Genomic DNA, 71,991 nt, shown 5'->3' on the forward strand with positions numbered 1-71,991 from the left:
CAGGCTGTCAAACAGATTTGACGTGGGTGAACATCGATTCCCCACAGACTATTGCAGACCTGCAGTTTCTACCCAAACTGCTGAGCCACTTCCTGGCACGTCTCAAAGTCTGCCAGATCCTGATCATAATGTGTCATCCCATCCCCCCCACCCCACCCCCCATCAAAAAAAACAAAAAAAAAAAACAAACCAGTTTACTCCAATATCGTACAGTGGAATTGCAGAGGGACGAAGACATAATTATAATGAGTTACAGTTATTAGTCCAGGATTCTACGCCGTCAGCATTCAGTCTGCAGGAGACATATTTAAAGCAGACAGAACTTTTGAGCTACGTCATTTCAATGCTTATCATTATTCCTCAACTCCGCATGACAGAGCTACTGGAGGATCTTAATCCTAGTCAAACAGAATGGTATCCATGGTCCAATTACACTCACTTCTAATCTTCAAGCAGTTGCCGTCCGACTCACTTTACATGTTACGATCACAGTATGTTCTTTGTATGTATCACCGTCTACAGGTCTTCAGAATACTGACCTTCAAACCCTTTACGATCAACTCCCCAAACCGTGTATGATTATGGGAGATTTAAATGGCCACAACCCACTCCGGGGTGGTACAACTACTAACACTAAAGGTAAACTGTTAGAGGAGTTCTGTTCAGATGATGATTTATGCTTATATAATGACGGTTCTAACACATATTTACATCCTGGCACGGGAACATATTCGGCTCTTGATCTATCAGTTACGGACCCTAAACTATTGCGTGAATTTGAACGGTCAGTCCGCGATGACCTTTGTGGAAGTGGGTGTAATCATGTGACCAGTCATGTGATCTCGCGAGGAGACGAAATGTCGGACGGAGACCGAAAAGCATAATCAGTCTCGTTAGATGAAATTGCTGACAAACTAAATACAATTCTTCGGCAAAACGACCTAGAGCAGCGTTTGTAGCAACAATCTCGATCGTTTTCCCGTCAAACGTCGTCAAGCGTCCTTAATTGTTTCCATTTACCTAGCTTATAAACATAACAATTTCCAACCCATTGATGTTATTCTTGCGGGGAATACATGTGTGTGTGACTATGGCATTTTTTGTTTAATAAATGGTATTACACCACAACATTTCATCTCATTCATGACTGGTCACTATGATGCAAGTTTACATAAACCATTTTCCAACGGTCTTAACACCTGTGAATCGATCTGATACCTTTTTACACCTATATAGATGACTCGAAACTTGTTTATGGCTCCGTCGTATATGGTGGAGCCTGCAAAGGCAACTTAAAAAATCAGAAACTAACGAATTGCAATATAAACAGGAATAAAATCAATTAAAAAAACTACATATAGCAATTACAAATCTTTATTTACAGATGGGTCCAAGGACGGTGGCGCAGTTGATCGTGCCACTGTCATTGGATCTAGAACAATATCTTCTTGACTGCCAGAGAACAGCTATTTTTACAGCAGAAGCAAACGCCATATTAAACTATCTCAAATATATTCAAAGACACCCTGAACGAAAACAGTACATAATCTATTCCGACTCTCTTTCTTGCCTTCAGGCGATTAAAAATATTTCTTGTAAACATCTACTTTTAATAGAAATTACTGAATTGTATAATAATCTTGCTACTGGCCAATACGACATCGTCTTCTGTTGGTTACCCAGCCACGTAGAAATCTCTGGTAACACACTGGCTGACCTTGCTGCTAAAGCAGCACTCAACAAATCTATGTCACTACTTCTTATTCCCTACACTGATGATGACGCTACCATTAGATCTTACATCCGTGATCTGACGCAGAAGAGGTGGGCCACTCAAGTAGGTATCAACAAATTACATGAAATAAAACCCACATTGGTTACACCTACTTGGGTTGTCAGTCCAGGTTTGAAGAGGTCATGCGACGATGTCGTATTGGCCACACAAGATATACACATGAATATTTGCTTAAAGGTGAATATCATCCGTTTTGTATCTCTTGTGATGAAAGAATCACAGTCAAGCATGTTTTGCTTGACTGTGTTGAATATTCCATCTCAAGGGATAACAATTAGAAATCACGAACTATGACGGATCTTTTCGTAATATCAGTTATCATTTAACCATTGCGTTTTTAAAAGAATTAGACCTGTTCCATGACTTAAATGACATAGATATTTTATGATTGGAAGTTGAATTAGCAACTAAGATTGTTAGTAGCTGTATGTTCGAAGGGGGTTGAAGTACCGTACCGCATCGTCAGTAAAACTTGACAAAATGTCATTTTCCCATTCCTTGTAATCTGGGTCTTCCGTTGGAATATCTGCGGCGCAGTCAACAGTCTTGTGCTGTAAAGGCTGTGTTTGCCATTTTTGCAACAAGCATTGCCAACGGAATGCCATCATCCTCACTGTCACTATCAATAATAGAACCACGATCAATGGACAATGCACTGAAACACTTGGTGATGGTCAAACTCCTAGTTTCCTGCCACGAAGTATGAATCTATTGCACAGCATTCAACAGGGTGATTGATTTCACAAGTTCAGTAGCACTCTCATAATCATCAATACGTGACAGCAAAGATTTTCAGAGAAATCCGAGATGGAAAGAGACCGAATTAGACACAGCACACTGTACCAAACAAGTCGATTATTTATCATGCGTTCCATGGTCTTCCAAACACAGCTAGTTAATGAAAACGGCGCGAAGGATAATTGGATGGCTCCGTATGATCACGTCGAGGTTTGGGTATTTATAACGTCACGCCATGATGATGGAAATTTCCAAATATCATCAAAAATATATAAGAGCGTCTCTAAACATGACTCTGATAAGTGCTTCAGGAGCTGATAATGTATGTTATCAGCTCATGTAGCAGTGTCGTGAGTTTGATCAAAAGCAGTATAGAGTCCATGAATAGAAAATGTTTCATTATAATCCTCCCCATTATCCGAATTGAAATTAATAGGTCCCTTTTCTTGTTGTCTTTAATACTGCTGGAATTTAGGTACATAATTCGAAGAGGAAGAGTGTTTAGCGAGAGTTTCATCCAGTTTATTCGCAATATCTGGTTTATCCTTTGATATTCTGGACCATATTCCATACCTTGGACATAGGTGTCCGAGAATTTATTTTGGATAGATAATTTTGCCAAGTTTGGCGTTTGTTCTATTTAAAGGTATGCCGTGCTTTAGCATTTAAAATTTTAAATTTATCTAAACTGTGCACCATAGGATGGCAACGGAAATAATGTTGTGCTTTTTTCCTTGCCTTCCTAGCTTGTTTGCAGTCATCGTTGAACCATGGTTTTCGAATATGTGGAACTGCAGAGGAATTGGGTATACACTCATCAGCTATGGAATTCAGTTCATCAGAAAAGCATTTAATCGCATCAGGAACGTCAATAAAGCATTCAGGGCCCCTATTCTCGAAAGGATCATAGCCTTAGGATATCCTAACTTTGATCCTAAGGTCTGGGATAGGTGTCCTACCTTATTCTCGAAAAGTATCCTAGCTCTAGGATATCCTAACAAATACTAGGATAGGTTCTCACATGTCGTAAGTCCATCTCAGTGGAAATCAACGTGGTGTGGTACTTGTTTGTTCACCAGTTATGACGTTGTGAAAACGTAATTACAGTTGAATTTACAACAGCACGCAGTTTTTATGAGTTAAGAAGATTTTTTGCGTTTATGTCATCAATTTCTCAGTTGTGAATAAGATTTACTTGTTGCCATACACATATTCCTTAGATCTACAACCGATATGTATTTTTTATTCTTACCTATTCTATACCTTTTTATTCACAACATCGCTCTTTCCTGTCACATTCCTCTGAAATGTCAATGTCAAATGCCAACTCGATAAGGAAAGTAACTTCTGTTAATTTCCTAGGTGAATTTTCACTTTGTGAGATGAAAGTTCAAGTCTTGATAACCATTAAAAAATCAAATGAAACTATTTTTTGCACGTCTTGATTCTCTAGTTGGCAGACTTCCAAAATCTGCCGACAACTGTTATGTCCTAGTTTATCAATGAATTTGATGTGGTGAAAATAATGAATATGTTAACAATATGTAGATTTGATAAAATAATTTAGATCTATTAACTCTATTTTCCTGGATACAAGGTATGAATTTTTATTATGAATATATTCAATCAAAATTTCTTCTAGATCAAGTAAGTCCACCAAAAGCTGAATTTCAAAATATCAAACCTTTTACTTCGAATTCTAGTCTCCTCATTTGTCTTGTAAAGGAAATCGTGGCTGCCCTTACATATGTTTTTCATGCAATGAATTATAGATAATATTTAGGTGAACCTGATGAAGGGTTCTTTTTATCTCACCTTCTGAAGAGCTCGCTATCCGAGCTAGGATCTCTTACTCAACTTAGGCCAAGGATAAGATCGTTTCGAGAATGGGTCTTATCTTAAAAGTAGGATGTCCTAACTCCTGTCCTAACTAGTTAAGATCTGCCTTTCGAGCATACGCACCCAGGTTTAAGTGACTGTGACTGGGATGATGATGATTTGTGGTCAGAAGAAGACTTTGATGTACGAGGAAGGGTTTCCTCAGTCTGTGATGATATATCAGCGTACAAAAGCTGTGGAGAGTAGCACTTTACCCATGTCAAGGTAGTTTGGCAGCCTGTGGATGATTTTGTTAGTTTAGAGGTAGACTCAGATGATGTTTTTTCTACTGTAGCATAACTTTCTGGAAGATCAGATCTCTTTACCAGTTTCTTTACTTCAGAAAAAGAGATATTTTGAGTAAATTCTATTTTGTTTATCTCCATTTGCTCTTTCCAAATTGGACACTGTTTCGAAAATGAGGAATGGTAGCCTGAGCAGTCGGTGCATTTCTTAAAGTCACTAGTACAATCTTCTGTTGTGTGTGTTTTCTCACCATAGTGAACACACACAACAGACAATGTGCAAGTAGTTACACCGTGTCCACATTTCTGACATTTAAAACACCCGAGCGGGTTGGGAATGTAGGTGGCAACCTGAATGTTACAGTAGCCTGCCTTCACTGATTTGGGTGCATTTGGAGAGGAAAAGTAAACAGACACGTATTCGTTTTGATGATTTCGTTGTTTTTCCGAATTAAAAATAGCTTGACATAAAGCACATCTTGATCCTTCATTTGCGATACTATATCAAAGTCCGACATATCACCAAACAATTGATCATGATCTCTGCCCACAAAAGATTTAATATTCATCAGGCTGGCTGATTGCTGCTTTTGGCCGCATTCAACTAGCAGCGCACCCGAACGTAAGCGTCTAATGTTTTTAACGTCCCCAGCAATACCTTGAATACAGCAAAAGGGGTTCAGTTTTAAAGGTGTCTTGTCACGAGTCTCAATCACAATGAAACGCTGTCAATACTCAATCGATGCAGACGGTCTGGTTAATGTCATATGGTTTATCATCCGAGCTCCCCACCCACCACGGAGTATCACAAGGACAATGCTAAAGCAAGTGGGCCTCCAGCTTACAGCACCAAGGATACTCGGATGACTTACTCCAGCAGAAGAATTAAAAGATTAACAATTCCACCAGATTAGTCCATGAGTCATCGCCTTCTAGGCAAAACATGAATTTGTAAAATTGAAATTCAGAATTCCCAACACTCGGCCAAGACCTAATAATATACTTATTACAATTCTCAAAATATTGTGCAGTTATGGTAATGCTCAACCAGCCGATTGGTTGAACCGGGCCCATTCAACCACCCGTCTAGGTGAAGTTAGGGCCTAAGTGGTGTGTTTAGTAATACCAACACTGTTCCTCCTCCCATGCCCTCAACCACCAGGATCCCCTCCTCCACCGACACAGGGGCGCAACTCATGGCAAAAGGGTTGGTGGACTAACTATCCCCTCGGGACCACAACGGGGGTGAACGGCACTTGGCGTTACCCAGCACCCAACACGAGGTGACCGTTCACGTTCCAGATAGCCCGAGTCCGTGTGCATGAATCTTAAGCACACGGATGAAAGCTACAACATTTTCTGATGTTTACAACATTTATACCCAGGAGAACATTTCTCTCCTTTTTCACAGCTGCAATGCCTACAACGATACCTGCAGTCGTGCAACCATTTGAATGATGTAAGTGTTACCGAATGACAAACTAAAGGTCTCTGATACTGACTTCTTTATTGCAAAAGTACAGTTTCTTACTGACAGCTGTTCAGATAGACGTGTAGGTATTGAACCAGGGTCACATTTGCTGTGAAAATCAGTTTCCGGCGGTTGAAGTGCCAGATAACCAGTTCAGCATCTTCTGGTTTCAATGATGCACAATACATCATCTACGAACATAAAACAGGCATTATGAACATTTCTATAATAATTATTAAATAAATAATGATGTTTAGTACGAACAAAACTCATTATTTCATTGCTAATCCGTTCATTGAAATTACACTAAGTATTCGACTCATATGATGTTTTAAACATATCGTAGAATGCCAGCAGCAGAATAAACCCATGAGTATTGCTTTTTGTCATGCTCTGTATATATCATGTTCTCGTTTGTAAACAATTTAGCTTGGATCAAACAAATCACTAAATGAAAGCAACTAAACCCTATCCAGGAGAGACAAACGTTTTTTATCGAGTAAACAGTTTACCTGAATAGGAAACTCCCCGAGAACTTTGTAAATGAGATTCTGGTGATTGTCCAATCTGTACTTAAGGCTGTTCTCCAGATTGTCTCGTATTTCCCCTTTGTATTCTTCACTCGTTAGATCTGATATGCACAAGTGCAAACAATGATTTAAGTTATATTAGTTGTATAACTATAGTTTAGAGAGTGAATTGTTGCTTTCGAAACGAAATGTATCATGACATCAATGTTCCTTTAGAACACGACGTTTTACCTGCAAATCACAACATCATATATGGTGCAACTCAAAACAGGTTTACCTTCCATTCTGAAAACTGCATCCCAAAAGTAAATGTGGTCTCCAGTTAGGTTCGTTGGAGGCGGGGCACTTGCAATAAGGGTTTGGTTCACTCCCAGATCAGCTGCAAGTTTTTCACCAAGGAAAAGAGATTTCACAGTGATGTCCAGTTTAGCCGCCAACAATTTCTTTTCAAGAGGGCGTATATCGCACAGGTTGGATACATTCAGAACTGAAGAGAGAGCATGCTTAAGAGAGTCATGAAACCATATGGTAAGTCTTTGGTTATTCTTGAACAGCACCAAAAAAAGAAGTTATGGTTTCGTGAAATATGTTTTGTATCTCTCCAACAGAAATAAATTTCGTAATTTCCGACCCTTTTGTGTTATTTCACACAGTATAATTTGCACGTGTTCACAATTCGTTGTGTCGATGTGAACATCAATGTAAGCAGCAATCAAAAGGTATTGATGAAATATTGTACCATGGATATCGCACCTGGCTTTTGACCTTCAGTGCGGACAGAAGTAGCACATATTGTACTGATTGCAGTGCCATTGTGATGTGATAAACAACAAACACACAGATAATATCTTGGCGAGGATTTTCAAATTGTTGAATTAAAAAGAAGTGGAGGGGTGTCGGACGGTGGTTATCCGACTGTCCACATACATGTGAGGGATCGACAGGCCAAAAACGGCGCAATAACAGAGAATGCGCACTCGGTTAGTCAGACTAAATGCTTAAGGCAACCATCATCGGCACTACCAGCATTGTTCAGCTCTGACGAGGCTTTCTGATCGGTCTGTGTCGCACTTACTTTCACTATTTACATTTGTTTGCCTTTGTGATAATGTAGAATACGATACTTCTAAGTGTGGCTCAAGAACTATTAAACACTCTATATGGTGACACTCACCATCCCACCATATAGCTTGAATAAATCTAAACTCGCTCACTCGCTCACACTCAAAATCGCCCTTCTCTACATCCTAAACGATCTCTGATGGTACTTTGGATGGACCAGGTGTCAAATCAACAGAAGCAGTTTAAATGTAGACTATCACGTGTGCACTTACTTGCTAATACTCTTGGTTTACCAACTATCTGCAAAAAGACACAAACGTATCAATTTTAACAGTGTACTTCGTAATCATATTTTGATTTTGTTGTTCTTAATTTGATAATATATCAGCCAATCAATTACTTGAATACTGAATCCGCAAAATACATTTCGAGTAACTATATCCAATTTTTTCTAACCTTGAAGATGAAATCAGCATCGCCTGTTTCGTTCAAAATTCTGTGTACAGTAGTCATGGTGGTCTGTACATCAGCGACACCTGTTGGTTCAGTGATATCGACAAGGAAACGAGAGTAGTCTTCGCATCTTGCAAGGCCCAACATGAGCATTATGGCCACAATGACAAGTGTAGGACGTTCCATTGTTGTATGTTAATGTGAAACAAACACCTTACTGATTCATCACACTTGAAGTTCCCATATATACTGAGTGAGAGGTATAGCAATGGAGAGGTCCATTTACGAAAAGGGGCGTTAAGTTGCAAACTGCACGAGCACAAATTATATATCTAATGACTCATGAAACTGGGAATGACCTCTACATCATCTAACTCCAGGTGATGCCACGTCATTTCTCGGGGTAATGTTTTGCCAGTGTTACTACAACGAATCACAGTTCGAAGATTACAGTACACCACCTTCACATCAACTGATTGGTGAACTGCAATATTCCCCTTCTACTGTTCATTCTAGAGTACGCAGTCAGTAGTACGAATAATTATCATCCTGCAGCAGGATAACCATTGCCTTCAATATCAACTGACACTTTCTGTGTTCTGAAGGCATGATGTTAAGTGTACAGCTGATGGAGTGAGTTTAGGCTTAGTTTTACACCGCTCAGCAATGTTCCAGCCATACGACGGCAGCTGATGGAGTGACAAACATGTGTCATGAACATAAAACATGAATACAATGTTTTGAAAAATGCAATATTTGGATAATATGACAAGCATGGGATGTTTCATCGCTGAATGAAATGCGTCAATACTGTATGACATGATATCTGTAGATTTAGCACAATGCAAACAGCTGCTGTGAAGCTCTGCTTCGTGTACCAATGTCTGTCAGGGGATGCTCCAGAGTATCTCCTTGCTTGTATCGTACCTTATATCCCGGCTCGATCTTTGAGATCAGAGTCCAAAACAATGCTGACTATCCCAGTTACCAAAAGAGTTTCCTATGGACAGAGATCCTTTTCATTTGCAGATGCGACTGAGTGGAATCAGTTGCCAAAATACATTAAAGAATGTGACACTTTCTCTCTTTTTAAATCCAGACTCAAAACCTATCTGTATAAGCATTCATTCTGTGATGAGTCAAGTCAGTGAATCCTTGGACTGTGCGCTTAGAGCATGAAACATTTATGAAGTCATGCGCAAGATAAATGAACTATTATCATTATTATTATTAAAACCAAAAGAAAGTCTTGCATTTAAAACGTTTCTCTCACCCTCGAAAAACAGGTTTATGGTTAACAACGCGGAGAGTTCCATGGATATACTACTTCATTACTGATAACAGTGTCGTTACTAATTCTTCCTTGACAACGGTGTCGTTACTAATTCTTCCTTGACAACGGTGTCGTTACTAATTCTTCCTTGACAACAGTGTCGTTACTAACACTTCATTGTAGTATCATATTCCATGGACATGCTCTGAGCCTTCCATTCGTTCTTCGCTTCCATAACCCCTGACAGATATCAGATTCAGTGGAGTGAAGGAACTGGGGAGTTTAATCCAAATGCATGTGCTCCAAATGGGAATTTACCTTTCTTGCTTTCATTCACCCCTTACGTCAGAAGTGTGTTTTAAAAATAAAGGTTGCGAAAATTCTAACAATAGCGATAAATACTTTTTCTAACTGTTCAACGGCAAAAATAGGCAATAAATTTCTGTATAGTTAATACTTATTCTTCTCAGGTTCGTTGAATCAGATGTTTGCAGGGGTAATGGAGGCCAAGAATGATTTGCCTCCAAATGGGAAGTGGCGCATAAAATGCTGAATGAAATGTATTTCACATTTAATTATTAAATGTGATGTTGTAAATCCGAGAGCATAGCTTTGTGAGGAAACGGGTGTCCGCCTTTGATGATGATGAGGTTTTATTTTGACATTAAAAATATTTCTCGAACCGAAGGAGGGACGTATGTTTCCAACCTTTGCTTGCATGTTGGAAGGTCATTTTGCTCTTGTTGTGCAACCCTGTTTGCCCTCATGCTGATCTGAGGTCAATGTAAAAGTTCTTTGGAATCTCACAAAATATTTTGTGACAAAAGGCGATGGGACCCAAAAATACGTGACGAATGATTTTGTGAGCGTTTTGGGGTCAACATTTCTATGCTATGCATGTTGTGCAAAAAAGACCTTTCCTAGGGGGAGCGTGTTAATATACTATCCAAAAAATAAACGCATAGACGAGAAATCTGATACAAAAATGTTGTTTTTGTCAAACATGAATAACATGTCCACAAATAAACTTTAGTGCATGAAATGTTACACCAGTTTAGAAGAAGGTTATGTCTACACAAACAAGCGGATACTGTTTAGAGACGTTGAGCGCGATGGTGACGACGTCGGGTTTCCCGGCTCTCAAGGCAATCTATTTCAGTCTGTTCCGTAAAGTTTGACAGGATACCCTCTGAGGTCAAGGCACCCTGGCTGCAGTGCTCCCAACCGTGGCAGTACGATCACGCAACTGTAATACCCAGATGTACCTATATTGGGCTGCAATGGTAACTCAAGGACTGCCTGTTCGGGGACGGTCATTTGTTATACATGTTTGGTTGCAAAGAGCTGCAAAGCCATGATATCTTGCTCAGACTAACATTCAGACGCCTGGCAACAGAAGCATGGAAATCTCAGCATGCAGGCCTTCAATGGCGATGCTCAAGACGTAACTTAGAGATCTTATCTGGGACTTCTTTCAAAAGGAATGCCAATTTCTGAAAGTAATCTGAACTATTATTGTCGGGCAGTGAATGCTCTTTGCTCCACAAGTTCAACTGGAAGGTGATTTCTGTTGAGTTGTGGCGATGGTTTTCTACTCCTTGTGAGAAAACCAATCAAAATCGACATTTTCAGATAACACCGATTGTTTCACTTGTGCAATTGTTTAAAATCATGTTATCTACACTTTTGTTACATATTTTGTTTGAACACAATAGGTAATTACGAGAGTTTAAAAAATACAAATCGCCTATGCGTTTCTTTTTGGGATAGTACAAATATCTAATAAAGGATGTTTCAGTTTGGATTTATCTAGAAGGTAGCTTTTAATGTAATGAATTGAAATAAGCTTAATAATAACTAATTTGCATGTAAATAATTTTCATACGTTGGTTTATGTTAATAACAATTAATCTCTTACAAATGAATTCTGTAAAATGAGTTTGATTGTTAATTTTTAGCCTGCTGAATTAATTTCAGGATAAGCCGTTGTTAAGAAACTGGGTGATTTCAAGCAGTCGGTGTATCACAAAGCAAAACAAATGACAAAATATGATACCAGGTAAAAAGTGAACATTGTTATACTAAAATATTCTGATAATTTCAAACGTACAGAGGTTAATGACAAGGCAAACATAAATAATGTATTTCTGAATTGATTGACAGTTGAATGCGGTTCATATGAGTAACGGAATAAATTAACAAATTAGCGCTAACCAGTTTCAATCTTTGTATTATCGTGATATCATAATATTATTATCTCACTTTAATTTTGCATATTTGCATCGGCAAGTATCAGCGCGACGACAAATTGAGAAATATTACTGAAAAAAATTAATCAAAAATGTTCGCCGTAAACAAATCATATTTTCGATGTCAACACGTTTTATTCAAATGGCACTAGTACGTATATACCAACATGTCAAATCATGAAAATTGCAGAAGAAAATACGTGATTAATGAGTCCTAAGATAAGTGTTACACTTCATTAGTATCCATTATAGTTTCACATGAAATTTGGAATGATTTAATAAAGACTGCGTTCATATTACATATATGCCAAAATTACAGGTCTCACTTTAAAAGAATTTCAAAAATATTTTATATAATTTAAGCAGTTTATTAACATCCTTGATGGATACTGATGATATATTTGTCAATGCTTAATGTTTCACAGCTGTTAAACTGTTAAACTTCACATGTTAATTGTTATCGATAATATGAGTATTTTTCTCTCAGGCACTGAGGATATATCAATGCATAAGCAAAGTGTAATTAACCAGTTTTCAGTTACTGTCTTTCAGTGATGTAGAAAATCGGCAGTTTTAGATAAGTCTTACCTCGAAGTAATGGATACATGTTTCATATTATTTTTTGCAATCTGTTTCCATGCATAAATTTGCCAAAATCTTCATCAAACACAGATGGATGATGCATTATGTTTGTTTCCAACATTGTTTGTGAAATATCTTCAATCACACATAACTAATGTCTTTATGCAGTTGCAGTAACTGTATATTTATCAGAAAATGTTATCATTTGATGATATCATTTGATTATTATACATGTATTAAATCATATGGTCTCTGGTGAAAGTAAACAGGCCTCATATTCTGTTAAAATGAGAGCAAATAGACATTATTCTAATTTATCTCAGCTCATTTAATTTTTCTCTTCCTGGGTTCGAAGCAGTGGCGTAATATAAAGTACATCTACTGAACTTTATAGTAATATTTCTGTTTGGTGGAGTGTCTGATACTTATTTACTCCTATTACTTAGAGTATACAGTAGCCTCTGCCATCATAAAACAAGAAATGTCAAGAGCAATATTCTTCAAATTACAAAATGCCAAGGCCTGGGCACTTTTAGCAATATCCCAGCGACATTCTGGTGGGGACAGCAGAAGTGAGTCTCACGCTGTACTCGTGTGGAGACTCGAACCCTGACCTTCATCTTAACAAGTGAATGCTTCAGCCACTAGGACACCCCACTGCACTACTTTACATAACAATGTAACCAATGAAGCATAAATATAATGGATGGCATCAGCATTGGCATTTATGTCAACAATTCATTTCTTTGCCAGTAGACTGCTTCATTGCTTCATTACTAATTTCCATTAACTTAAAACATAGTAGTCCAGCTGTATAGTGCTATATATGGAATGTCAGTTGCTTGGACTTATTCACAGTGCACTTGAAAAGTGAAAACTGTTACATTTCATGACAAGTAATCATACTCGTGTTGTTGTGACATAGTATTTTTACATATATATTTTTCTTCTCGTGTATTGTTCAGTATCTTTTACAATACAGGCAATGTCTTTGGCTGATTACTCCATATTCTACAGTATTTGATCATCCATTTTTTCAACTTGTGACCAAGGAGAAAAGAACATTCATGCACTGTACATTATATTACATGGTTCACTGAACAATTACATGTACAAAGCGTACAACGTAACATTGTATAACAACCACTTTTTGTTTATCACCGGACTATCATAATGTTCACATAATTTGATAAATAATTGTTTCATGATCAATAGTCGTATGAAGCCCGTGAAGATCCGGGGTAGAACAGGCCTTCAGCAACCCAAGCTTGCCATAAAAGGCGACTATACTTGTCGTAAGAGGCCACTAACGGGAAAGGGTTGTCAGGTTCGTTGACTTGGTTGATACGTGTCATCGGTTTCCAGTTGTGCAGATCGATGCTCACGCCGCCAAATAGCTGGAATATTGCTGAGTGCGGCGTAAAACTAAACTCACTCACTCATAGTCATATTGGTCGGGCACCTGACAATGTTGATTGATCTGTGACATTATTGCTTCTTGTGTGAATAACAAAAGTCACCATAAATGGGAAAGTTCCATTTATTTTTAGTGTTTTTACGACGTTGTGAAAACTGGTATTTATTCAGAACAGTTTTGGGGTCAATGACATTGTCATTACAGCACGATAATGCTGAAGAACAATTTGACATACACAAATCCATGTCAACTCTCCAAAGTATAGTTTATGATACATTTTCTGTGAAGAAACAATTTATTTCTTGTATCTTTGATTCATTCTGTCACCAGAATTTGCACACAGACATCCTTTAGTCATGGAAGAAAGTAAACTCATATATTCACCATACCAAAAGTGCATATTGACTATTTATGTTAAGATAAGAGATATGATAATTTTGTTTTCCTTAAAAAACGGTCTCAAAATAAGTATACGTGTATAAGAAATTCACGCAAAAAATATGCACAATAATTACATGCACAAAATGAATGCTGATGATAATTCATAAGGATATCCAGGTTTAATTTTCCGTTGTCACATGCATGGTGACTGCTCCAAGATTTTTGTTGCATTAATAATAGGAATACGAGATGGTATGAAAGACTGTCGAGCTCCATTTGTAACCCGAAGCTGCCTCCACATGGAGGTACGTTCAAAATGTTGACAAAATATGGGCACTATGAATTTTAATTTTAGTTGCCATTTAGAAAATCTGGCGCTCGTAAATAAAAGGAATGTGTTCGAGAGACACTCCAATAATTTTGCTGGCAGTATTAACAGTTATGATAAGTACCTTCTTAGTTGCGAGCAGAAATATACAATTATCAATTATAGATGGATTACAGCGCATACATGAAACAAATGCACATACGGGAGGTGATGAGCGTGAACTTAGACTAACTAACGTGTTCTCGGTGTTTTATTTAATGTACAGGCACCCTTGCAATAATAGCGATTTGAATCTATGATCGTTTGTTAAACAACTTTAATCCTACGTTGAATAACATTCTGAGATTTAAATGATCAGTTGGCATGGTGGAATAATGAGTATTCTCAATCTTAATTTCACCCTATACGATTTAATTGTCTGCTTAACATGAAATTCATCAGTACGTTTTCACTGCAGATTATAACACAAGGTCACATGCAACCAAAATAAACCCCAGTTCTCACTTGTTCATGGTATATGAAATGCATTGGGGTTTGTGAAAAAACAAATCAACAGAATTATAAGCGTATGATCGCAAATCCGAAGTTCAATATTTTGTACTGCCCTCGAAACGAAGCAATTGCCATACCGAACCCAGTCAGTGCCGCTGGGTGTGCAGTCAAGTGTAACGGGGCTTTCTCATTGGCCACTGGTTCATTTGTCGGTCCGCTTAGCCGGCTCTTTGTTTATGGCTTGTGAGCCCGATAGGTGTTAATTTCAAACTGCAAATGGTTAGTAATTCAAGTTGTGCATTGCATGTTGTCATCAGCAGACAGGCAGGCAGACATACAGGTGTCAATAAACCAGACATTGTGTTTACTTTCTGACAGAGTCAGCTGTTTTTATGTAACGAGTACATTACCTACTTGTTTATGTACACAACCAAGATTAGACTACTGATCACGATCCCATACTCCGGACAATGCAGCATACTGTTTCAAGCTCCACGAACCTGCTCCCTCGCATGTGTTATAGGCGCAGCGCAGCATAGCTGTTGAAACCAGTTTTTCTCCCAGCGCTGGTGGGAAAATTAGTGAATCGTTTGAACTCCGATTTCACAGGCTTTTTTTCATCGCGGTTTTTGCAACTTTATATGGTGAATTGACATTTTTGATGATTTGTTTCGGTAAGTGTATACCAACAGGTGTCAGAATTTGCAGTTGTGTTGCATGTGACCTTTAATATCAATATGTAAAAAACATATTTAATGTGAAATAGTTATTGAAAATATTGTTGCAGGTTAATAGTGTGTTTAGAAAATAACCACAGAAAACTATTGTAATTTGGAAATTACATGTACATACGTTAATTGAAAATGGAAATGACAAGGTCATTGGGAACAAATGTGAAAGGAGCATGTGCTATAGACATGACCTGTTTGTAACACATGACTGTTTTAGGCATATCAGTTTAGTAATTAATTGTTTATGGATTCAATACATACAATTTACTGAGACGCATTTCACGTTACTCAATTGATTAATTGATTAACCAACTAGTACGACTGTCAACAGCTGTGACAGCCAAGCATGGTTGAAAACTTGGTCCGGTCGAGTTGAGTCGGTAGCGCACTTTGGGCCCAACACTGGTTCTTGAATATACGCTTGACACCGGAAACCAGGGACCGGAAGTACCGTTTCGCGAGATTTACGGGCCCAATATTCACTGACGTTTCTTATTCAGCACCCCCTGATCTTTTTGTGACACTTGACCAGTTTTTCTCACAACACTACCTGGTACCCACTTTTATCCTTCCCGTTTGCTCCAAGCTTGAGATACTTGTTCCATCCCTCTGCCGTCTAGCTGTTCAGCGTCATCAAGAGTAGTAGCAACTGATGACTTTATCAAATCAACTCGTGATCTTAGTCGACCTGCACTCTGTTGGTGCTTCTTTTGTCCTAGCATGGGATCTGTTTCGGTACAGGAATCTAAACACCATCTGCAGAAAACTGAAATGTCTGTTCTGAGTCCTAATACCCTGTTTCGCTGTTTGCAGAAGTCGTTCAGCTAATCCGTTACCAGCAAAGTGGTATGGCCTTGATGTTATCTGTTTGATCCCGTTCATTTCCTTGATAACCTTGAACTCGTCGGCAGCAAACTGATGAGTTGCTGTGGCAAGCCATACTTAATGCACATCTCAATGGATTCGGATGCAGTTGCATAGCCCATGATAACGACTTCAGACCACTTCCTGAACCATCGAGGGCCACAACAGCATCTTGCCTTCGACTGGTCCAGCAACATCGACATGCATTCTTTTCTAGGGTCGACTATCAGGAACTTGCCAAGTTAGGAGCAAAAACAGGTGGATTTGGGTTTACTACTGGTGGTTCACAGATCTACACAGTCTGTTCAACATTGGCGTCTGGATTGGGGTACAAAAAGTACCTCCGAGTAAGAGCATTCCTTTTCAAACTTACCTGATGTCCTAAATGACGTTCATGCAATATCACATGCAATTCTGACACGTATGCCCCACATGGCACATCCTTGTGCCACTGCCAGTTCTTGTGTAGAATGGTATCAGATCTGGATCTGCGAGTTTCAGCCAGCCTGTAAATGTGTACGTTTAAGTTGTCAAACTGCACAAATATGCAGCATTCGTATATGTACGTGTATGCCTTAGTTAACATTTACTAGTACATTTTTTAATGCACAATCTGTCTGAACATAAATATGTTATCTGATTCAATTTCAAGTTAAATTAGCTGAACTAATAACATTTAACTACAGGTCATGGTATATTTCCACCAAATGCATAAATCCAGCTATAATTAAAATTGAATAAAACAACAATCATGCATATTTCTGTACCTGTAATTTATTTTTGTTATATAAAACCAAGTGCAACTAACGTTTATTTCCCAATTAAAGATCCTCATACCATGTACTTTAACATGGTCTGTCTCTTTGTCTGTTTTAATCACCTAGCCAGATTTGGAGAAACAGCAGGTGAGCAATCAAAATGTGGCACATCTTCAGCCAAAGACAAAACCGCAGACCTGACCTCACTTAAACTTTACAAAGGAACTACTTTTAACGCACGGTCCAGTGCTAATTAATAACTGGGGTCAATGACCGTGGAGCCTGTGGAAAACAGATCTGGTGTGACTCAGGCTGTCTGGGGTCAATGACCGTGGAACCCGTGGAAAACAGATCCGATGTGACTCGGGCTGACTAGGGGTCAATGACTGAGGTTATCACGTGTCAGCCCACTTAGAAATGGAATCACGCCAAGAGTACAGTCTGGTTTGCAGCGAAATGAAAAAGGTTTGTATATTTATATAGTATATTTTTTCATGTCTTTTTACAAAGAAAACACACTGTGTTAATATTGTACACACCAAGCACCAGACAGACACGCAGATACCCACGTGCCATCAACGAAATGCGATATGCACTTAAACTGTATCACATCTAACAATAGATAGCTTCACAAATGGCACATATAAAGATCATTGCCGTTCAAGCAATACCTGTTTTTCATAGTAATAAAAAGGAAGGTCAGAATCAAACAGTGAAGACTCCACCATATATGTACTAACTTGGCAGTATTTAAGTCAGTGCTGCGTGTAAACAGCGTGCCGATTTTGTCAAGTAAAGAACGTTTATACACCACACCACACACAACGTAATTGTTCACATTCCTGGACGGGCGCGCGACCATTAAGTTATGACAAATCACCACACAAAGAGTAATCACGTCGAAGTTATAGACTGAAAACACGCGTGACAAAGGCTTGGTTTAATCTAGAGTTAGCATGTTAACCTTTCGCTGTCGAGTGTACAGAAAATGTGTCATGGCTCAAAAGTGCATGTGACATAAAATTACCGACACAGTGTGTAGACACAAAAAAAATGCACAGACATAACCGCTCACATTCGTGGCGTCGAGTCTTAAACAGAAAACACATATGTCAAAATGCTTGTTTTTAACAAAATGTGGTTCCTTTGATGACAAAATCTGTATTTACAGACAACATAGGATTTAGCAAACGGGCAATTATAAGGACTTCGAGTAAAGATTGAAAAAATATATAGTTTATTTTTTTTTATTTTATATATTAGTGAATTCGTTTATCTCTTGAATATAGCTGTACACTGATGCTGCTAGGTTTGAACTATAGCAAAAGACATACTTACATCCACCATAAACCTCATGGAGAAATCCTGGAATATCATCTTGGTCTTTGTTCGATCAATTGGTAGATGAACTCTATGTAATTTCGGCGTTATTACTTTAGGAATTTACAGAAACATACATAGTATTTTTCCCTACCATTTTTTCTTTATATGTGTTATTTACAAAATATCAGATTTACAATACAAACTATACATGTATATAAATCTTTATCTGCCTTTATCTGAACAAAAAAGAAGAAAAATTTAGTTTAAAAGTGGTCGTGATAAATCCAATAATGAAACAGATAAAACAGTATTATCTATTGAGCTCAAACCTTTATAATCTCATCAAACGTTTTAGTTGAATGATTGTAAGAATAAAACCATTTTAACCATGTACGATTTTAGTTACTCAAATCACTATTCAGTCAGTTGACTATGATAACCTAAGAATAATTACTTTTATTTTAATTTTAATACTGTCAAAAAAATAGGAAAAAAGTAAGTACTTACTTAATATGGAAGCGGGGCCATTATTGATTGCAGGTGTGCAAAACTTGAGCACAGCTCTGTTGTATTGACATGACCTTTAGAGCCCGTGTCATGTACACTTGCTTGAGAAAATATACAAAATATGTCATGAGACAACACATGTTTAAAACTTGTCAATATGTTTATTAAAAAGCATCTCTCTTTAGAAACTTAACACACAAACCACGTAAATTCTATTTTTTTTAAACCTAAGTATCATTTAACACATTTAACACAGAATTTCTTTTGGTGAAGGTGGTGGTGGTTGACTCAGGTTCTGATTCTGCTGTTGCTTCTGGGAATGTTGCCGTTGCTAAATAAAACTAAAGAAACAAAATCTGTATTGCTCATGCCTTCCTGACACTGTAGTGAATGTCTATATGGTGTAGGCGATTTTGTAGTGAGGTAGTTCTGAAACGAGATAATATCTACAGTCTCTAGTAATTTTGCAATCTGTCACCATTTGATAGAGATATCCATATAAAGAGATACATCTACAGCTTTGTCGAGCTGTCCAAACACCTCCAAGTTTCTGTTAATACCAAGATAAAATTGTGTACAGGGACACGGATCCCCCCGCTGCTGTAGGAGTAGTTCCCTACACTCAGTGTGCTCTGGTTATTAATTTCTAATAAACAAGTTCAATAAGCATCTATGCAACTATAAGATGCACACGTTTCGAGTCCTAATGGAACACATGTACGAGCTTATTCAATTCTGCTGAGCCGTTTTTGTGGAGAAGTGGATAGACTTAATCCCCTATATCACTATCATCAGAGAGAAATTCCACAAAATTTATGTTCAAATGTCTATAAACATAGAAAAGAAAATATAAAATGCAAAAACAAAAGCTAAATCAGTTTTGGGCAGTGGTTTGTTTTAGAAGTGGATAAAGCACCTGTTGTATGGGACGAATGAGATGACTGGAACCAAATTCACCAAAGTTCAAACACCTGTAGAAGTGACAAAATTAAGAAATTGGATAAACAAGGTTCGCGATGCACACCTTTAAAGTCCCAGTGAATCACACATAGAAGCTCAATCAATTGTGTTGAGCAGCTTTTGTAGAGACGTGAATAGTCCCCATCCCCGATAACACAATAGTCAGAGAGAAATTCAACAAAATTTATGTGAGCTCAAACGGCATTAAAATTGGAAAAATAGCTAAAATAAAAAATCATGCACTCCTCAAAAAGTCCCTGTTTGGCACATGTGTAGTTTTGAGGAGAAATGAGTGACCATCGTCCTCTTAAATAATAGGTGAAGACAGTGGTCACTCAGGGACAAATGCATAGGATTAAATCTGGACAAGGTACATATATACATTATATGACAAAATATGAGGATGTTTCTAACAGGTAATTAATGCATAAGGAGTGACAATCTAATATTGAAAAGAAAACACACACACAAACATGGACAAACAAGCGCATTATTCGCAAACATTTAGCAGCAATATTTAAGATAGCATGGTCAAATACGATTTTCTTAAATTTTCCAAAAGGAAGCACGGAATCGATTTGAAAACAAATCTATAAAGCTTTCATTTCTTACGATTTTGCTATTACCACGTTGTGTTTATGTGCCCGAGTAGGGTACTGTTAGAATAAAAAGAAATATGAAGATACCTACGAATCATCTTCACCCCATACAATTTCATGTTTTGAAAATGTGTAAAGGTACATGAAATATGGGATTTTCTTAGTTATGCCACATGAATATATAAACTTTGACTTTAACACTGCATTTCCCCAAAAGAATAAACCTATATTCTGTTGCAATGGGAAATGAGTTGGCTTGTGAATCTGTATGTCATAATGCCCTAAAAGAACTAATTCCACTGACATAGAAACACTTTTGGATAAACGTAATATTAAAATCAAGGTTAATATATTCATGTGGGATTATTCCCACGTTTGGCAGTCTCACTCTTGGCAGTCAGTTTTCACACCTGGCTAACTACTTGCAACAGCAGTCACAGTTTTGGCAGTTTATGACTCACACCTAACAATCAGCCGTTTGACACCTCGTTGATGAGTCTTCATTTAATTAACTCCTATGTAGAGTGAAGAAGAAAAGAAAATAACAACTAATTTTAAGAGAATAACAAATAATTTTATTGGTGATGAGTATTTTATTTACAGTGCATTTGCAAAGTATTCCTAATGGACTTAACTCCAGCCAGCGCGGAGCCAAAGCAGAAATATATATAAATATATAAATAAATGTATATAATACAATATATACATACACATATAGATAGATAGACAGACAGATAGATAGATAGATAGATAGATAGATAGATAGATAGATAGATAGATAGATACAATATTTTGATTTGGAAATACAACAATAGTACAATGCAGTCTATATTAACATTGCATAAGGTCGTTGACATTAAGCCGAATATAATATCAATCTGTTATTAACGTTCGTAAGAACAATCCTGTACATTCCCGTGGTCTTTCAGCTTAATTATTAATTGAGTTCAATCATAGAGCTTATTATCTCATTAAGGCCAAGAGAGGCACGTGTGCGACACATTAATTAACTCCTCACAGCAAAAGACGCACAAGTGTAACAACAGAAATTACCTCCTATTCAGCGAGAGACGCAGATGTGTATCGTACTTTTAAAAATCACACTATCGACCACGATGTTACGTTTTATAACAGTATTGTTTCTTATGAATATGTTCCCAAGTTGTTTAGTGTGGGGAATATACTCCCAATTCACAAAGGCCATGGTAGAAGTAAGAAAAATCCTTTTAATTACAGAGGCATCACACTTAATCCAGTTTTAGGTAAACTTTTTGAGCAGAATCGAAAGCTGGGCAAAAGAAGTAAAGAATTTTCCTCACCCGTTTCAGTTTGGTTCTAGAAAATGTGCTGGTGCAGAGAACGCCTTATTTACGCTCTTAGAAACTATTGCTTACCACAGTGAAAGAGAAAAGTCACAATACTGTGCTTTTGTTGATATTGAAAGCATTTGACAGGGTTTGGCTTAATGATCTCTTCCTAAAACAGTCTACTGTGGAATTAAGGGTAAAATGTGGAGACTTATATACATGTGTATACTTTCATCATCAATGGAATCAGTATTAGCATTGGTGGACATATTTCGGATGCCTTTGAAATACGCCAGGGTGTTGGGCAAGGAAGGGTCCTACCTGCTTGAGTATTTACACTGTACATTAATGATCTGTTAAATGCTACTGATAATTCAGGATCAGGCTTACATATCTCCTCTGCCACTATCCCTGGTATCCTACTTGCAGATAATACAACCTTATTAAGTCTTCAGTGTTTATTGAATGTTATATCTGATTATGCCAAACTTGGCACCTTAAGTTTAATGCTGATAAAAGTGCCTTCCTTTGGTTTGGTGATTATCGTAAACATGAATGCCCAGTCTGGGTATGTCTGGGTGATCAAGATATTAGCCACAAAACCGATGTCATATATGCGGGCCTGTACATAAACATCCCTAAATCTACCTTCAAACGTACTGTTTTAATATGTGTAAAGCTCAGAAAAGCTAATCAATGTTAACCACAGTTATGGATTTTATTTTGGTTGTCTACACCCTATGCATGCTATACGCATATGGGAACGTATGATACTACCTTGTGGTCCTTTTGCCTGTAAAATGTGGTGTAAATTATCAGGTAAAGAATACGATATGCTTGAATGTGTGCAAAAGTACTTCTGTAAAAATGTACAATATTCTCTAAACGCACCTGCTCGGTCATTGCCAGAGACTGTCCTGGACTCGTACCACTCCGTGCGTATATTGATCAGAGAGCGTTACTGTTCCTGGGAAGACTGCTTAACGCTGATGTTAGTTTCATTTTCAAACAGATTCTTCGCTATAGATTAGCTCAACACGAATTTAATGATAATGTGCAAAACATCCTGAAGTGTAAAATTATAATCCTCTCCTTTACATCATATGTTATATCTTACCTGTAAATATGATCCTACTGAATATGTTAACATTTATCGTATTTCATCTGCATTTGTTACCAAAAGCAATTGTCTAATCTTGTAAAAAAAACAGTTTCTCAAAGTTTTTCACGAAAATGGCGTTACCTCTGAACTTAACTATAAAGGCAGTCTCCACAGGTTTTCTTTGTTGTGCATCTCTGCTGCTGGTAACAAGCTGTGGTTAACAGCTCTTAATGATTCAGACTTTTTCTATGACATATCCTATCTTATCCGTGTAAGCACTTTTGCTATACAATCTGAAGAATGCGTATGTGGTACATATGCTTATGACATCGTTTATAACCCACCGCCATGGTCTGTCCATACATCTCTACGCAGATGATACGCAGCTGTATTCTGCATTCAAACCCACCGACCAGTGATCTTTCAGCTCGGCTTTCAGTCGGATAACACTCTGTGCAGAGGACATTAACCTTTAGCCTGCTGAATTAATTTCAGCATAAGGCGTTGATAAGAGGGTGAGTCATTTCAAACAGTCGGTGTGTCACTAAATAAGGAACAACTGAAAAAATATTCTGCTCATTAATACTAGATAGAAAAATAAACATTATTATCAAAAAATATCCAGATAGTTTCAAACGTACAGAGGTTGATTACAAGACAAACATAAATAATGTAGATTTTCCTGAATTTACCAGAATTACTCGATTGACAGCCAGATGTGTTTTATATTAGGAACCGAATAATTTGTCCAGTTAGCAGAAACCGATCTAAATATTCTTACTATTGATATTTCATAAGTATCTGACTTTAATTTCGTACATTTGTATCGGCAAATATCCGCGAGACGACAAATTAAAAATTAATTCTGAAAGGAAATCGAAAACGTTCGTCGTAAACGAATCATAGTTTCGATGTCATCACAGGTGTTACTGAAATGGCACTATTACGTTTATTTAAACGCGCCATGTCATGAAAAAAGCAGAATATTATTACATGAATTATGAACATCCATGAGTGCTAACTTCAAGTGTTATAGTTTATTCATTTTTGCACAAACCCGCAAAAAGCCTGTGTTAGATCGTGTTACACGTACGAAAAACAAGCATGGCGAGCTTCGTTCAACTCATACATAAAATATAGCTATATTGGTCCGACGACAGCATGCATAACTCTTCTAAGTAAGACCTGGCGAAAGAGGGAGAATTTCTCATTCTACAAGTGTTTCATTTATCATTTTCCGTTTACTATGAAGAGAGACGAGCGAAAATTAAGATCGTGAAATCTAACCTGTTTTCTAGTAAGTGCAAAGGTCACCGGATCTGATGTCGCAGACAGGCATTTGCTGATGAAATTCATTCGTTATTAAATATTAACAGAAAAGTTGAAGGTATTTCGTCTGACAAACCCAAATGTAGCACAAATGACTGTTTGAAATGATTAATAAGAGCTCATAGCAATTTCTTGGTGTATTTTTGACTATATAATTCACACATAGCCGAACCAGTTTCACCTTGCATGCCCCCGTGACCCGGAAACAGTAGTCGATCAACACTGCAGATGCAAGTTTTTCAGTATCTTTTATTTGAATTTTAGTTCATATTAGGCACATTACTCTATTGTCCACTGGATATGAAGATAGCAGAGATATAATTGTGATGCATGTTGATCCTAGCTTATTCTTTTTTCCACATGGTCCGACGCAAAAACGTTTACAAACATCATTCTCAACAACAGGTGCGCGGATATGGGCGTGGCATTTGTATTTCAAAATAACATTCGTGCTTTTCTTTTTGTGACGATGTAGTGTAGTAGCAACTGTAGTATACATGTTTTATAAACTAAAATATGTTTTCAGTTATAGTTTCACATGAAATCGGGGATAATTTGATAAAATATTGCGTTCATACATGAATATTACATCACTTCAGAACAAGTTGAATTACATTCATAATTTTATATTGGCACCCGTGGCGAGCAACCTCCTCGTGGTGGGTGCTGGGTAACGCTAAGAGCTCGCCGACACCCCCGTAGTGGACCCGAGGGGATATTTGGTCCACCACCCCGTTTCCCGTGGCTTGCGGCCCTGTGTCGGTGGAGGACGGGAGACTGGGGGGTGAGGGCACTGGGAGCCAGTAGCCGTGTTTCCTTTGCTCAACACACCCCTTCGACCCTTACTTCACCTAGACGGGTGGTTGAATCGGCCCGGTTCAACCAATCGGCTGGTCATGCTAAGCCCTGTACGTGTAAATTTGGCTGCACAAATTTGAGACATTATTTACAAATTTTGTTCTGGCTTCATGATGATATAATTTTATTTCGATTGTGAATATCCAATTTTGTAACTTGCCTAGAGTCCTATGTCCAGAAGGCAGTGGCTCATGGGCCAATCTGGTGGAATTATTGATCTTTTTACATTTTTCTGCTGGAGTATATCATCCGGGTATCCTTGATGCTGCAAGTCGGAGATCCGCTTGTGTTTAGTATTGTCCTTGTGATACTCCGTGGTGGGTGGGGAGCTCGGATGATGAACGACTATACACTCGAAACACGAAACGCCCTCTAAAAAAACAAAACTTCCCCATGACACGGATGACGAACAACGACCCTCCACATTAGTTGATTACTGGCCCCGTTTCCTGATTATTGAGACTTTGGATAAGACTCCCTTGAAACTAAATCCTTTCGCGATTTCAAAAGAAGTTTATGGCATAGCTGGAGAAGTGAAGAATGTTCAGAGGTTGCGTTCAGGATCCCTGTTAATCGAATGCAACACGAAACAACAAGCAATGAACCTGCTATCAACAGATATGTTTGTTGGTGTTCCCGTTAAGATCTCTGCTCATAGAACTTTGAATACTAGCAAAGGGATTGTAAGAGACAGAGATGACCTCTTTGCTGACATGACAGAGATTGATATCGCTTCTGAGATGAAAGACCAAGGATTGTTATTTGTCAGGAGATTTACAACCCGCAAAAATCATGAAACAGTTCCAACAAACACTTATCTCTTCTCGTTTTCAGCGCCAAACCCTCCTAAATCAATGAAGGCAGGTTACTGTATTGCGAACGTTGATGTGTACATCCCTAGTCCTCTGCGGTGCTTTGAATGTCAAAAGTAGGGACATGGAGTGAATAATTGTACATTGTCTGTTACGTGTGCTCACTGGGCTGAGAATACACATGTAACAGAAGATTGTGACAATAGTTATGAAAAATGCACCAACTGCCACGGAAGTCACTCATCCTTTTCTAAAGACTGTCCTGTTTGGAAAAAAACAGATGGAAATAAATCGGGTTAAATATACCAGGCATGTCAGCTTTGCTGAAGCAAAAAAGCTTACTCAGTCTAGAGAACACAGTGAAACCTATGGCTCTATCGCCAGCACATCAACCGGAACAACCTATAAGGAAAGTCCTTCAGCCACGATTAAAATTACCTCCTCGCACTCGTGCCAAACAGACTTGACATGGGTAAACTCTGACACACCTACACGATTTTCTCGTGATCAGTTCACCCAGACAGCACAATCACTTTCACCGCAGAACCTCTTGCAGGAACAATCTTCCCTTCCACAAACTTGTTCTCAACATGACAGAAATGAGAATCAACCTGGCAAGTCCAAAATCAAATCACGGATAGACACTTCAAAAACAAATCAAGCATCTAAAGGGTCAGATAAGATAAAAAATATCTAACAAATTTGGATCACTAGAGGATATGGATGTTTTTGATAGCATCCATCAAAGGGCACATAGCAGATCCCCAGTCAACCCTCCTAAAAGATAGTTCATTCTAAAAAAACTAGTACAGTGGAACTGTAGAGGCTGACGGTCCAATTTTAATGAGTTACAGCTTTTAGTGCAAGATTTTGCACCATCGGCTTTCTGTCTGCAGGAAACCTATTTGAAGCAGGCAGACACGTTTGGTTTACGGCATTTTGATGCATATCATTTTTTGTCACCTCCGGGTGACAGAGCCACTGGGGGATCTTCAATCCTTGTTACACAGGATGTTATACATAGTCCTGTACCACTCGCAACTAACCTCCAAGCCGTTGCAGTTAGACTTACTCTTCATGTTCCCTTTAAACTATGCTCTTTGTATATTCCGCCTTCTTCAACACTCCAACTGTCAGATCTGCAAGCTCTCTATGACCAACTTCCTAAACCTTGTATTATAATGGGTGATCTCAATGGCCATACCCGATATGGGGTGGTTCAAACACTAGCTCAAAAGGTCAAATACTGGAAGATTTTATCTCTGATTTGTGTATTTACAATGATGATTCTAGCACTTACCTGCACCTGGCACTTACTCGTCTCTAGATTTGTCTCTTTCAGATTCTAGGCTACTTAAAAATAAAATACGAAACTACGACCCGAAGTTTTTAGTGATATAGCTGATCCCATTCAGTGTTTTTCTGACGTTTTAAAGGAAATTGCTGATGTGTGTATACCCAAGTCCTCTACAAATCCACATGTACGGAAACCATGGTTTAATGCAGATTGTAGACAAGCCAGGAAAGCGAGGAAAAAAGCAGAAACATATTTCCGCCATCACCCAACTGTCTACAACTTAAATGAATTTAAAATACTCAACGCGAAAGCACGTCGTACCTTCAAACAAAACAAATGGCAATCCTGGAGGAACTATTTCTCCAAAATTAATTCACGTACGCCAATGTCCAAAGTATGGAACATGGTTCAAAGACTTAAAGGTAAAGGTTCAAAAGCTGGTGTTCACCATATTAAATATGGGGATAATTTAATTACTGACACATCTGAAATTGCAAATAAAATTGGCGAAACTCTTCCGAAAATTCATCATCGGCGAATTATGTCCCTGAGTTTCAGAGATATCAGACACAACAGGAAAAGACAAAACTTAATTTCGATTCAAATAACGGGGAAGATTACAATGAAGTATTTTCTTTACATGAGCTCCATACGGCTCTTGAGCAAGCTCATGACACTGCAACAGGTGATGATAATATACATTACCAGCTACTGAAACACTTACCTGAATCATGTTTGATGACACTTTTGGATATATTTGACCAAACATGGGCGTCTGGCAAATTTCCTTCTTCATGGCGAAATGCCATTGTAGTTCCAGTACCAAAACCTGGTAAGGATCATACAGATCCGTTTAATTATAGACCAATATCGTTAACTAGCTGTGTCTGCAAAACCATGGAGCGTATGGTGAATAATAAATTAGTTTGGTATCTTGAAACCAATAACCTTATCACAAATATTCAATGTGGATTCAGGAAAAATCATGGTACCATTGATATATTGGTACGCTTAGAATCCTTTGTTTAAAATGCTATAGTCAATAAACAACATGCTGTATCGATTTTCTTTGATCTTGAAATGGCTTACGATACCACGTGGAAGCATGGCATTTTGAAGGATCTACATGGTTTTGGTTTGAGAGGCCGTTCGCCTCTTTTTATATCACAATTTTTAAAAGACAGGCAATTTCAAGTCCGTGTGGGTTCAACCCTGTCTGATCATTATAAACAGGATCAGGGTGTTCCCCAGGGCAGTATTTTGTCGGTGACCTTATTTAGCATTAAGATCAATAGTTTATCCAAGGTTTTAAACGATTCAGTTGATGGATCACTTTTTATGGATGATTTTAATATATCCTGTCGTGGTAAAATATGCATACCATCGAACGGCAACTGCAGTTATCTTTAAATAAAATAAATAAATGGTGTCTTGAAAATGGTTTTAAGTTCTCAAAGTCGAAAAGTAACTGTCTACACTTTTGTAGGAAATATAAACCACATAAAGACCAGGAACTATATTTAAATAGCACTCCCCTTAAAGTTGTAAACGAGGCCACGTTTCTGGGCACAGTTTTCCACTCCCATTTAACTTTTTTGCCGCATATTAAATCCCTCAAAGCCAAATGCCTAAAGGCACTCGATCTGTTGAAAGTTGTGTCCAACTCAAAGGGGGCAGGGGATCAAACTACCCTCCTACACCTATATCGATCACTGATCCGTTCAAAACTCGATTATGGCTCCATCGTATATGGTGCAGCCTGCAAAAGCAACCTTAAACTATTACATTCTGTCCACCACCAAGGTCTAAGACTTTGTCTTGGCTCTTTCCGAACTTCACCTATTGACAGTCTTTACGTTGAGGCCGATGAACCATCTCTTACACAACGTCGTATTAAATAATCCTTACAATACATTACTAAATTATACTCTAATGAATCTAACACTGCATATAACTGTGTATTCAATCCACTTTATGGGGATTTGTATGACAAGAAGTCTTCTCTGGTTCCACCTCTAGGGTATAGAATTAAACCCTTTCTTTGTTCCACCGGCATTGAGCTGAAAAACATAGCTCCCACCCCTCTTCTTTCTTCTCCTCCTTGGTAGTTGGTTAGGCCTCAAGTCGACCTAACATTAGCTTCATTTAAAAAAATCAGAAACAAATGAATTACAGTATAAACAAAAATATAATCAATTAAAACTAAATATAGCAATTACAAACCCTTATTTACAGATGGTTCCGAGGACGGTGGCGCAGTGGCTTGTGCCACTGTCATTGGATCCAGAACAATATCTTCTAGATTGCCAGATAGCAGTTTTATTTTTACAGCTGAAGCAAACGCCATACTAACGGCTCTCAAAGACACCCTAAACGTAAACAATATACAATCTATTCAGACTCTCTTTCTTGCCTTCAGGATATTAAAAATATTTCTTGCAAGCATCCACTTTTAATAGAAATTATTGAATTGTACAATGATCTTGCCACTGGCCAATGCGACATCGTTTTTTGTTGATTACCCAGCCACGTTGGCATTTCCGGGAATACACTGGCTGACCTTGCTGCTAAGGCAGCACTCAAACAATCGGTGACACCACTTCTTATTCCCTACACTGATTTTAAAGCTACCATTAGGTCTTACATCCGTGATCTGATGCAGAGGAGGTGGGACAATCAAGTTAGTGTCAACAAATTACATGAAATAAAACCGTATATTGGTTACACCTGGGTTGTCAGTCAAGATTTGAAGAGGTCATCATGCGACAATGTCGTATTGGCCACACACGATATACACATGAATATTTGTTTAAAGGTGAAGATCCTCCGTCTTGTATCCCTTTGATGAAAGAATCACAGTCAAGCATGTCCTGCTTGACTGTGTGGAATATTCCATCACAAGGGATAGCTATTGTAAATCAAGAAGTATGAAGGATCTTTTTAGTAATGTTAGTGCTCATTTAATTATTGCGTTTTAAAAAGAATTAGACCTGTTACATGACTTGTGAATAGATTAATATTTTATGATTGGAGGTTGAATTAGCAACTAAGATTGTCAGGAGCTGTATCCTCGAATGGGGGTTGAAGTACCGTAAAATTATTGTCCTCCTGAGACGGCACGTAAGTCCCAAAACGGTTTAAGTCAGATTTAATCTCCCACTTATTTAATCGTAGAATATGTGTCATTTTAATTTTTGTGTCTAATCTTGCATACAGTCGCCTACAGCTGATGGGATGGTGTAGATCCAGCCAGGGACTATGCAGGTAGCAGAGGTACTGTAAGTCCCCATGGTCCCTGGTATGGTGATGTACCCTCTGTTGCTGGCGATCTATGGCCTGTTTTTATGTTGTACTGTCCAAATAGTGATACTATCATTATAAAGTTTCCACGCTAGTTTTAATACTAACTGTGATAGTCTAGTGGCTTTACTGTCCTTCGTCGACAGGGTCTTCATAATATGCATATATATTCTTTTTTGTCACGTACGTTCTCGTCACGATATGGCTGCAATATTGCCGATGTGATGTTAAACATTAACTCACTCACTCACTCATAATTTTATACAATAAATTATCGTTCTTGCTGAGTAATTATGACAGATTTGTCAATGCTTTATGTTTCATAGCTGGTTACAACTTTAAATCTTTTCATGTTTTCATATGTTAATTGATATTAATAATATGACAAGTATTTTTCTCTCCCAAATAGTCATGGGCAAAGACACTCAAGATCAGTCAATGCATTAGCAACGTGTAAATAACCAAATTTTAGTTAACGTCTTTCATTGAGGTGGAAAACTGACAATTTTATACAATTCTTTAATACAACTACATGTATGCCATAAAATATATGGATAGATGTTCCATATTATTTTGTGTATTTTATTTCTTTATAATATCTTGCCAAAATGCACATCAAATACAAATGGGTGATGAGCTATTTTTGTTTTCAACAGTACCTCTTTGTATGGTGAATTATTTTGAATCACACATGACTAATGTCATTTATGTTGTTGCAGTAACAGTATATTTATCAGAAAATGTTACCATTTGATGAAAAAAGAAACTATATACATGTAATAAGTTAAACTGTCTCTGGTGAAAGTAAACAGGCCTCATATTCTGTAAATAGAAATTATTCTACTTTATTGTCTTTTCTTGGGTTTAAGAGCAATGTCACAATATGAAACGAATCTACTGAACTTTCAAAGATTGTTTCTGTTTGTTGAAGTGTCTGATAATGATATACTCCAATTATTTAGTGTTCAATAGCTTACACCATCATAAAACAAGAAATGTCAAGAACGGTCTTCTTTGAATAACAAAATGCCAAGGACTGAGCAGTCTTTCGTTTAAGATCTGGACGCATTTGATATATGTCGTTGCCATATACATATGGCAATGAAAAAAATCCAAATTGAAGTCTTAATCAAATAGCTCCAAACTGGACAACAAAAACCACTCACTGCAGAGTTCAGTAATAGGAAAACGAATTCTACTTGTCCCTGGTGCCACCTTACATCATTACCTTGATGTCATAGACTAACACAGGTTGCACCTCCTGCTCAACAATTAATTATCTGTCACTTGTAGTTTTGATGTTCCATATTAACAACACCACTACAACAAAATTATTCCAGGTCTGGTATGAGAATTTCACATTGCTTCATGAAATTTCATCACAAGAAAAAATCAATCTATCTTTCAATCACTTTCTGTGTAATCATTGCTCCAAAAGTTTGGATCATCAGTCTGTTTCCCAGATGAATTCTGTTTTAACAGTAAAATATGAACATAGACAGTGTGCAAGTAGGTAAAACGTATGGCCATAAATATGTGGTACATTTTGCACGTCAGGTTGCACTAGTGCAATATCTAAAAGCTGTATGGAGCCACGGACTGAGCCAAATGACATGATTTTTATCCAAATATGCAAATACGTTAAACAATTAGATCTGAAACATTACTTGCAGTGCTTTTTGGTGTAACAGAATAATTTCAAGAGAAATATCTGACCAGTTTTACTATGATAGAATTGTCAACCATGGCAGGTATTTACCTTAATCACGCTCCGTTCTGAATATTCATATAATGAATGCCAGATGCACTACTAATGAAAATGTTGATGATTTCACATTTACTGGTGTAAATGGTGTTATAGATTGTATATTGTAGCTTTCTCAATAATATTGGCAGACCGAGGACTTAACTCCTGCTCAGATTCCACTCACCTCCCAGTTATACTGAAATTGCAAGCACCTAAAATACATTAGGGATATGAATAATCAAGACAATGCATCATTTAAATTTATCATCCAAGCTATAGTCAGCAAATGCCTTAGTATCAAGGACGGAAAGTTTACGAACCCATCTTTGACTTTGCCAATGTATTTGCCACTGAGTGCAGAGGCTTCACTTATGCAATGTTTTAGAAACCCATGGTCTGAGTATTTATATAGATAAAATTTTACATCGGACTTATGAGTATGAAAAGGTGTCTGTACGTAACCAAAGTGAGTGAGATTTGAAGAACATTTATCAGTCTGTTAGGAGTGAGACAGGGGTGCATATTCTGTTTACAGTTTTTACGTTTGCAATGTTCTTCTCATGATCTTTCTATTGAAACCGGACGCGGTGTAAACATTTGTCGGGACCAACAAATTTGCAATGTTTATAACTTCAATTTAGTAAAAGCTAAACTTACATTTTTGTGCTTGTATGTCCAGTTTACTCACAACTTAGAGAAAGATATCAACAACAATTTACATACCCAAATTTAATTAAATTCTAATTACTGTTGTCGGGACCAACAAATCCGCAATGTTTATAACTTCAATTTAGTAAAAACTAAACTTACATTTTTGTGCTTGTATGCCCAGTTTACTCACAACTTAGAGAAAGGTATCAACAACAGTATTACTTTACATACCCAAAATTAATTAAATTCTATTTACTGTTATCAAGTATAAATAGTAAAGTTCTGCAAGATTATATAACATAGAGGCAAAATAGGACTCTGCATTTCAACTGTGTGATCTTTTACAGTTGTATGTATATTTCTGTATTATGTCTAACTGTATTGTGATGTAGAAAAAGGCCTGGGGGCTGATTAAGGACTGAAATGAAGAGTGTTCAGTTTGTTTCCTTTTCTTTTTCGTATTTTTATTAATCTTACACTTTCATTTTTAATTTGTAAGTCGGCGGAACATGGTCACCATAGAAGGACGGAGGAAACTGGCAGCTACATCGTTAATGAAGCATAAGATTTGTCTCCGTAACTCTGTCTTACGTTGATTCGCCAGATATGTTCGCTCAGGTACGATTGAAAAAGGCCTTTCATAGCACCGTACATATTCATCGAGCGTTTGGCACTAACCCAAGACCATTCAATAGATCTCTGGCGGATACAGATACCCAGCTGCGTCCAGGAACGTTTACTGGCCAGTTTGATGTCTCGTAAAAGAAAGTTCACTCACTCACTCATCAGAACGTTTCAGCCCAAGTATGCTTCAATTTTAACTTTGTGTTAATCACGTCGGTACACGTGTCATGCCAGACAAGAACACTGTTAAACCAGTATTTAACTGCACTCTCAAAGATGTTTAACAAGTAGATATTACTGAACCAATGTCAGTAAGAATTTGTTTTACGCCGTTACAAGCAGTATAGCAGCAACATCGTGGTGGGGGAGAAATTAGTTTCACACATGTGGGGAATCTTTGGCAGTCTTTGGCGCGTATTCGGCCACTCGAGAGTTGTTCGTGACATGGAGTCCCCTTTCATTTCAAAACAAAACATCCAAGTATTCAGAACAAAACGTCAGCTAAACTCAGAATATGGATTGATATTGTTATGAGTATGTAGTGAGAATAGCTTATATATGTTATACTATACATATATCTGTAAATATGTTTATAAAATCTGAAGTTAATCTAAAATACCCTAACTACCTGTTCACCATGAAGCTAAGAAGCTCTGCTTACCACTGACCACTTTCCATTGTATGTGAGTAAGCTGGGGTAAGGAAAATACAATAGGATTATGTAACTACAGCTTGGGTTGACTTGGTTAAGCAGGGTAACACAAAGAAAGGTGATCAGTTCCCAGGTCGGGAGTGACGAAGTTGGCCAGGTCGGCTGTCTTCATTTTGTCAAGTTGAGAGTGCCATGTCGGCATAGTTTATGACAATTATTTGGATTTATGTGATCATATTCAGTGGAAGGAGATGGAACAAAACCTACTGGGCAGTGATAAAAAATAAATCGCCTTCATGTCCTTCTACTTTGTGTCCGTGTTTCTTCAGCTGTCTTTGCTCCGCCCGTCTCTTCTCATCACCGGCAACTTCCTGTGAATTATCATACTACTTTCATACGTCTAATATTAGTGGTGTAAGCATTCAAGTGAACTACATATCTAACTAATCTAACTAAGTCTGAAGGAAACGACGTCGCTTCTGGGAACCGAACCCGGGTCGTCTGGCCGAGAGTTCTCCGTCTTACCTCAGTGCTACTGAGATTGGTGACCAGAGCGGAACTTATTGTATTTAGACGCTAGTTTTTAGGCTTCGGCGAGGGTTGTATTGTATTAATTGAAGAGTGCATATCAGAAGTCTCGGTGGCTCCGAGGTACAGTGGACACATACGATGATATGAGGATGGCGAATTCATGTGATCGAACCCCGTTTCCAAATATATTTTTTCTTTCGTTATCGTGTTGACATATGGAGGTAATACTGGTGTAATAAATAAATATATTAAAGGAATGATGTTGTGTTGCTTTGATTGTAGGTGCGACTATCGTACCCCGTACGCTTGTATTTTTTCCTTGAGCGTGTTGACACATGGAGGTAATATTGACGTAACAACTGCTTATGTTAAAGGAATTGTGTTGTCGTACTCTGTTGGTGGATGCGAAATTTGTATGAGATATCACCTGGTGTGCTTTTCCCGTGCATATGATGATTTAGGCACGCGATGCTTGTATCTAAACACGTCACATGACTTAATGCTTTTTGAATAAAACCTAGACGCTGTCATCATTCTCATGCTATATCCCAGCTGACTGAGTCTGGTAGACGTTGTTGTGTAAGCCCACTCGAAAAAAAGACAAAATGTCGACATCATCTGAATCTGATTTTCCCCCCAACAAGACATGTAATCGTGAAGAATCAAGTTCAGCCGATCCATTTATGGATTTTTTCTCATCATCATCTGAGGGTGAGATCGACCCAGGTCAGAGACCGATTGACGACATGAACGTGCATTCACCGGGGATGTTTAGCGTTGACGGATCGACTGGGCGACGAACGAGTGACAGTCAGCGCGGAAATTCTTCGTTGTCCAGCACAGGTTTATCTTTTTTACTGACTCAAAATATTAACTCCAGCAGTAACAGTATTAACCCTGCTCCCGTCCCTCCTGTTGCACACCCCAGTACGTCTTCTCCTACCGTTCCGGCACGTCCAAAACGCATTATTAAACGTCCCGCTCGCTTTGTAACTTCTTCACCCGAAAACCCTGCTAAACCATCTGACACAAGCCGTCCCCGTAAGTGTAAAAAAAAAAAACCCTGCACCTAAATCCTGCCGACCCCTTCCAGTCTGTCTCACCTCCACGCTCTCCCACACCTTCAGCTGTTGATGCAGTGGCTCACACCACATCCCCTCGTAACATCTACCCGACACCTCCTCCAGCACCTCGGGTTGTTACACGTTCTAGTGCTAAAAAAAACCCTCCTATGAATCTTTTCTTTCTAATTTCACATTTAGGTAGCACTGAGAGCACTGTTTCTTTCTGCCAGCGGTATGGGGTGTTACCAACCCAGGCTACTTGTCCTAACTGTCAGCAAGTACTAACTCGCACTTATACAGTTAATCGCAAGGGTAAGGTTCCTGACTATCGTTTCCAGTGTAACCGCAAGGTATGTAAAAAAAAGTAACAAAAATCAAGTTCCAGCACGGAGGGGTACGTGGTTTTCTGGGTCCAATTTGTCACTGAGAAAAACCGGTTTGCTCACCTACTGCTTTGCTCATAAAATGTCATACGCGGACACAATCAGAGAAACGAGTATTGATTGTGATGGTGATGGGAAAGTCCTAGAAACCTCCAGAGAAACAGTATCGGACTATTTCATGTATTGTAGAGAGGTATGCTCTGCGATGGTTGAAAAGAATGGTTCGGACAGAATTGGTGGGGCTGGCTTGACGGTAGAAATAGATGAAAGTAAATTTGGGAAACGGAAGTATCATAGAGGTAGGATGGTAGAAGGTCAGTGGGTTTTGGGTGGTATTTGTAGGGAGACAAGACAGTTCTTTCTAGTTCCTGTGGAGACGCGCGACCGACGGACACTACTTGACGTTATTTGTAGGAAAGTGGTGGGGGGTAGTCATATAGTTACAGACTGTTGGAAGGCTTACGACGGACTGTCTGACCTGGGTTATACCCATAGTACAGTAAATCATTCCGAGAACTTTAAAGGTAAGTGTATGCAGTAACGTATATGCGTGCAAATAATGTGCTATTAATGCGTCATTTCCATTAAGTTTTGTTGCTATTGATTACCAGATCCCACCACCGGTGCCTGTACAAACTTAATAGAAAACCGGTGGTGGTGCATCGAACGACAGCTGCCAAACACCCACACCAGACACAAGGATTTCACCTTACACTTGGCTGAGTATATGTACAGATCGAGTAACACGGAGGACATTTTCATGCAGTTGTTACGTGACATCGGCTCCATTTACTCGGGAGGCCAGTAGAGGTACGTTTTACTTTTCTGGAGTATTGACAAGTTGTATGGAAAATAGCTTACATATGGCGATGTTCTCACGCTGACCTCAACAGATGTGGACACCCGTTCGATTCCCGAGGCTGAATACGGGAACGGCAGTTATTGCAAGTCATATATTGTTTTTCATGCCTTACACACATTATTGGTGGTATAACTAGTGATTAATTTGAGTGACAGTTCGCAAGTTAATGTTTTGGGTGGGGGGTGGGGGGGTGGGGTATGGGCGGAACTCTTACCGAAATAATTGACCCGTGTTAGTCAACAGAGTTCGGACATCACCAAACATGAGTGCAATTGTGTCTACCAACAATATGTTATCTCCAGGGCTAATCATTTTGTCGTGTGTGTGTGTGTGTGTGCGTGCGTGCGTGCGTGCGTGCGTGCGTGCGTGCGCGTGTGTGTGTGATATCACGTGTGAGTGATATCACATCGAGGAATGTTGTCTCCACTAACTTGGGGAACCAACTGGAAATATTATGCAGATGGACTGCACGAGGATCAGGTACCACATTGCTCAAAAGCATGTGCAGATATTGTGCATATGAACAACTGCGTTCTGATGTAAGGTTTTGTTAGGAATGTTTATCATTTATTGAACTCTATCAGAATAATCTTTTCAACGTCGCGAATTTGTTTTAGAAAACATCAGTTCGTGAGTTAATAGTTCTGATATATGGACTGTTTTGCAGTGATTCTTCCAGAGACGCATTCACGTTTCATTTGCGCAAAAAACTCACATTCTCGTAATCTCGACGACGTGTCCTTGAGCGTTCCTTCTTTGTCGAATCGAACAAACCAGCCTTACCAGGAACCTTCCTTCCGCTATCTTGATCTCTGTTTTGCTCTGTACTGTTTTCAAACGATTCATTTTCAGAACCACTTCGAGTCGGTTCCCCATGTTTCCCTTCATCCAGGACAGCACTTGATCCTGGTGTAGACAAAGCTTCCCCGTCGTCGTAGACGTATTCATCGACATGAGGTGTGTCTGTAAACGTTGTTGTCTTTCAACCAGGAGGTTGACAAAGTTTACCTATCAATATTAAGGTTTTCTGAAGACCAAACACAATGAACTCCGAAATACCGAACAATCAACACCCAACAAACGTCCCAGATTATCCTCCATGATTCCATACTCCTCCAGAGCAAGCAAATTAATGCCTAATAACCAGAGAGTGGATGGTTACAACTGGGTGTGGTGGGTAAGTTCAGTTTTACGCCGCAATCAGCAATATTCAAGCTATATGCCGGAGGTCTGTGAATAATCGTAACTGGACAATCCAGTGATCAACAGCAAAAAATAATTTCTATCCTAGAGACTTTGACCATAGTATTTGTTGTTTTGTGACCCGAAGTTGCTGATAATGATGTTTGTGTTGCCCAAGTGCCACGACAGTGTATTTCCTGTAATATGTAATGTGCATTATTATAATGTATTATTATTAAGGGATGGTTATTTTTTAGTCATAATGTTTAGAGTTTTTCAGTGATAGTTATCATGGATCACATTTCGTATCATCGGTAATAATGTTTTAGTGGCACGCCTGTAAGGTAGCATTTTACAGTTGCCTCCTTTTGATGTGTGTTTTTTACTGTTTGTAAAAATGAGACCGATCGTGAAACGTCGATGCTCAATGCTCAAGAATAAGTGACTGTGTAAATAAAAAGGCTGGATGTTGTGTTCGCACACATACACGGACTTACATTTGGAGTTACACTAGAATTGCGTCATCATGCGGCATCCCTACCTCTGTCTACACTTGACCTACAATCAAAAAAGCTGGCTGTGAAAGATTTAGTAGAACTGTTTGTCACTGAACACCAATAGTTTGGTGAGTTGGTGTTATATTTGTGACCCATTGCATTAGGTTTGACTCGGTTGCATTGTACTAGAAACCTCTATTGTAAATCGTTGCATCTTGCTCTTTGGTCAATACATAATATTGAATATTTTAGACTTGTCAGTGTTATGTCTTTGCTGGTCCATGGGGGATTTCTTATACCTTTAGTCACGACAAATTGTCAGCCGTAACATTACCACATTGTGTTACTGATAATCGTATGTTTTCGTATACAGAGAAACCGCATGGGACATGGACTATCCGTACCTTCTATGTTAGCCCGTTATTTGTTCCTTGTCCTTTTACAGTTTACAATGTCATTTGTTCTTTCTTTTGCCATAAAATCAAACATTCATATCATAATATCACTTCGTGTATTGATCAAATTCAAACATTTATTCTAAGATGGATGTTTCACTGACTTTCAGAAAATACACACACGTTCAGAGTCGTATTTCGTGAGGGTCCTCAAATCACCATTCAACAAGAAGCCTATAATCTGATTATCGTCTACCACAGACTGAGTCTCCTGAACATCACTTCAAATGAGATAATTTTAGAGTGGCCATATGATTGCATCAGGAGGTATGGCGTGTCACCAAACTGCTTTGATTTATAATTAGGAAGACGAAGCAAGACTGGGGAAACGAGCCCACACCTCCCATTAGACTAAAACCAAAACGTTCCATGGAAAAAAGAAAAACATAAAAATGGCAAACATCTGTAAATGGCAAAAGGTACAGGCATAGGTTTAGTTTATTATATCTACCAAGTTTGGTCTGAAAATATTGATATGTGTTTGAGTTATGCTCTGGAAACCAAATGATTACAGACGGACAGACGTGCCAGGGGGATAACAATCCAGTCTTGACTCTCGAATCATATCAAATGGAAACTTCTTTGTGCAATTCCACGCTCAACACCCACTTTGAATAAAGGATTGCACCTCCTGTTCACAGTGAGTATAGGATAAGGATATAGACAGAGTTGGTAGAGTCCCTTCAACAACATCCCGGTCAGTATTTAATTCAGACACACTGGCGGTATCGTCTCCGTATTCTGTTGGTGTACAGAGACTAGAATCTAAGCGTGTTTCAGCAAATCTTCCAATGCATCGTTATTGCTTGCATTATCATCATCAGCACAAAAGTATTGAGAAATAACATCCAGGGCTGCTGGTACATCGGCAATACCTTTGCCAAAATATAGCCGTTACTGTTCCTTAGCCATAATTATAGTTACTTATACCTACCGCAGTATGAACACCAGTAAAAGCCATCAGAATTGATGTCATGGACAGTTGTTCTCTCCGACAGATTGTCAACACAGAAAAAAATGGAACTGTTTATGACATGATGTACAGTAAAGCGATTTTGGAGGTTTGGGGAGAATATTTTTCCTTAAAATAAAAACGTTGTTTAACAAACTATCATTAAACTATTGACACAGTTTACTATATGTTACGAGTCAGCCGTACAGAGAAAGGGACAGCCAGGAGTTCGAGAAAGCATTGATTAATGAATAAATAACTTTCACGGCACTAGAACACCTGCACTGCTCCCTCGTCATAAACAGTGAACTGTATCAATATTTTATTGAAGATTTGTTAAACAACTTTCTTATTATTAGGACAAAAATTTGCAAAAACCTGACAGAGCTGATATGATGTTTTGATTATGATCAACGTTTCATTGAGTATGTTATATTTATTAGTTCTCGAGTTACAATGCAATCCAGAACCAAACGGACTATAGATCCCTCGAGAAAACTAGTCTTATTTGAGTAGGTTGACAAACTTTCAATCAATGACAGGATATTGATATTGATTGCTCCACTCACTACACTGTGATAATCGGAGATGTTATTTTCCTATATATCCATATGCTGATATGGATGATTATCAAAAGATTCACCACATATATGTCAAATTTGGGAATGATAGTTGTTCATTGGAATAACATTTCGTGGTATGGTGAATGAACGAAACTGTGGATCGACTAAGTTATGATGGGAAAAAGACCAAGATAAACGCTGAAAAGGGGGAATAGGTTGGTAACCCGGTCCCGTTTAAAAGCGGTGTAAGTATGGTTCTGATTGCATATGTCTCTATGTAAAGCGGTAGTAAGAGTTTTTCGCAACAGTTCATTGCGCAAAATATAACAATCAAGGTCATATTGGTATGTTTCTCATCGAAATATACCTTCATGTTTTGTTACAAAGTTGTGTAAGTCATTGAATTTGATGAATTTGTTTTTTCGGCCACCAAACTATTTGGTTTAATGGGTATGTACAGTCTATCCATGGTGAAAGTATTGTAACACTACACGAGTCTCTTAGTCAGGTTTTCCAGGTTTCTCGATAGTGACAGTATGCACTGCTGTCAGGATTTTGAAACCTGAAAGGATACAAGTTAATGTCCACGAAATTTAACTACAAATTCTTATAATTCAGTTTATAATAGTTGTTCACTGAAGTGGATCTTTTTAGATTTTATTCAGTTTCATTAGAATAATGATGCTAAGAAATAACCCAAACTTCTTTATAAATAAAGGGACTAGGTGGTTGTAATAAGCATGTTATTTTAGCTAAACAATAAGTCTATGAAAGAAAAAACACAATTAAGACAATTTTGAACAACAACTGAGTCTTCATACCTTCTTTGTATAACAAACCACGTAAAATACTACTCTGCAATCATGTAGCTATAAATCATACTGTATTATCAATGTTCAAATGCTGACTCGTATGAACTTACCTCCATTGGAATCAGGGTCAGGTTAAATGCCAGTCAAATTAGTTGTGATTAAGAACGCAGTTATGCTGTGAGGTTTGATGGAGGGTGTCCAAAGTAGTATAAGTAATGGTGAAACGAGCACATATCAAATACACTAATCAATAACATGGATTCAGACCCCTTATTCACAAACTTTTGTAAAACAGACACAACCCATCTGGATTCACACAAGCCCACTTTGGGGGCTGCCTCTACTGTGGGCCGGCATATTTCCTAGACTAAACAAATGTTTAAATGTGAATCGATCGATACCGGGGGTCACACAATGCTCGATTGATAAAGTGACAAGCAATTAGAGAAATGATTCACATATAGCATGAACCCTGTATTATGGCTACAGTACGTGAGTTGAAAAAGCATGCACGTGAACGTGGTATGCGGGGGTATTCTCGTATGAGGAAGTTAGAGTTACAAACTTCATTAGGGATAAGATATCAAAAACCTCCTACTGTGAAAGATTTGCAAAAGCAAGCACGTGACCACGGAATGAGGTGGTATTCACGTATGAGGAAGTCTGAGCTCACTGAATTACTAAAGGAACAACAACCTATAGAATTACAATTCCCGCCTGCTGAGGAAAATATCTGAGAGGAAGATGGAAGTTCAAAGAAACATAGACATTGAAGATATAAAACAATTGGTGAGTGTGTGAGTGAGTTAATATTTAACGTCACATCGGCAATATTTCAGCCATATCGTGACGGGAACAAAACACTGAAATGGAATATATGAGTGTTATAAAAAATGTTGACAAAGGCCAGTAAAACAACTACAGTATCACAATTTGCATTAAAACTAGCATGAAGAGTTAAAAGAGTTAAATAGCAATATTTAGACAATACAATATAAAAACAGGCTATAGATCGCCAACAACGGTAGGTCGATGACCATACTAGGGACCATGGGGACTTACAGTACCTTTCCTACCTGCATGGACCCTAGTTGGATTTACACCATTTCTTCAGCTGCTGGCGAGTGTACGATATGCTAGCCAAAATTAAAACAACAGGAATACTACGATTAAAAGCCTGGTAGACTTAAATTTACTATGAATGTTTTTGGACTTACAGGAGGACAATAATTTTACAATACTTCAACCCCCTTTGAGGGTACAGCCACTAACAATTCTAGTTGCGAATCCAAACTACCACACTACTACATCTTTTTACAGAAACATATTGCTAAAAATTCAATCAAAAATCAATTTCTTTTAAAATAAAACAATTGGTATTTGATAAAGTAAATGAAGAACTGAAAGATTTAAGAGGTATTGAATTTCAATTAACAGTAAAGATGATACTAGAGAAACAACAGGGGAATGAAACAATTGACCAGAATATTGTTTACTTCAGAGGTAATCAGGAAGTTTCAACACAACTAGATACTATCAACTCTTCTACTGACAAATCATTTGAAAAAAATCGACTCTAGAACGTTATACTAATAGGGGCTCTGGTCGGATTGCTGATATGATTAATATGATCTACCTTGATATAGCAAACTATAAACCATTGACAGGTGGATCGTATTTTAAGAACAAACAAGCTGTGGTTAACGTTAAAAGTCGTGGTGATGATTGTGGGAGGGTAGCGATATGATCTGCCAAATTTCCAGCTGGAAATAATTCTGGCACACTTTCCAGTTATCCAGAAGATGATGGGATGAATATGGAAGGTATTGATGAACACACCCCTATATCTCAGTGATTAAATGTAGAAAAACAGAATCCAGACTTAGCTATAAATGTATTCGGACACAAAGGTAAAAACGTAATAGTGCACAGGATACTGTAAACAGGATATATTCTGCGTCTTGAAAATTTTCCGTCAACGTACCATCAGCCTGTTCTGCGATGTATTATTTTTGCGAGAGTAGGAGGATTTGCAAAACCAACATTGTTTACTTAAACTACATCGCTTCTTGTTAATGCCTTTGATCTGAACAGTATTAAGTCAGTGTCAGTGGGCACTGAGATTGCTAACTCAGTGTCAGTCGGCATGTGACTATAAACGGCAGATTGGTCAGTCTCTCACAAAATCGAAATGTGGAAGTTTGTAACTGTACAGAAGCATGGAGAGATAGGCCTACCAGATCCCTTGAAGGCCTCGACACCAGAGAAGGCCAAGAGGATGGCTGCTGTTAACCAGACCACGGAACAAAGTTTAAATAGCGGTAGCCATGACACAACCATTACTAAACGTGGTGTCAAGAGAAAACGAGAAAATAATAATTGCTCTCCAAACACAAGAGCCAAGATCGCGAAGTATGTGATTGACAACGGAAATACCAGGGCCGCCAGACACTTCAGTTCTGTTCTTAACATGAACATTGGCGAAAGCTCCGTCAGATTCATGAAGAAGGCTTACCTTGCTAAGAAGAAAGAAGACAAGACTGCTGATATTTGTCCATGTATTTAAAGAATAAAGTATAAACGTCATCAGAAACATTTGTTTTGTGGTGTTTGTATTGATAAATATTGAAGGAATGTCTAAATATTTGTTGAAGTAAAATTACGTCACGTAATATCACTACGCAGAGATTTTTTTGCGTGGAGAAGAGAAACGCAAAATTCGCAAAATATAAACAGACGCAGAATATTTCCTGTTTACAGTATGTCCTTTAATGTATAAGGATAGTCGTAAAACAATCAATATATTTATGATACAACAAGGTGTAAAATATCATTAAACATGGATTAAGAATTTCAGCCAATTGTTGTACGATCAATCGAAACACTTTTGTGAAAGGTGTCTTCACTGGTTTTCTAGCGCCGATCTGCTCAATTCACACAGGGATGATTGCTTAGGTGTAGGGGAGACAGCCGTACGTGTAAATATGCCAACTAAAAGCAACAATATATTGAAATTTATCAACCACAAAAATCAAATGTCAGTAACATACATTATCTACACTGACTTCGAAGCTATCATTAAACCATTCGATACGGTGGCCCAGTCCCATAATAAAAGTTTCGTGCAAAAAGTTTTTTGTGATGGCCAAACTAACCCTCCAGTCATTTATAGAGGCCCAGACGTGGCTGAGAAATTTCTAAAGGCTTTACAACATGAGGAGAAAGATATTGCGAAAAAATTGCACAACATAACCCACATGTGATTGACCCAAGCAGATTGGGAAGCCTACATCAAAAGCACACATTGTCATGTATGCTGCAAACGTCTGAATGGTGATTTGGTTAGAGACCACTGTCGTGTGACAGGGAAATACAGAGGTGTATCTCACAATGACTGTAATCTGAAGTTACGTATCAGCCCTAAGCTTATTCATATCCCAGTGGTGTTTCACAATCTACGTGGGCATGATTCACACTTGATTATGCAAGCTATTGCAAAGGTAGAAGGCCACATATCCTGTATCCCAAACAATATGGAAAGATATCCTTTTCATTAAACAGGTTGAAATTCATAGATAGTGTTCTGTTTCTGTTGTCGTCTCCAGACAGTTTAGTCAAGGCTAATAACCCAGATGACTTGGCTATAACTAATCCATACACAGAAGAGAAAACTAGAGCTTTGCTGCTCCGTAAGGGTATTTACCCGTACAAATATATGGACGACTTGTCTAAGTTTAATGAGACAAAGTTAACTCCCATTGAATGATTCTATAGCAAGCTGACTGACGCGTCTGTCTCACAAGACGATTGCACACAAGCGAAAAATTTATGGGAAAAACTAGACTGTAAGAATCTAGGTGATTACCACGATATTTGAAAATGGACGTGTTGATGCTGGCAGATGTGTTTCAGAAAAACGTGTTCGAAACAATATGGGTTGGACCCCGCATGGTGTTATTCAAGTCCTGGACTATCATGGGATGCCTTACTGAATAAAACAGGCGTGGAGTTAGAATTATTGCATTTGTTTATTGAGAAAGGGTTAGCGGTGGTATTTCTATGGTTTCTAAACATTATACTAAAGCAAACCACAAGTATGTGGAAGGTTATAACCCTAATAAACCTACAAACCATCTACTCTACCTCGATGCTAACAACCTGTACGGCTGGGCTATGAGTCAGTATCTACTGACAGGGCGATTCGAATAGGTGCCTGACCAGCAGCTGGATGTCATGAGTATTGTACCTGATTCTGATAAGGGTTATATACTCAAAGTGGACTTAGAATACCAGGAGGAATTGCACCAGTCTCACAATAGTTACCTCCTGGCACTAGAACGGTTGAGGGTTAACCAAGACTGTATGTCTGAGTACCAACATAACTTGCTTGGGGGTATGGGGGTGACCCCCATTGAAAAACTAGTACCAATTGTGATGAACAAAACAAAGTATAATGTTCATTATCATAATTTGCAGCTATATCTATCACTGGGTTTGAAGCTGACTAAGGTACATAGCATACTGAAGTTTGATCAAAACCCCTGGATGGAACCCAACATTAGAATGAACACACACATGTAAAAGTTGGCCACCAACAACTTCGATAAAAACCTGTTCAAACTCATGGACAACTCTGTATTCGGCAAAACAATGGAGAATTTACGAAACACGTCAACGTTAGGCTAGTCTGGTTGAGTGTGGAAGGCAAGACCAGGAAACTCATATCGAGCCCTGCGTACAATAAAAGTACTATATTCAATGATGACCTGGCGGCGATACATGTGAAAAAGAGTCATATTAAACTTAATGGAATGGTCTATGTTGGTATGAGCATTCTAGACCTTTGTAAACACCTGATGTATGACTTCTACTATTACGAGATCAAGAAACAACAGCGGCAGGTGTGGTGTGTTGTACCTGGATACTGATTCCCTGCTGATGGAGATTCAAACCAAGGACGTGTATGAGGATATGAAAAACAATATACACATGTACGATACCAGCGATTACCAGAGAGACCACCCCAAGCACAGTCAAATCAACAAGAAAGTATTAGGTAAGATGAAAGATGAATGTGCTGGCTCACCAATCCCTGAATACGTTTGGTTGAAGCCTAAGCTGTATTCTATCAAGAAAGCAGATGACCGTGAAATAAGAAAGGCTAAGAGTGTGAAAAAAACCGTGGTGAAACGACATATCAAGCATACGCTCAACAAACCAGTCCTATTCGAGAAAAAAAACGTTCAAACACCAGATGAATACACTTCGTACTGACGGGCATAAGATATACACGTTGACTTTGAATAAGACGTCTCTATCACCCATGGATACAAAACGATGGATAGCCGTGGATGGTGTCAATACATATTGTTATGGCTACTGTGGGGTTCCCCCACACCCCAGTAGATGGTAATAGCTGTCCACATGACGCCCTACCGTCAGAGGTAACGCGACACAAATAGCACATGGCTTCGAGCGCATATACAAACGCAGTCCGCTGACGTGGCCTTCCATGTTGCAAGCAGACCCAGGCCAGGAATTTATGGGTGCCATGTCACAACTGTTAGCCAAACACAATGTTTAGATAAAGCGTGTTGTGGCAGGAGAACATCAAAGTCAAGCCATAGTTGAGAGATTCAATCCCTCCTTAGCCGAACGTTTGTTTGCACACCAATATTCACGTGACTTGCAATCGGCTGTCAGGACCCCCAACTCAGCTGTCTGCAGGAACCCCAACACTGAATGGGTAGGACGACTTGCTCGGGTGGTTGATTTTATGAATGATTTTATGAGTCTTTTTCTCTTCTCGTAAATAAGCTGAAATCGTAGATTTTCTACAGCTATATTGAGTCGTTTTCGCTCTGCTTCTATGTCAGCTACGTTTGACTCTGTCAATTGAGAAAACAGGAAATTACTAACGGAAAATGCTAGAGCATTCACTAGAGATCAACCAACCATCATTGTTAGCATGCCCATTTTATATATATTACTTTAAAATATTTTTGGGTGTAATACCTTGTTTTACCAGAACGTCTTTGGTGGCCATTGTCATACCAATATTCTTGGTAAGCATAAAAATATCTTGCATGTCAAAGTCGTATTTTATAGTGGGTTGTTTTATAATCATTTTAGTCAACCGAGTGTATCCTACTGCTAATCCGGAAACCACCAATGTGTGGTATGCGTCGTTATCTAATGTTTTCCCCTGAGACATAATATAGATTAAGGAAATATGTAATTTTAATTATAACATAATGTGAGGGTCGATGGGGGTTCCCTCCATTCGGCTGTCCACTGGCTGTGTTTGGGGTTGGGGGTGTGGGGGCTTGCCCCACAACAGATATAATGGAACACCAGCAACGGCTACTACACAACCTACAGTCGCCCACATGTAATAATTATTTTTTTGTGCTTGACTAAGGCATTTTTCCTACCAGCTTCAACTCTTTTTTGGTTCTTCTTCTTACTGACTTGCATCATTGGCTCCACTGGGGTGTGGGGTGTCCCCACCATGCTGTCCACTGCCGGGCTGTCCATCACTGGGCTGTCCACCTTGGTTATCTCTTGGGCAACATTCATCTTTTATGATATTATTATTATGATTCACAGATTAGGATGGAATGCAGCAGAGAAGGTTTGGGTGATCCTGGCACAGTCAGACTGGTAAATCTCATCATCAGCTCAGGGCCCTCGCCCCCCTCTACACGTAGCCCAGACAGTGAATGGGACTTCTCCCAGGAAACACTGCTTAGTCGAACCCACCAAGAACATTCTGGAGAATATGAAGGCTCCCCAACACTGCAGCCTTCTGCATTGGTACCAAAACCAAGGGCACCGAGAACAATGGGAGCCTGATGACAGTGTACTTTGGATGCAAGCAAGACATTTCAAAGGCGAGGTCCGCATATTTATCATGCTTTTCCTGAATTTTCCCAATCACATTGCTGTCAAAAGGGACAGAAAATTCTATGATATAAATAATTTCATTATCGTTATTATTTGTTTTATTAAATTTACAATGCTTTTCTGTGATGATCGCTGTCGTCATCGGGACTAGTTACATGCCGTATTTGTGATACAAAGCACAACTGATGTAGCTCAAGGCATTATCGATAGACGGGTCCTCCTCTAAGTCCTCCAACAAATAAAGACGACGTTCTAGTGGGATCGATTAAAAGTGCGACGCTATGCCTGTGCAAATCTGGGTAATAGTAGAAACTATGACTTTTGTCATCTCGACCCCGAGTTGTGTCTCATACCTAGGGTCTAATTTATTGAGTTCCACGTCCGTCATTTGCTGTCTATCACCCTGCTTGTTGCCTTTTTGTTCCTCTGCAACTAACATCTGCTCTAGTTATTCATCACACTCCATTGTACAATATAGCACTCTAGTTTTTATTTTTAAAAAATAATAACCAACATACACGAAACACTTAGAGATAAAGGTTAGGTTACACACGAATAGAACTTCAAAAACAGATAACAGTATAGTTATCGGGGGTGTGGGGTGTCCCCCACTAATAGATGGCTTGCATGAATCTCCCATTGTCTATATTCAGTTGCGCGTCCATAATTACATATAAATATAAATACAATTTACCAGGTCTTTGTGCCTTCTTAGTTATTTGAATGGTTATATCCTCGCTTCCGTTGTTGATGCAACGCCCACTACCATGTAGAGTGTTATCATCCATTGACCTCACATCCAACCACAACGTGTACTTTCTGGTGAAGTAATCACCGACATTCACAGAGTATAGATCCAGTTCACTGACCACATTGTCGACTATTGAGTTTTGTTTGATCACCGGTAGCTTCATTATTTCTTCCCACTGCTGGTGCGCTCCATGGCTAAATAACTGATCAGGCACTCCCTTTAGTGTCACTTCTACTTTGGTGATTTCTGGATTGAAAAAATTCTCACTGTCTCTCTCGAAAGTGATGTATTCCTCCACAGGAATACCTTTCATCGATCCCACCGGCACGTTCATGTTGATATTCCATATGGTGTAGCTCCTGTCACATGCTATCGTTCTGTGCTGCAGTATCCTATCATACAGGGTGGTCATTTTTCCCAGAGTACTGATTTCTAATCTGCCTGGCAAGATCCGGACTGGTCACCATGTCGAACTCTAATGAGATGTTGTCAATGTCATAACTACCCTCATCACCGTCCGGCGTATGGCTGTAATCATTGGACGTGAGTTCGTATTCCAGTCTCTCCCCAATGGCGGCTTGGTAAAATAGTGCATGCCCAGTTAGCAACTCAAAGTCAAGCGGGATACAAAACCTGTTACCATATGCTTCAGCGATTGCTTTTTCACTATGTTTCATCTGGTGTGATGGCATACCCAACACTCAACTTATTCAATTTTCTGCTGCCGAGTCCTTGGTATACGCTGTTGTCGTGTTCCCACTCACTTTTCCATAGGTCTGTGTAACAGTACTACACATCACTGTCGTCTATGCTAAACACCTCATTACCGCTAATTTTGGACTATGGCATGGCCCACATTATTCACGAGCTCACGTTTGTCGTTGCCCGAAGTCAACGTGATGTTAAACGCCAATCTTGCACCTGGCACTATGACATCGATCTCACCCAAGTTTGGGAATCTAACCAACTGTACTTGGTTCTGGTCTATGTTGCTGGGGTTGTTCGTAATAGTAACTGATTGGCACACGGCTTTGACGCCTAGTGGTTCTCTTAATCTTCGAAAAGAATTTAGCTTTCTACTGTAAGACATTATGCATATTAATATTTAACACAGCAAAAATAACTTGGTTTCCGCAACGCGGAAACCTGATGGAAACTGGACTGAAACTTAAGTTTCCACTTAGAATCCAGTGACTTTCCGTTCGTTAACACTGAGTTTCCGCAATAACGGAAACTTACAATTACCCACTTTCAAAGGGTTTATCCGTTACCCACCTTACAACAGGTTTCTGTTGAGTTTCAGTTAACTTAGAGAATCCATCAGGTTTCAGTTGAGTTTCAGTTACAAACTGACTGACATAGTTTCCGCAGTGTTTCTGCTGCCAGCATTTCATTTACCCGGGTTCACAGGAGACAATTGTGTGACAGTGTATGTACATGCTTGTTACTCCTGGTTGGCAAGGCAATAAACGGAGTTTGTGTACAATCATAACGTATACACAAAGAAAAACAAAAGCTACAATAAGATTCATCTAAAACAGAAGATGAGGATGAGATGCGTCGTATTATGGAACGACTACGTGAGTTCGAAGATAAGAGACGCCATCCATTACAAGCCACTTGCTCGAATTGCGAACAGTTGTGAACTCAGATCAACTGCATTCGGGAAACAATCGATAGAATACTGAACGAGGATACAACTTTAGCCTCCAGGATACGAACATTGTTCCGTGAGCACTGGATTGTCTGGTCCAGACTCGATTATTTACAGACCTCTGCAATATAGCTGGAATATTGCTAAGTGCGGCGTAAAACTAAACTCACTCACTTATCGACTCCAAAACTAAAGGTCTCTGATGCAGACTCCTTTATTGCAAAAGGTACAGATTGTTACTGACAGCCGTTCAGATAGACGTCTAGGTATTGAACCAGGGTCACATTTGCTGTGAAAATCAGTTTACGGCGGTTGAAGCGCCAGATAACCAGTTCAGCATCTTCTGGTTTCATTGATGCAAAATACATCATCTACAAACAAAACAACCATTATGAACTTTTCTTTACTAAGAATTTAAATAAATAATTATGTTTACGTAAGTATGAACCAAATTCATCATTTCATTGTTAATCCGTTCACTGAAATGCCACTTAGTAATCGAGGCATAAGATGTTTTCAATATATCGTAGAATACCAGCCGCAGAATAAACCCTTGAGTATTGTTTTTTGTCATGCTCTTTTTACATCATGTTCTGGTTTGCAAACAATTCAGCTTGGACCAGACAAATCAGTCAATGAAAGCAATTAAAACTGATCCAGGAGAGACAAACGTTTTTATCGAGTCCACAATTTACCTGAATAGGAAACACTCCGAGAACTCTATAAATGAGATTTGGGTGACTGTCCAGTCTGTACTTAAGGCTGTTCTCCAGATTGTCTCGTATTTCCTCTTTGTATTCTTCACTTGTTAGACCTGATACGCACAAATACATACAATGATTTAAATACATACAGGGACTCAAGTTATAGTGGTTGTATAACCATACTTTAAAGAGTGAAAGGTTGCTTTCGAAAAGAAATATTCTCTTCAAACAAAAGTAGGGGAACCTGAACTTTGAAGTCTGGCAGAACGAAAACCCTTGAGGAACGTTTCCATGACATTCATCTTGTGTATGCGGCATCATTTCATGTTATCACCACGTGCACAATGTGAGATTCTCCTACGCAGGCATGGGGTGTCATTATGAATTTTGACGTTTCTCAGGCAAGTCGATAAACCCTTTTCCGATAATTTTCTTGCATCTGTGCATGGTCAGGGTGTACAGGGTCAAATCACACACTACTGACAGAAAATTGTAAACCTGAAATTTTCATGCCATTCTCCAGTCATCTAATAAGGGGGATAACTGAACGGACAGCTTTGCTTTAACTGAAATCCATGTGGTGATGCATTGTCAAAACATCCATTATTATTGTATCAACATTGATTCAATCCCATATATCTCCTCATTTCGACAATTGTACATTGAAAGTACAGTTCCCCTACGTTTTTAAGAGTGTACATCATAAAACCAATGTTCCTTTTGGGCACGACGTTTGCCTGCAAATCGCAACATCGTATATGGTGCAACTCAAAACATGTTTTACCTTCCATTCTGAAAACTGTATCCCAAAAGTAAATGTGGTCACCAGTTAGGTTCGTTGGAGGCGGGGCACTTGCAATAAGGGTTTGGTTCACTCCCAGATCAGCTGCAAGTTTTTCACCGAGGAAAAGAGATTTCACAGTGATGTCCAGTTTAGCCTCTAACAATTTCTTTTCAAGAGGGCGTATATCACACAGGCTGGATAGATTAAGAACTGAAAAGAGATCATGGTTAAGAGAGTCATGAAACTAGATGGTAAGTCTTTGGTTATTCTTGAACAGCAAAAAAAGAAAGAAGCTATGGGTTCGTGAAATATGTTTTGTATCTCTCCAACAGAAATACATTACTTAATTTCCGACCCTTTGTGTTGTTTCACACAACATAATTTGTTGAAATTAATGAAATATTGTACCATGGATATCCCACCTGGCTGTTAACCTTCAGTGCAGACAGAAGTAGCACATATTGTACTGATTGCAGCTGCCATTATGATGTGATATACAACAAACATACAGAGAGTATCTTGGCCACGGTTTCAAATTGTTGAATTAAATGGAAGTGGAAGGGTGTCGGTCGGCGGTTATCCGACTGTCAACATACATCGACGGGCCAAATACGGCCCAAAAACAGAGCATGCGCACTCGGTAGGTCAGTTATAACAGACCAAATGCTGAACGCAACCATGATCAGCACTAACAGCATTGTTTGGCTCTGACGAGATTTTCTGATTTGTCTGTGTCACACTTACTTTCACTCAATATTTACATTTGTTTGCCTGTGTGATAATGTAGAATACGACACTGCAGAATAAGACACTTCCAAGTGTGGTTCAAGATCTATTGAACACTCCATATGATGACACTCACCGTCCTGCCATATAGCTTGAATAAATCTAAACTCGCTCACACTCAACATCGCCCTTCTCTACATCCTAAAGGAACCCTGATGGTACTTTGGATCAACAGAGGCAGTTTAAATGTAGACTGTCAAGTGTGTACTTACTTGCTAATACTCTTGGTTTACCAACTACCTGCAAAAAGACACAAACGCATCAATTTGAACGGTGTACTTCTTACTCATATTTTGATTTCGTTGTTCTTCATTTGATAATGTATAACTGCTAGACACATATTAGATGATCCTGCGCACAAAACGCATTTGTGACAAGAGAGCCGGTACAACGAATTGGGCGAGTGCACTTGGCTCCTACAGGTAGCTTGACGATTATGCACGTGCAATACATGCTAACCGTGACATGAGATCAACACCGCTACTGATTAACACCTGTCTCGCTACTGTGTAACACCAGTCTCGCTACTGTTGTACACCTGTCTCGAAACTGTTAAACAGATTTCAGTTGTAGTAAAAATGTCCAAGTTAGGAAAACATGGGCAAATAGTTCATTCTCAGGCAAGGGAGGTAGTATACAATGTTATCATGTATATGGACAAATATTGTGCAACCAAAGCAGATTCTCTTTTACAATGTAGCCTTGCTACTGGACTCTCAACGGCAACTTTAAAGTGCATTAAGGCAGAAGGTGGTAGGAGTGCGAGTGGACCTACATTTATCAGTCCCACCAAGTTGCAAAACCCAAAACTTGCAGTTACAAACTTGATGATTTCGACCGGTGTGCAGTCCGTCAATTTGTACAAAGTTTATATGGCGTAAAAAAACAACTACCCACTCTGGATACGATGTATGATATGGCAAAGAGTCAGTTGAACTACAAGGGTTCTAAGGAAAGTTTTCGAAAAAATCTCAAAAACATGGGGTTTAGGTGGTGAAAAACGCAGTCAAACCGTAAACTTTTAATGGAACGTAAAGACATTGTTCCCAAGCGTTTGCAATACTTGCGTGCAATAAAGACAGAGAAGAAAATCGAACACTCATCTTTATCGATGAAACATGGTTGCATGTACACCACATTGTCCCAAAGTGTTGGCAACTTGAGGGTCTGGCACCGGACCTCGGCTTATTGTGGTTCATGCAGGGAGTGACAACGGTTTTGTTCCCAATGCTTTGCTTGTTTTTGATTCCAAACTCAAATCAGCAGACTATCATGACGAGATGAACTCTGATAATTTTTCCAAATAGCTCCAGGAAAAGTTGATCCCAAACCTTCCACTGCACTCTGTCATCGTTATGGATAATGCACCATATCATAGCAAGCAAAAGGACAAATGTCCGCCAACCGCCAACAGAAAAGATGACATAAAAGCGTGGCTCCAAAGGCACAATATCTCATTTGATGAGAAAATGCTTAAAGCCGAACTATTGTTTCTTGCAAAATCCAACAAATCGGGCCCTGTCCACAGAGTAGACACGATGTTGAAGCAACATGGTCATGATGCACTACGTCTCCCGCCATACCACGCAGAACTAAACCCGATTGAGTTAATTTGGGCAAATGTGAAAAAATTATGTCGCTTTACAAAAGTTGCAGTTCACAAAAAGTTTCCTTAAGAGTTGCCATAAATGAAAGGATGTCTGCAATCGGTGCAAAAGAATGGTCGGAATGTTGTAAACATGTTAAAACAATTGAAGATGGTTACTGGCAACGCGAAATCGCAGTAGAAAGGGAAATTGACAGACTAGTGATTGACTTGGGACTTGCAAATGATTCACACACCGAGACTGATTCAGAGAGTGATAATTAAAGCATAAGTCAGTTAGTCCGTCTAATTTTCCAGCATTGTTGTGTCTTGTATAATATCTGACACATACTATATCAGGTTTTTACTGTCCCCATACTTTGTCATAAAAAAGAGTAATCTTTGGTGAATTGTCTGTATTTTATAATTTTTTAGCCACTGATAAATCTACTGAGTCTGGTACTGAGTAATCCCTAAACCGACAAATTTGTGTACAAAGATATTTCTCACTGACTTATCAATGTCAAAAGGTTTTTTTCATTTTTCTGTACACAATTTTGGTGACCATAATAAAAATATGACAGAAATTTGGAGATATTGTTTGAACACTTACCATTTCTCTGGAACCGGTTGTATAAATTTCCAAGACATGTATTACCGGTCGATCACCAGCGGAATTATGGACAAAATCAGCCCGTACAGAGAAATAGGAACAAAATTATGGGATAAAAATATTTCCCCCTTGCTACTCTGATTTAGCCACCACCATTCAGTAACAGAAAACTTTTAACATATTAAAAAGTTAAATGAAACATAATTAACTATATGTAGTTATTATCTATTTAATATTTAGCAGACGAAACGTCAACTTTATCCATTAAAACGACACCACATATTCCTTCGAATGATAAGAGTGCAATTTCAGGCATAAGATACTGATATTCCACGCTAACCTCTAGTTAAGACGAAGACAAATAGATGATTGGGGCATTGACAAGCATTTTAGATATTCAACAGTTTTGTTTAAAATAACCCAGGAAAATGTCATTTGCTTCGTGAAATGGATCGGTGGTCCTAAACATATTTGCTCAGTATACTGTGTTGATTCACTTCGTTGGGATTGTACCTGTTCCCAAATCGAGTGTGCTACAACAATTCATGCGTGAAACGCATGGGGAAAATGAACTTCTCGATATTTATCAGACAACCTGTCTCCCTCTTGTTTCAAGTGGATCGTTCTGTGGAGCGTTCTCAAGTATGCAAATCGGGGTCATTTGTCAGGTCGTGGACCATCTTATATGTGTTTACCAGTAGCCAATCAATTACATGAATGCTGAATCCGCAAAAGGCATTTAGAGTAACTGTATCTAAATTTTCCTTACCTTGAAGATGAAATCAGCATCGCCTGTATCTTTCAAAATTCTGTTTACAGTTGCCATGGTGGTCTGTACAGCAGCGACACCTGTTGGCTCAGTGATGTCGACAAGGAAACGAGAGAAGTCTTCGCATCTTGCTAGGCCCAACATGAGCATTATGGACACAATGACAAGTGTTGGACGTTCCATTGTTGTATGTTAATGTGAAACAAACACCTTACCGATTCATCACACTTGAAGTTCCCATATATACTGAGTGAGAGGTATAGCAATGGAGAGGTCCATTTACGAAAAGGGGCGTTAAGTTGCAAACTGCACGAGCACAAATCCTATATCTAATCAATCACATGATCAGACACCCATGAAGCTGGGAATGAACTCTACATCATCTCTCGGGATAATGCTTTGCCAGTGTTGCTACAACCAATCACAGTTCGAAGATTACAGTACTCCGCATTCACATCAACTGATTGGTGAAATGCAATATTCATCTTCTACTGTTCATTCTGGAGTACGCAGTCAGTAGTACGATTAATTACCATACGCATTGTGGTGCTCAGCACGATAACCATTGCTCTCAATATCAACTGACACTTTCTGTGGTCAGAAGGAGTGATGTTGCGTGTACAGCAGATGGAGTGAGTTTAGGTTTAGTTTTAAGCCGAACATGTTTCATGAACATAAAACATAAATACAATATTTTGAAAAATGCAATATTTGGATAATGTGACAAGCGTGGGATGTTTCATCGCTGAATGAAAGGCTTCAATACTGTATGACATGATATCTGAAGGTTTAGCACAATACAAACAGCTGCTGTGAAATACGATAATGTACTAGCTTCCAGTACAACAAAGGATAAGCTATAAGACCCTCTGCTTCTTGTACCAATGTCTGTCGGGGGATGCTCTAGGGTATCTCAGTGCCTGTATCGTACCTTATATCCCGGCTCGATCTTTGAGTCCAAAAATTTGCTGACTATCCCAGTTACCAAACCAGTTTCCTGTGGACAGAGATCCTTTTATTTTGCAGATGCGACTGAGTGGAATCAGTCCCCAAAATACATTAAAGAATGTGACACTTTCTCTCTGTTTAAATCCAGACTCAAACCTATCTCTATAAGCAGGCATTCTGTGATGAGTCAAGTCTGTGAATCCTTGGACTGTGCGCTTGGAGCATGAAGTATTCATGGAGTCATGCGCAATATAAATGAACTATTATCACTATTATTATTAAAAGAAAGTCTCGCATTTAAAATGTTTCTATCGCCCTCGAAAACCAAGTTTATGGTTAACAACGGGGAGAGTTCCATGCATACTTCTTCATTATTGATAACAGTGTCGTTACTAATTCCTCCTAGATAACAGTGTCGTTACTAATTCCTCCTTGATAACAGTGTCGTTATTAATTCTTCCTTGACAACAGTGTTGTTACTAACACTGCCTTGATAACGGTGTCCATACTAGAACTTCCTAGATAACAGTGTCGTTATTAATTCTTCCTTGACAACAGTGTCGTTATTAATTCCTCCTTGACAACAGTGTTGTTACTAACACTGCCTTGATAACGGTGTCCATACTAGAACTTCCTAGATAACAGTGTCGTTATTAATTCTTCCTTGACAACAGTGTCGTTATTAATTCTTCCTTGACAACAGTGTCGTTATTAATTCCTCCTTGACAACAGTGTTGTTACTAACACTTCCTTGATAACAGTGTCGTTACTGATATACTATTCTATAAATATACGCAAAGACGAGAATTCTGATGCGAAAATGTTATTTCTTTTCAAACATGAATATTACACCAGTTTAGAAGAAGTTTATGTCTGCACAAACAAATGGATATTGTTCGAAAACAGAGACGTTGAGCAGGATGGTGACGACGTATCACGACCCCGACGCCGGGTTTCAGTTCCGTACAGTTTGACCGAATACCCTCTAAAGTCAAGGCACCCTGGCTGCTGTGCTCCCAACTCCCAGTACGATCACGCAACTGTAATACCCGGATGTGCCCATCTTGGGCTGCAGTGGTAACTCAAGGTCTCCCTGTTCGGGGACGGTCATTTGTTATACCTGTTTCGTTGCAAAGACCTGCAAAGCCATGCTATCTTGCTCAGACTTTCATTCAGACGCCTGGCAACAGAAGCATGGAAATCTCCAGCATGCAGTCTTTCAATGGCGATGCTCAAGACGTCACTTGGGGATTTTACCTGGGAACTCCTTCAAAACGAATGCCAATTTCTGAAAGTAATCTGAACTTTTATTGCCAGGCAGTGAATGCTCTTTGCTGCACAATTTCAACTGGAAGGTGATTTCTGTTGAGTTGTGGCGATGCAATCTAATCCTAGTGAGAAATCCCATCAAAATCGATATTTTCAGGTAAAATCGATTGTTTTACTTGTGCAATTGTTTAAAATCATGTTATCAACACTTTTGTTTCATATTTTGTTTGAGCACAATAGGTTATAAATAGAGTTTTAAAAATACAAATCGCCTATGTGTTTCTTTTTGGGATAGTACAGATATCGTATAAAGGATCTTTCAATTTGGATTTATCCAGAAGGTAGCTTTAAGTGCAATGAAATTCCAGGTTGGTAAAATAATTAATGTAATGAATTGAAATAAGCTTAATAATAAGTAATTTGCATGTGAATAATGAGAGCAATTTTCATACATTGGTTTATGTTAATAACTCCTAATCTCTTACAAGTGAACTCTGTTAAATCACTTTGATTGTTAATCTTTGGCCTGCTGAATTAATTTCAGGATAAGGCTTTCTTAAGAGACTGGGTGATTTCAGGCAGTCGCTGTATCACAAAATAAGGAACAAATGAAAAAATATGACCAGACACAATGTGAACATTGTTATCCTAAAATATTCTGATATTTTCAAACGTACAGAGGTTATTGACAAGGCAAACATAAATAATGTATTTCTGAATTCCTTTCATATGAGTAGCTGAATAAATTAACAAATCAGCGCTAAACAATTTCAGTCTTTGTATTACCTCGATATCATAATATTATTATCTTACTTTACTTTTGTATATTTGTAATGGCAAGTATCATCGCGGTGACAAATTAAGAAACATTACTGAAAAAAAATGAATCGAAAATGTTCGTCGTAAACAAATCATATTTTCGATGTCAACACGTTTTGTTCAAATGGTACTATTACATATATTCCAACGTGTCAAATCAGTAAAATTGCAGAAGAAAATACATGATTAATGAGTCCTAAGATAAGTGTTACACTTCATTAATTTCGACACAAACTCTCAGAAAACCGGTATGTTTTTAACTATGTAATTGGCATATCACGGAACCAGTTTCACCATATATTCTTCCTTGACCCGGAAAAAGTAGTCGATCAACACTCCACATGCATGTTTCTCAGTATCTTTTGTTTGAACTTTTGTTTATATTAGAAGCGTCACTTTATTCTACACTAAATATGCAGATAAGAAACATATAATTATGAAGCATGTTGATGTTTGTTTCTTTTGTTTACCGCCGCAAGAGTTTTTTTTCATTCGGTCCGGCGCAAAAAATTATAGAGATAGATAGATAGATAGATAGATAGATAGATAGATAGATAGATAGATAGATAGATAGATAGATAGATAGATAGATAGATAGATAGATATAGTGTGTGTGTACAAACTTTTGCATCAAGTACTTCCAGACCATAAACGAATGAGTGCTCAGGCATTTTGTCTAATTCAAAGAAGATTGCTCTTGGCGTTATTTTGTTTTGTGGAGTCTATTGTATACTCTAATTAATACGGGAAAATCACTATCATTATAAATGTATATGTTATATAATATACATGTCAGTTGCTTGGCCTTATTCACAGTATACTTGAAAAGTGAAAACTGTTACATTTCATGACAAGTAATCATACTCGTGTTGTTATGACATAGTATTTTTACATATATATTTTTCTTCTCGTGTATTGTTCAGTATCTTTTACAATACAGGAAGTGTCTTTGGCTGATTACTCCATATTCTACAGTATTTGATCATGCATTTGGCAACTTGTGACTTTTGCTATCTCTTGCTTACTGCGCAGAACCTAAACCCTGCATAACTAAGAAGAAAATATTATTAATGCATTGTACATCATAGTATATGTCTCACTGAACAGCTACAAGTACAAAGCGTACAAAGTAACATTGTATACAACCATTTTTCAATTGTCATTGGACTGGCATAATGTTCACATAATTTGAAAAATAATTGTTTCATGATCAATAGTCGTTTAGAGTACAGTAAAATCATGTATTCAGCACACCAAAAGTGCATATTGACTATTCATGGTAAGATAAGAAATACGATAAGAACAGATATACCTATTTTATCCCGTGAAAAATTATTTTTGCTTAAAAACCGGTCTCAAAATCAGTATACATGTATACAAAATCGACACAAAAAATATACACAGTAATTACATGCACAAATGATTGCTGATGATAATTAATAAGGGCATAACGGTTTACTTTGCCGTTGTCGCATGTATGATGACTGTTCCAAGATATTTGTTGCATTAATAATAGGAATACTAGATGGTATAAAAGATTGTCGAGCTCGCTTTGTAACCGAAAACTGCCTCCAGATGGAAGTACGTAGTTCAGACTGGTGACATAAAATATGGGCACTGTGAATTCTAATTTTAGTTGCCATTTAGACAATCTGGCGCTCGTAAATAAAGGGAATATACTCGAGTGAGTGAGTGAGTGAGTGAGTGAGTTATAATTTAACGTCACATCGGTCACATTTCAGCCATATCGTGACGAGAACAAATATGGTTATAAAGAATATGTATAAATTAGGAAACGCCTCATCAAACTTCGGTAAAACAACCGGAGTATCACGATCCGAATTTAAACTAACATATGAAGTTAAAACTAAAAGCACAATTTGGACAATTCGTAATATAAAAAGAGGCTATACATCACCTACAACTGAAGGTAGATCACCATACTTGGAGGAATATACTCGAGAGACACTCCAGTAATTTTGCTGGCAGAATTAACAATTATGAAAAGTATGTTTTTTGTTGCGAGCAGACAGACACAGTTATCAATTAGAGCATGATTACAGCGCCGTAGCTAAGAGCAGTGAAACAGATGCACGTACGGGACTTGTTCTCGGTGTTTTATTTAATGTACATGCGCCCTTGTAATACAAACCAATAATAACGATTTGAAACTATGATCGTTTGTTAAACAACTTTTGTCCTAAGTTGAATAGCATTCTGAGATTTAAATTATCAGTTGACAAGCTGGAATCATGAGGATTCACCATCTTAGTTTCGCTATATACGATTTAATTGCTTGCTTAAAGTGAAATTCATCAGTACGTTTTCACTGCAGATTATAATAAATATTAAAAGTCACATTCAAACATAAGTAAAATGCAGTAATCACTTGTTCATGATATATAATATGCATTGGTGATTGTGGAATAAAACCAAATAAACAGATGCGTATAATCGCAAATCATAAGTGGAATATTTTGTACTTTGGTTTACCTCCCTCGAAGCGAAGCAGTCGCGATACCGAACCCAGTCAGTGCCACCGGGTGTGCAGTCAAGTGTAACGTGGCTTTCTCACTGGCCACTGGTTGATTTGCCGGTACGCGTAGCAGGCTCTTTGTCTATGGCTTGTAAGCCCGATGCGTGTTAATCTCAAATTGCAAAAGGTCAATAATTGAAGTTGTGCATTGCATATTGTCATCAGCAGAGAAGCAGGCAGACATATAGATGACTGTCAATAAACCAGACAAGTAGTTACTTGGTTATGTACACAACCAAGATTAGACAACTGCTCATGACCCCATACTCCGGGCAGGCATACTGTTTCAAGCTCCGGGAACCTGCTTCCTGCGCATGTGTTATGGGCGCAACGCAGCGTATGTAGCTGTTGAAACCAGTTTTTCCCTCAGCGTTAGGGGGAAAAGTACTGAATCGTTTGAACTCAGGCTTTTTTCTATTTCGTTTATTTTTCAACTAAGTAAGTGCATACCAAAAGGTATCAGAATCTGCAAAGTTGTGTTTTAAGTTGTATGTGACCTTAAATATCAATATGTAAAACATATTTATTTTGAAATAGTTACTGAAAATATTGTTGCAGCTTAATAGTGTTTTTAGAAAATAACCAAACAAAACTATTCTAATTTGGAAATTACACGCACATACGTTGATTGAAAATGGAAATGACAAGGTCATTGGGGACAAATGTGAAAGGAACATGTGCTATAGACATGACCCGTTTGTAACACATGACTGTTTTAGGCATATCAGTTTAGTAATTCATTTTTATGGATTCAATACATACAATTTACTGAGATGCATTTCACGTTAACCAATTGATTAACTGATTAACCGACTATTACGACTGTGAACAGCTGTGACAGCCAAGCATGGTTGAAAACTTGGTCCGGTCTAGTCCGGTCATTTTTGTCGGTCGCGCACTTTGGACCCAACACAGGTTCTTAAATATACGCTTGTCACCGGAAATCAGGGAAGTACCGTTTCGCAAGACATACGGGCCCTATGTTCACTGGCGTTTCTAATTCAGCTGACATTCTGCTTTCGGATTCTGACAAGTTACAACATGATCCGGATGTTTCCGCCACATTGTTTGAGGAGCCCCCTGATCTTTTTGTGATTCTTGACCAGTTTTTCTCACAACACTACCTGGTACCCACTTTTATCCTTCCCGTTTGCTCCAAGCTTGAGATACTTGTTCCATCCCCCTGTCGTCTATCTGTTCAGCGTCATCAAGAGTAGAAGCATTTGAAGGCTTTATCAAATCAACTCGTGACCTTAGTCGACCTGCACTCTGTTGACGCTTCTTTTGTCCTAACATGGGATCTGTTTCGGTACAGAAATCGTAACACCATCTGCAAAAAAGTGAAATGTCTGTTCTGAGTCCTAATACCTTGTTTCGCTGTTTGCACAAGTCGTTCAGCTAATCCGTTACCAGCAAAGTGGTATGGCCTTGATGTTATCTGTTTCATCCCGTTCATTTCGTTGATAGCCTTGAACTCGTCGGCAGCAAACTGATGAGTTGCTGTGGCAAGCCATACTTAATGAACATCTCAATGGATTCGGATGCCGTTGCCTAGCCCATGATAACGACTTCAGACCACTTCCTGAACCATCGAGGGCCACAGCATCATCTTGCCTTCTACTGGTCCAGCAACATCGACATGTATTCTTTTCTAGGGTCGACTATCAGGAACTTGCCAAGTTCGGAGCAAAAACAGGTGGGTTTGGGTTTACTACTCGTGGTTCACAGATCTACACGGTCTGTTCAACATTGACGTCTGGATTGGGGTACAAAAAGTACCTCCGAGCGAGAGCTATCCTTTTCAGACTTACCTGATGTCCTAAATGACGTTCATCCAATATCACAGGCAATTCTGACACGCATGCCCCACATGGCACATCCTTGTGCCACTGCCTGTTCTTGCGTAGAATGGTATCAGATCTGGATCTGCAAGTTTCGGTCAGCCTGTAAATGTGTACGTTTATGTTGTCAAACTGCACAAATAGGCAGCATTGGTATATGCACCCGTATGCCTCAGTTAACATAGAAATGCTCATTCCTTCTAGTAAAATTAATGCACAATCTGTCTGAACTCAAATATATTATCTGATTCAATTTCAAGTTAATATAGCTAACCTAATAACATTTAGCTACAGGTCATGGTATATTTCCATCAAATGCATAAATTCAGCTATAGTTAAAATTTAATAAAACAACAATCATGCATATTTTTGTACCGGTAATTTATTTTTGTTACATAAAACCAAGTGTAACTAACTGTTTTTCACCAATTAAAGATCCTCATACCATGTACTTTAACGTGTTCTGTCTCTTTGTCTGTTTTAACCACCTAGCCAGATTTGGAGAAAAACAGCAATCAAAATGTGCACATCTTCAGCCAAGGACAAAACCACAGACCTGACCTCACGTAAACTTTACAAAGGAACTACTTTTAACGTATGGTCCAATGTTAAGTAAAAAGGGGGGTCAATGGAGCCTGAGGAAAACAGATCGGGTGTGACTCGGGCTGACTGGGGTCAGTGACTGAGGTTATCACGTGTCAGCCCACTTAGAAATGGGATCACGCCAAGAGTACAGTCTGGTTTGCAGCGAAATGAAAACGGTTTGTATATTTACATTTTACATTTTTGCATGTCTCTTTACAAAGAAAACACACTATGTTAATATTGTACACACTAAGCTCCAGACAGATACGCAGATACCCGCGAGCCATCAACGAAATGCAATATGCACTTAAACTGTATCACTGCTAGTCATAAATATCTTCACAAATGGCACAGATAAAGGTCATTGCCGTTCAAGCAATGCCTGTTTTTCATAGTAATAAGAAGGAAGGTCAAAATCAAACAGTGATGACTCCATCTTATATGTACCAACTTGATAGTATTTAAGTCTGTGCTGCGTTTAATCAGTGTGTCGATTTTGTCAAGTAAAGAACGTTTATACACCACACACAGCGTAATTGTGCATATTTCTGGACGGGCGCGCGACCATTAAGTTATGACAAATCACCACACAAAGAGACTGAAAACACGCGTGCCAAAGGCTCGGTTTAATCTAGAGTTAGCATGCGCCCGTTAACCTTTCGCTGTCGAGTGTACAGAAAATGTGTTATGGCTCAAAAGTGCATGTGACATAAAATTACTGACACAGTGTGTCGGCGCAAAAAAATGCACAGACATAACCGCTCACACTGGAAGCGTAGTCTTAAACAGAAAGCACATATGTCAAAATGCTTGGTTGTAACAAAATGTGGTTCCTTTGATGACAAAATCTTTATTTACAGATAACATAGGATTTGGCAAACAGGCAATAATAAGGTCCTCGTTTTAAGTTTGAAACAATATATAGCTGTTATATTTTATATACTAGTGAATTCGTTTATCTTTTGAATATAGCTGTACACTGATGTTGCCAGGTTTACAAACTAAAATACAGCAAAAGACACACTTACATCCACCATAAACCTCATGGAGAAACCCTGGGATATCATCTTGTTCTTTGGTCGATCAAATGGAGGATGAACTCTACGAGGGTAATTTTGGCCTTATTGCTTTAAGAATCACAGAAACATACACAGTATTTTTTCCTACCATTTTTTTCTTTACATGTGTTATTTACAAAATATCAGATTTACAATACAAACTATACATGTATATAAATCTTTATCTGCCCAGGATCTGAAAAAAGAAGAAAAAATTACTTTAAACGTGGTCGTGATAAATCCAATAATAAAACAGATTAAACAGAAGTATTATCTATTGAGCTCAAACGTTTTCAATCACATCAAACTTTTAGTTCAATGATTTTAAAAATAAAACCATTTTAACCACGTAAGATTTTAGGTCATCAAATATCTATTCTGTTAGTCAACTATGATAACCTAAGAAAATTTAATACTGTCAAAAAAAGGCAAAAGGTAAGTAGTTACTTAATATGGAAGTTGGCCCATTATTGATTGTTCCATGCCATGAGTCCGTGCCATGTACACTACAAAATATGTCATGAGACAACACATGTTCAAAACTTGTCAATATGTTTATTAAAATCACCTCACTTTAGAAACTTAACACACAAACAATGTCAATTATATCCTTTTAAATTTAAGTATCATTTAAGACATTTAACACAGACTTTCTTTTGGTGAAGGTGGTGGTGGTTGACACAGATTCTGATTCTGCTGTTGCTTCTGGGAATGTTGCCGTTGCTAAATAAAACTAAAGAAACAAAATCTGTGTAACACAATAGTCAGAGAGAAATTCAAGAAAGTTTAGTTATAGTGAGTGAGTGAGTGAGTTTAGTTTTACGCCGCACTCAGCAATATTACAGCTATATGGCGGCGGTCTGTAAATAATCGAGTCTGGACCAGACAATCCAGTGATCAACAACATGAGCATCGATCTGCGCAATTGGGAACCGATGACACGCGTCAACCAAGTCAGTGAGCCTGACCACCCGATCCCGTTAGTCGCCTCTTACGACAAGCTGAGTCGCCTTTTATGGCAAGCATGGGTTGCTGAAGGCCTATTCTACCCCGGGACCTTCACGGGTTGTTTAGTTATAGAGTTCATACGGCATTAAAATTAGAAAATAAAATAAAATAAAAATTCAGTATATGAGATGCACTCCTCAAAAGGTCCCTATATGGCACATGTGTGTAAACAAAATAATTCCATGAGGTAGTTTTTGAGGAGAAGTGGATAAGGTCATATTCCCTGAATGACCACCGCCCTCTTCAATAATAGGTGAATACAGTGTTTACTCAAGGACAAATGCATTGTAGTAAATCTGGACAACGTACATATATACATTATATGACAAAATATGAGGATGTTTCTAACAGGTAATTAATACATATGGAGTGACAATCTAATATTGAAAAGAAAACACACACACAAACATAGACAAACAGGTGCATTATTCGCAAACTTTTAGCAGCAATATTTAAGAGAGCATGGTCAAATATGATTTTCTTAAATTTTCAAAAAAGGAATCACGGAATCGTTTTGAAAACAAATCAATAAAGCTTTCATTTCTTACAATTTTGCTATTTCCACGTTGTGTTTATCTGCCCGAGTAGGGTACTGTTAGAGTAAAAAAGAAATATGAAGATATCTACGAATCATCTTCACCCCATACAATTTCATGCTTTGAAAATGTGTAAAGGTACATGAAATATCGGATTTTCTTAGTTACGCCACATGAATGTATAACTTTGATATTAACACACTGCATTTGCTCAAAAGTTGGAATAAACATATATTCTATTGCAATGAGAAATGAGGTGGTTTGTGCATCTGTATGTCATAGAAAGAATTAGCTCCACTGACATAGAAACACTTTTGGGTAAACGTAATATTAAAATCAAGGTTAATATATTCATGTGGGTTTATTCATACTTTTAGCAGTCTCAGTCTTTGCAGTCAGTTTTCACACCTGGTTCACGACCTGCAAGAGTCGTCCCAGTTTTGGAAGTTTATGCCTCACATCTAACAATCAGCTGTTTGACACCTCGTTGATGAGTCTTAATTCGTTTAATCAACTCCTATGTAGAGTGAGGAAAAAAAGAGAATAAGAAATAATTTTATCGGTGATGATTATTTTATTTACAGTGCATTTGCAAAGTATTTCTAATGGACAGCCAGCGCAGAGCCAAAGCCGATATATATATATACAATATTTTGATTTGGAAATACTACAATAGTACAATGTCTATGTTAAGACTGCATAAGGCCGTTAACATTTAAGCTAAATATAATATCAATCTGTTATTAACGTTCGTAAGAACAATCCTGTACATTCCAGTGGTCTTTGAGCTTAAGTATTAATTGAGCTCAATTATAGAGCTTATTATCTCATTAAGGCCAAGAAAGGCACGTGTGCAACAAATTCATTAACTGCTCACAGCATATGACGCATAACTGTAACAACAGAAATTACCTCTTATTCAGCGAGAGACGCAGATGTGTACCGTACTTTTCAAACTCACACTATCGACCACCCGGTTATGTTTTATAACAATATTGTTTCTTATGAATATGTTCCCAAGTTGTTTAGGGTAGGGAATATACTCCCAATCCACAAAGGCCATGGTAAAAGTAAGAAAAATCCTTTTAATTACAGAGGCATCACACTTAATCCAGTTTTAGGTAAACTTTTTAAACAGAATCGAAAGCTGAGCAACAGAAGTAAAGAATGTTCTTAACCCGTTTCAGTTAGGTTTTAGAAAATGTGCTGGTGCGAGGACGCCTTATTTACGCTCTTAGAAACTATTGCTTACCACAGTGAAAGAGAAAAACCAGTATACTGTGCTTTTGTTGATGTTGAAAGCATTTGACAAGGTTTGGCTTAATGATCTCTTCCTAAAACAGCCAACTTTGGAATTAAGGGTAAAATGTGTAGACTTATATACATGTATATACTTTCATCATCACGAAATCATGTATTAGCATTGGTGGGCGAAAATTAAGATTGTTTTCTAGTAAGTGCATAGGTCACCGGATCTGATGTCGCAGACAGGGATTGCCTGATGAAATTCATTCGTTATTGAATATTAACAGAAAAGTTGAAGATATTTCGTCTGACAAACCCAAATGTAACACAAATGACTGTTTGAAATGATTAATAAGAGCTCATAACAATTTCTTGGTGTATTTTTGACTATATAATTCGCACAATGCCGAACCAGTTTGACCTTGTATGCTCCCGTGACCCGATCAACACTGCAGATGCAAGTTTTTCAGTATCTTTTATTTGAATTTTTCTTCATATTAGGCACATTACTTTATTGTCCACTGAATATGAAGATAGCAAAGATATAATTGTGATGCATGTTGATCCTAGCTTATTCTTTTTTCCACATGGTCCGACGCAAAAACGTTTACAAACATCATTCTCAACAACAGGTGCGCGGATATGGGCGTGGCATTTGTATTTCAAAATAACATTCGTGCTTTTCTTTTTGTGACGATGTAGTGTAGTAGCAACTGTTGTATACATGTTTTATAAACTAAAATATATTTTCAGTTATAGTTTCACATGAAATCGGGGATGATTTGATAAAATATTGCGTTCATATTACACATTAATGCAAACATTATATGTCTTCAGAACATGTTGAATTACATTCATAATTTTATACAGTAAATTATCGTTCTTGCTGAATAATTATGATAGATTTGTCAATGCTCTATGTTTCATAGCTAGTTACAACTTTAAATCTTTTCATGTTTTCATATGTTAGTTGATATTAATAATATGACAAGTATTTTTCTCTCCCAAATAGTCATGGGCAAAGACACTCAGGATCTGTCAATGCATTAGCAACGTGTAAATAACCAAATTTTATTTAATTTCTTTCAGTGATGTGGAAAACTGACAATTTTATACAATTCTTTAATACAACTACATGTATGCCATAAAATATATGGATAGATGTTTCATATTATTCTGTGTATTTCATTTCTTTATAATATCTTGCCAAAATGCACATCAAATACAAATGGGTGATGAGCTATTTTTGTTTTCAACAGTACCTCTTTGTTTGGTGAATTATTTTGAATCACACATGACTAATGTCATTTATGTTGTTGCAGTAACAGTATATTTATCAGAAAATGTTACCATTTGATGAAAAAAGAAACTATATACATGTAATAAGTTAAACTGTCTCTGGTGAAAGTAAACAGGCCTCATATTCTGTAAACAGAAATTATTCTACTTAATTGTCTTTTCCTGGGTTTAAGAGCAATGTCACAATATGAAATGAATCTATTGAACTTTCAAGGATTATTTCTGTTTGTTGAAGTGTCTGATAATGATATACTCCAATTATTTAGTGTTCAATAGCTTACACCATCATAAAACAAGAAATGTCAAGAACGGTCTTCTTTGAATAACAAAAATGCCAAGGACTGAGCAGTCTTTCGTTTATGATCTGGACGCATTTGATATATGTCGTTGTCATATACATATGGCACTGAAAAAAATCCAAATTGAAATCTTAATGAAATAGCTTCAAACTGGACAACACAAATCACCCATTGCAGAGTTCAGTATTAGGAAAACGAATTCTACTTGTCCCTGGTTCTACCTTACATCATTACCTTGATGCCACAGACTAACACAGGTTGCACCTCCTGCTCAACAATTAATTATCTGTCACTTGTAGTTTTGATGTTCCATATTAACAACATCACTACAACAAAATTATTCCAGGTCTGGTATGATAATTTCACATTGCGTCATGAAATTTCATCAGAAGAAAAAATGAGTCTGTCTTTCAATCACTTTCAGTGTAATCATTGCTCCAAAAGTTCGTATCATCAGTCTGTTTCCTGGATGAATTCTATTTTAACAGTAAAATATGAACATAGACAGTGTGCAAGTAGGTAAAACGTATGGCCATAAATATGAGGTACATATTTTGCAGGCCAGGTTGCACTAGTGCAATATCTAAAAGCTGTATGGAGCCACGGACTGAGCCAAATGACATGATTTTTATACAAATATGCACACACGTTAAACAATTAGATCTGAAACATTACATGCAGTGCTTTATGGAGTAACAGAATAATTTGAAGAGAAATATCTGACCATTTTTACAATGATAGAATTGTCAACCATGGCAGATATTTACCTTGATATATAATGAATGCCAGATGCACTACTGATGAAAATGTTGATGATTTCACATTTATTGGTGTAAATGGTTTCAAGTGTTATAGATTGTATATTGTAGCTTCCTCAATAATATTGGCAGACCGAGGCATTAAATCCCGCTCAGATTCCACTCACCTCCCAATCATACTGAAATTGCGAGCACCCAAAATGCGTTATCCTCTCAGGGATATGAATAATCAAGACAATGCATCATCTAAATTTATCATCCAAGCTATTGCCAACAAATGCCTTAGTATCAAGGACGGAAAGTTTACGAACCTATCTTTGACTTTGCCAATGTATTTGCCACTGAGTGCAGAGGCTTCACTTAAGCAATGTTTTAGAAACCCATGGTCTGAGTATTAAAATACATACGATTTTTCATCGGACTTATGAGCATGAAAAGGTGTCTGTAAAAAGTGAGTGAGATTTGAAGAACATTTATCAGTCAGTTAGGAGTAAGACAGGGGTGCATATTAAGTCCGTTTCTGTTTACAGCGTTTGCGTTTGCAATGTTCTTCTCATGATCTTTCTATTGAAACCTGACGCTGTATAAACATTTGTCCGGACCAACAAATTTGCAATGTTTATAACTTCAATTTAGTAGAAGCTAACGTATAGCAGCAACATCATGGTGGGGGAGAACTTAGTTTGACACATGTGGGGAATCGAAACCCAGTCTTTGGAGTTGTTCGTGACATGGAGTCCCCTTTCATTTCAAAACAGGTATTAAGAACAAAACGTCAGCTAAACTCAGAATATGGATTGATATCTGATAGAGAAAGAAAGCAGAAATAATTGACCTGTGTAGGTCAACAGAGATCGGACATCACCAAACAGGAGTGCAATTGTGTCTTCCAACAATATGTTATCTCCAGGGCTAATCATTTGTCATTTGAATTGGTGTGTGTGTGTGTGTGTGTGTGTGTGTGTGTGTGTGTGTGTGTGTGTGTGTGTGTGTGTGTGATATCGCGTGTGAGTGATATCACATCGAGGAATGTTGTCTCCTCTAACTTGGGGAGGCAACTGGAAATATTATGCAGATGGACTGCACGAGGATCAGGTACCACATTGCTCAAAAGCATGTGCAGATATTGTGCATATGAACAACTGCGTTCTGATGTAAGGTTTTGTTAGGAATGTTTATCATTTATTGAACTCCATCAGAATAATCTTTTCAACGTCGCGAATTTGTTTTAGAAAACATCAGTTCGTGAGTTAATAGTTCTAATATATGGACTATTTTGCAGTGATTCTTCCAGAGACGCATTCACGTTTCATTTGCGCAAAAAAATCACATTCTCGTAATCTCGACGAGGTGTCCTTGGACGTTTCTTCTTTGACGAGTCGAACAAATCAACCCTACCAGGAACCTTCCTTCCGCTATCTTGATCTCTGTGTTGCTCTGTACTGTTTTCAAGCGATTTATTTTCAGAACCACTTCGAGTCGGTTCCCCATGTTTCACTTCATCGAGAACAACACTTGATCCTGGTGTAGCCAAAACTTCCCCGTCTTTGTAGACGTATTCATCGACATGGGTGTGTCCGTAAACGTTGTTGTCTTTCAACCAGGAGGTTGACAAAGTTTAC

The 71,991-nt window shown here is 38.2% G+C and overlaps 3 protein-coding genes across 3 annotated transcripts; 1 reads left to right on the forward strand and 2 right to left on the reverse strand.

The window, feature by feature from the left end:
* Positions 1–6,183: 6,183 nt before the first annotated feature.
* Positions 6,184–8,358, reverse strand: LOC137266096 (uncharacterized). Its single transcript, XM_067801596.1, has 5 exons — positions 8,176–8,358; positions 7,992–8,019; positions 6,935–7,144; positions 6,640–6,758; positions 6,184–6,318 (listed from the first exon to the last, which is right to left on the reverse strand). The coding sequence occupies exons 1-5, from the start codon at positions 8,356–8,358 to the stop codon at positions 6,184–6,186; spliced, it is 675 nt and encodes a 224-aa protein (XP_067657697.1).
* A 35,449-nt stretch (positions 8,359–43,807) lies between these two features.
* On the forward strand, positions 43,808–44,182 carry LOC137265028 (uncharacterized). The gene has a single exon (XM_067800355.1). It carries the CDS (start codon positions 43,808–43,810, stop codon positions 44,180–44,182), a length of 375 nt encoding a protein of 124 aa, XP_067656456.1.
* Positions 44,183–51,163: 6,981 nt separating this feature from the next.
* On the reverse strand, positions 51,164–56,351 carry LOC137266280 (uncharacterized). The gene is made up of 5 exons (XM_067801769.1): positions 56,169–56,351; positions 53,414–53,441; positions 52,416–52,625; positions 51,623–51,741; positions 51,164–51,298 (listed from the first exon to the last, which is right to left on the reverse strand). The coding sequence occupies exons 1-5, from the start codon at positions 56,349–56,351 to the stop codon at positions 51,164–51,166; spliced, it is 675 nt and encodes a 224-aa protein (XP_067657870.1).
* Positions 56,352–71,991: the final 15,640 nt, after the last annotated feature.

This window comes from Haliotis asinina, chromosome 15 (genome assembly GCF_037392515.1).
Source record: "Haliotis asinina isolate JCU_RB_2024 chromosome 15, JCU_Hal_asi_v2, whole genome shotgun sequence".
In the NCBI taxonomy this organism is placed as follows: domain Eukaryota; kingdom Metazoa; phylum Mollusca; class Gastropoda; order Lepetellida; family Haliotidae; genus Haliotis; species Haliotis asinina.

Bases quoted from the DNA above. Each gene is read 5' to 3' on its own strand.
- LOC137266096 (XM_067801596.1), bottom strand. From the start codon at position 8,358: ATGGAACGTCCTACACTTGTCATTGTGGCCATAATGCTCATGTTGGGC. The intron at 8,020-8,175 runs GTTAGAAAAAAT...GTCTTTTTGCAG, and splicing joins ATGCTGATTTCATCTTCAAG to ATAGTTGGTAAACCAAGAGT. The intron at 6,319-6,639 runs GTAAACTGTTTA...TTATGTTCGTAG, and splicing joins TCGGGGAGTTTCCTATTCAG to ATGATGTATTGTGCATCATT.
- LOC137265028 (XM_067800355.1), top strand. From the start codon at position 43,808: ATGTGGAAGTTTGTAACTGTACAGAAGCATGGAGAGATAGGCCTACCA.
- LOC137266280 (XM_067801769.1), bottom strand. From the start codon at position 56,351: ATGGAACGTCCAACACTTGTCATTGTGTCCATAATGCTCATGTTGGGC. The intron at 53,442-56,168 runs GTAAGGAAAATT...GTCTTTTTGCAG, and splicing joins ATGCTGATTTCATCTTCAAG to GTAGTTGGTAAACCAAGAGT. The intron at 51,742-52,415 runs GTAAAACATGTT...TGTGCGTATCAG, and splicing joins TACAGTTTTCAGAATGGAAG to GTCTAACAAGTGAAGAATAC.